Source organism: Diadema setosum, chromosome 15 (assembly GCF_964275005.1).
Source record: "Diadema setosum chromosome 15, eeDiaSeto1, whole genome shotgun sequence".
In the NCBI taxonomy this organism is placed as follows: Eukaryota; Metazoa; Echinodermata; class Echinoidea; order Diadematoida; family Diadematidae; genus Diadema; species Diadema setosum.
Window position 1 is genome coordinate 3,460,528 of NC_092699.1, and position 58,658 is coordinate 3,519,185.

The 58,658-nt window shown below is 36.9% G+C and overlaps 1 protein-coding gene and 1 long non-coding RNA gene across 3 annotated transcripts; one reads left to right on the forward strand and one right to left on the reverse strand.

Annotated features, from left to right (window-relative positions):
* Nucleotides 1–1,618: 1,618 nt before the first annotated feature.
* Nucleotides 1,619–15,617, reverse strand: LOC140239296 (uncharacterized). Its single transcript, XM_072319172.1, has 7 exons — nt 15,528–15,617; nt 14,458–14,625; nt 9,273–9,380; nt 7,917–7,964; nt 5,983–6,338; nt 5,155–5,252; nt 1,619–2,173 (listed from the first exon to the last, which is right to left on the reverse strand). Exons 1-7 carry the CDS (start codon nt 15,615–15,617, stop codon nt 2,151–2,153), a joined length of 891 nt encoding a protein of 296 aa, XP_072175273.1. The 3' UTR covers nt 1,619–2,150.
* Nucleotides 15,618–21,342: 5,725 nt separating this feature from the next.
* On the forward strand, nt 21,343–39,770 carry LOC140239300 (uncharacterized). 2 transcript variants are annotated; one of them, XR_011901967.1, is made up of 5 exons: nt 21,343–21,592; nt 22,428–22,625; nt 31,171–31,221; nt 31,588–31,742; nt 39,056–39,770. It is a non-coding gene; the product is annotated as an uncharacterized lncRNA (long non-coding RNA). The 2 variants fall into 2 exon arrangements; XR_011901966.1 differs by lacking the exon at nt 22,428–22,625.
* Nucleotides 39,771–58,658: the final 18,888 nt, after the last annotated feature.

A 58,658-nucleotide genomic window follows, 5' to 3' on the forward strand; every position in this document is an offset into this window, starting at 1 on the left:
CGTAACGTTAGGCCTACAGCAAGATCGGTCTGGGATACACTTTTAAGCAAAACGTTCCAAGAACGATCTGTTATTTAACAATCTTATGAAGCCTGCTCTGTAATCAGGGCATAAATGGAGGGAGGGGGATGGAGGATGCATCCCCCAGGGCCAGAGAATGCTTGAACAATGATGTATACATGCATACATAATTATGGCAGATGATTAATCCTAGTCATTCCGCTGTAGATACTGCGTTTTTCCTTGAGGAAATTCGTTCCATTGTAGATACTGCGTTTTTCCTTGGGGAAATCAGTCAATTGCGTGGGGTTTCCCCAAAGTATCTACATTTTCATCAATAACTGAAAAACAAAACAAAAACACAAAATGATATTTTCCAGGAAAATTGGTAGCTAGATAGACTAAAATTCCACAATGAAGGAATTTTTCAAAAGAGTATATTTTCCAGGGGCTTTGGCAAAAATATAAAATGGTGAATATCTCGGTTGTTTAGAAATGGAGCTGGATGTAGATACTGCGTTTTTCCTTGGGGGGGGGGGGGGGGGGAGTAGGAGTTTGCATTGCTATGCCAATATCAATATGGCACATGGCAACACCATTAAATGTCTAAAAACTAACAAACAGAGAGAAAACTTATCAGATTACAATATTATAGTTTACAAGCTGGCATGTGGTATGTGCATTGTAAGTACGTATATGATGTACAAGAGAATAGAACAAAGTGCTCCATTTCGAACTTCTACCTACAGCTCTGAGTGTACTCAGACATTAACATGATTAACGTTAAAGTCATATGACATAATATATGAAACATGCAGCATTCAGCAATAACAATTCACATAAGCTGGGAAACTGCTTTCACAATGTTTCGTCCAAGCAGCAAAATGTTTAAAAGATTAAGATAGATAGAAGAATCATAGGTGATAACCTCCTTTCATACGGTAAACGTTGTGATTGCAGTTGCTCACAAACAACTCATGTAGTTTTGAATTGTTTATCGTCTCCAACAGATTGTGAGAATATGCAAATCATCAAGGAAAAAGCTAATGATACTGTCAAACTATTGCACAGTACAGCTAAAAGTGATATACATGTGTTGATTTGCAATGATAAAGTGGACATTAATTTTTCATTTCTTCATTTCCAAACCAGTCCTGTACAAACCTCCATAATGTGTGACAATGGATATAACGTAAAAGCCTTTTACAATTGCATGTACCTGGAAATTGTGAGATTATCAAATTCTCACGAAAGAATGTCTGAAATCATTTTCCTCTGAAAACATATGACACTATTAACATATACTGCCGGCACCGCGTTTTTAAAAGTGGTGGGGGGAGTGGGGGCAGCTTATTATTTCTGGGTTCCTTGTTTATGAAGAGATAGAATTGATTACATAGCTGGCTTCATCATAAGTCTGGGGCAGCCTGTGTGTTAAGGAAATTTACAATCGATTTTATCTTTTGATAAAACGGAACCCTCGTGTCACTACCGGGTTTCATCAGCTGAGGGTTTCATCAGCTACCAGGGCTCCCGGTTCGCCGGCCCTGACACATCCCCAATAACCATTACTTAAGTTCATTCTCAGATTATGAAACAGGGACCATACTTTCACGTAGGAAAATGAAACAATAACAAGAGTTCCAAGAATTTACATAGGTCAGAGGTCTAATCTGCTTCTGTGTTAAAAGCAACCATAGGTGGCAATGTCATGGAACCAAGTCAAGTCAAATATCATCGCAGAAAAGCCGAACAGCAAGTCTTGATTTGTCTTGGTATGACTAATTCAACATCAAACCATCACATACAACATATACGTTGTTTTGAGCACATTTTCTTTCTGACATGATACACATTCTTAACAAATGTATGAACTGTAAACATGCAAAATCACAATTGATAACAATCACACTGGGCTATGAAAATCTCCATGAAACAACTAATTACACACAATGATAGTACATGAATTACATGGAATATCTTTACATCTTAAGATACAATAATACATTACAGCTATAAAGAAATAAGAGATTCTGGCCAACGTCCGATCCCGGTTTGTCACAAGCTGGTTTATTACCAATGTTTACTTGGCACATCTGTCCTGTACAGTAATGTCCGTGGCAGAATTCTGTTGACATCTTCGTCGTTGATTATATTTTTCGCAAACGGTACTCTGAAAAAAAATTGAATTAAAGCAAATGACAAGGATTAGTAGTGCTACAACCAATGACAACATTCACATCTATATCTTTGGATACCCTTCAACTTCAGTGTGTGTACAATTTGTAAATGTCTTTCATCTATGAGTTCTTACAATAAATCATATGATACAGGAGCGCATTTTCCATGCAACTTCACTCACAATCTCTCATCTCGTCTAGCATTCTTATTAGGAAAGTTTGTATTAAGGTTAAATCAGAGATTAATGAACTCAAATATTTCACTTCTAATTCACAATACAAAGAGATGTTAAATGTGTTCTGCAGGGGAAGGAAGTCTTCTTTGAATACCTATGACCTATTGAGGGCGTTCAGGGATTTTTTTAAACCAAATATCATTGTGTGGATGTTTCATAGGCCGTGCCTAAAGCGGATGCTGAGCCCTGAATGATTTCTAGCACACACACACACACACACACACACACAAACGGGTTTGCTTGGTTACTCTACATTTTGATTGAATACAGCAGCACAATGGAATCACATATCAATCATAAATTTGTTCGATATCCCACTTGCACCTGTATTCTTTCTGATGCAGTACCGAATTCATGGTTGAGATAGTTAGTCTGTGGTATCAACATTGAATGAAAAATACTCGAGTCACTGTATACTATATATTTACAGTATGCTGACACTTTGTACTAAGCAGTTACAGAAGACTGAGAACTTTATTTTTTCTTTGGAAAAAAAATTCATAAAGCTCTGTATGAATTTGTGTGACTACACAGTAAAAAAAAATGCTCACACAGACCAAACTTTCTTTGAAAGAAAATCTTCATTTGCATGAAGCTCTGTGTGAATTTCTGACTACACATAAAGAAAACATATTCTCAAATAGACCAAAGTTTTAACAGGCACACGTCACGACTTTCTTGCTATAATCATACAGCACACTCTGTGCTTTTTTTATTTCAACTATAAATGCATGCGTACACAAATGCACACACACACTCTCTCTCTCTCACACACACACACACATGCATGAAATTTATTGCACTCATACTCACACTTAGGGAAGTGGTTTTGTAAATAACTAAACTCAGTTTGCCTGAAGGACGCAGATATAATGGAAACAAGGCAATCGCCAAATTGTGTCTCGCCCATTCGCGTACAAGGATTTAATATTTTTATAACTCCCTGAAGTTAATTGACCTGCTTATGACCTTTCACCTTGTGGTGACCTTCAACACCCTAAGGGACATTTGCCATCCAAGTTTGGTCACAAACGGACAAAGGGATCAAAAGTAATGAGCCATAATCGAAACGCGCCATAAAAACTTAACATTGGGCCCTAAAAGTTTGTTGACCCCTGTCTGTGACCTTTGACCTTGTGACGACCTTCACCTCCCCCAAGGGACATCTTCCATCCAAGTTTGGTCACAAACGGACAAAGGGATAAGAGAGTCTTGCAAGTAAACTTTAACGTATGACCTCAAATGACCTTTGATCTTATCCTGTGACCTCTTACGGCACTATAACATGAAGGTACCCCCGTGCATCCATCACCCAAGTTTGATTGCCATTGTAGCAACATGTGTCGAGTTACATGTGATAAGAGAGTCTTGCAAGTAAACTTTAACGAATGACCTCAAATGTCCTTTGACCTTATCCTGTGACCTCCAACGGCACCATACCATGAAGGTACCCCCAGTGCATCTATGACCCAAGTAAGGTTGTAATCCAAGCAATGTATGTGAAGTTATTTGTCAAAAGAGAGTCTTGCAGGTAAACTTTAACATAGAAAAGAGTCTTGCACATACTCTTTAATATATGACCTCAAATGACCTTTGACATCATCACATGACCTCTGACAACACCATAACATGAAGATACCCCTAGTGCTTCTGTCACCTAAGTGTGGCTGCCATTGCTGTAACAGTTGCCAAGTTATGCATCATAAGAGAGTCTTGCAGGTAAACTTTAACATTTGTGACGGACGACGGACGGACGACGGACGTACGCCATTTGGATCCCTTAGTCTCGCCTTCACCTCCGGTGGGCGAGACAAAAATAATGCAAAGATGATGATAAATACAGATCACTCAGAATTGCATTTTTGGTAAATTACTACATCTCCAGAGTGTATCAAAAAAGGTATTCTAAATTTGGAGGGCTACCATTTCATAATAGTCAGCAATCAAGAGTGCAATTACGGTTGGTGTGAAGAAAGAAGCACTCTTCCTCTTTCCTTTGATATCTGATTGTAGGTTAATATTGACAAATAACACGCATGATTACAATAATGACAAATTGCACTTTTCCAAGTTTCAGTGTCACATGAAGGAATAATGAAGTCTCATTGGTGAATAGATGAGATCTGTCAATGAAAGTGACCAAATAGATAAGCCAGCTAGTACGAAAGCAGATTTGTGTTTGGGGTTGTTCTAACCTTTTATGTTCCATAACCTCCAACGTTGTAGATAACTCGGTCACTCTCAAAAAGGCTAACTCATTATCCATTTTCTCTCTTCATATTTCAGACATGGTTTGTCGCTGCAAGGTATGTGTCGAATATGAGCAGAGAAAAATGGACTGTTGGTTGGCCTTATTGGGAGTGACGACGTTATTGGACAGGTGGCCACGTTAAAAGGTTATGGACCACAAAAATCAAAACATTTAAGAAGAAACCCTAAACACAAACCTGCATTCCTACAGACTGGCCTGTTTGTTTGATTACTTCATTGGCATATCTCATTCATTCAGTGAGGTACTTCATTGTTACTTCGTGTGACATTCAAACTTGAAAAAGTGCAATTTTTCATTTTTCATGCGCTCGTCATGCGTGACATTTGTCACGATGGAAATATGAAGAGTTCTTCGTTCCTCACAATTAACATTGTGCTCTCCAAAACTGACAAGTATGAAATAGTAGCCGTCCAAAGTTGGATTACTTTTTCTTTGATACACACGGTATATTCACTGGGATGCATACTTGGTTCTCCGTGCTCAACAGAAATGAGAAGCATCCCTTCTGCGTTGACTTCTCTGCAGAATGGGTCAAGATCCTCTGAGGTATTACATCTGATCAGCCTGAATTAAACCAAATAAACAGACAACACCTAAGTAAACATTACCTACATTTAGCCAGCGAATCATTATTAATGCTCTCGTTTAACTGCTTCGAAACGCTTTGCATCACAAACCTATATCAATATTCAATGGCAATCATTGTTCATGTATTTTCTTATCTTACTTGATAACACTTTATCTTAGACGAAACCAGTCTCTTCCCAAAGAAACAAACAAAAAGTTCCCACCTTTCCAAATATACGGGTCTTGATTAAAGGAAACCATACTTAAAGGAACACATGCAACATCGCGATTTCTCCGTAGATACATAAAACATATGTTATAGTATAACATAAATTCTGACTTTTTACATCCTAATACATTGATCGTTTCTCTAGAGAAAGTGCCAGACTCCATTTCAAATTAAGTAACAAAGAATTCTCTGAAGCATAAGATTTGAGTTAAATTTTCAGATCAAATATCAAAGGTGGAATTGATATCTATCATACACAAGTGGTAACCAACGGAGCAAGCTTGGGCAAATTAAAATAGCTTGATGAATACAACTTTAACAAAGCTGTATTATGTGTACATATTTCTTGGAAATTGACGAATTGATATCATTTGTGTAATGTATGCTCTGTATTTCATTCACCCTTCTGTAGGATGGAAAGTACTTAATTACAGCTGAAGTCAATTTAATAAACTGTATGAAAATAAGCTTGAAATGCTAGGTTTCATGAAAACTCACGATGCATTCCTGAGATGAGGGTAAGAGCTCAGACATCTGATCAACATCTTGGCTTTCTCATCGCCCATATACCTGTCCGTCACAGACAGTCTGGTTACTGTAGGCGGTGCAAGTAAGGACTTGCGTAAATGACCGTTGCTTACAAAACTTGATATGTTACCCTGCAGGTTGAGCTCCAAGTTGTGAGAATAGAGCGGCCACGCATTGTCTATGTATAAGGAAGAGCTTTCATATTCAATGTAAACAGAGATCTTCTCCACATTGGGGCACAGGGAGACCACATTTAGCTGTTTGAGAAGTGAGAGGGATTTGAGATCTCCACCAAGATGAACGATAGGACTCCTCACAAAGCCACTCTGAAGAAAAGTAAGGAAAAAAGATGAGAAGAATGGATGTGTTTACATGCACTCACTGCTGCTTTAGTCACAGGTCTCATAATGAGATGACGGTTAGAACGATTTTTTGAATTTTATACATTTGTAGTCGTAAAATTTGTCATTTCAAAGAAAATGTGAAAAAACAATGTAAGCATTGCATAAAACCATAGCCTAATTATATATTCGAATCGTATCAATGCATTGACACGCAAACAAAATTGCATGCTCCCATAAAACTTACGTCACCATTAACTGTGTGAACGTGTACTATACTGTTTGTGTCTACACCTCGAACTAAAAATGAACAGACAGAAATTACAACCTTTACCCACAGCGCTTCAATAGTCATGGGAACATAAAGCAAATCACGGTCTATAAGAACATGTATATTATACAAAATGTCAGTTATCTTCAGAATCGTGATAATGATAGGTTGTATGAGAGGCATCATCGATCATTATTTTCTCACTCTATCAATCCTGCTTTATTCTGTTTGGTCGCTCATCTATCAATGCAGTAGACATGCTTTGGTGTTATAGCATCTTGTAAACACGCACAAAGAAATACACAAATATGTTAATAATTATATCACATTCAATTCAAGAGAGAACTTTATTTGGCTTGCTATATCTATATCCCGCTCCACTTTTTCACTAGATACTGTACACATAAAGTGCTCAATAACAACATTTTTCAGATGAAGCCCAATATCATTGAAATCTTACATTGTAACTAGGAAAAGTGTAGTATGACAAATAACTGACCACATAGTTTTTGCCTATCCTTGATAATTACCTGCAAATTAAATGAGATTCGCAGAAAACGTTGGAGGAAGACCTAACAGTGCACTGTTTATCATTTTTATAAAAGATAAAGTAGGACAAGTATAAGCTAATAAAGCGGGGCTACCGCGTTACCAATCCTTCCCAACCTGACTTTCTCATTCCCTTATCGAGGAATTTCGCAAGTATACCCGCAATGATCACGAAATGGGCACTCATGTCATGATGTTTCAAATACTATGAATAACAAATCATTCAGATCCACATAGAATTCTACAATGTGATAATACATGTTTTTGCAAACTCTTTTGTTTTCAGTGCTGTGCTTGAATAGTTAAAACTGGAACATTCATACAATCCAGACATTCTGCATTTCCCGTCATAAATACTTCTGTATGAAGTGCACATACAATCTTTCAAACACTGTTTACGTATGTATTTAATGGGTAGTAACTGTCATGAAATTCCTTGTAATGACTGTCTGTTCCTGCTCTATATTCATCTCACCCTTTGCACACCAGCGTTATATGGATGGTGATCACAAAAGAAAAATGATTCCTTTCTTCCTCACTGATGACAGCATATTGCCTTTATCACATTTTTTTTATTTGTTGAAAGTCAAAGGTAAACACATCTATTTTCCTGATCTTTGTTAAGGCACATGGGAGCAGCATTGATATACAATTGTGCGTAAGTCAGTTTCGGAAGAGTGCATGCAAGATTCTAGTTGTCGTTTTTAAGGAAGAAGAGAGAGAGAGAAAATTCTAGAACAAACCTCATTTTCAGCTTTTTCCTTGTTGCTTCCAAGACGTGACATGGAAATCTGAAGTTCAAATTAAAGTAGCAAAATCATTGTTCTCACATTAACAGAAATCAAATTAAAATACCGTCAGCTAAAGTATATAAATGTTGATTTTATCACAATCAGACAATCAAAATATCATAAACAGTGTTGCAACACCTGACAGATTGAGCAACAACTTTGTGCTGGGAAAAGGTGAAGATGGAGCTGGGAAAGGAAGAGACAAATAAGAGGAAAGAGAACGAGATATATGAACAGCTACCGAGTGGGGTGGAAGGTTGACGAACATCTCCTTACATTACCATTGTAGTAGCAAAAAAAAAAATGAGGAAAAATAACATAATCAGACAATAAGGACTAGCATTGGCACTTGAATCTCATTATCTGAACCAATCATTCATATAATGTAAACGTTAATTTAGACCCCCACTTTCATTCATGCACTTTTACAGAAAACAGCTAACCTTCAAGTAAACTGATGCTGAAGTACCATACGCTGAAGTATTTAAGTAGTAAAGAGTATACATTATACAACAAAGCACACATGAATATCACTGCTGTATCAAACTAGCTTGAGTGGCCTTCTTGGCGACGGCTAAGTATGAATCTATTTCGCTATGTGGGAAAATCACAGAATCTAGCTTAGTAAACTACATTTGATAATACTCTCTTGCACCTATCAGTGTCGAAAGTGAAGTATGGTGGGCAGCAAATATGCTTGGATCTGTCAATAGTGCCAGGGTATTGTGTATAATTACTCAGACAAGACTAGACGCACGTCTTGGTACTGATTTAGTAGCATTCGATCCGTCTTTTAAATTGTGAACATCTTCACCCAGTAAACTATTGGTTCAAGCAAAATTCAAAAGAACATTATTTTAAGAGTGAGTAGGATAGTCATTTTCCTCCATAGTTGAGGTACAAGACAGTGAAGTAGAGGTGAAGTACAAATGTAGCTGCACCTCCTTCGAAATCTTTAAGAAGAAGTTGCAGCTCATAAAGCTCCGATGAGTTTCTGTTTTGTTTTTAGCTCCACATACAAAATTGTAGAGGACTTTTAACTGCATAATGGGCATTCAGCACTTGACAAGCACAAGGTACGATAATACGCCAACGGCGGACTGTACCAGACGGAAAGAAGAAGAAGAAGAGAAGAAGAATTACTTAGAAAATGAATATTGTTCATAAAGCTATAATAAATTATGTACATGTAAAAGAAACATTGCCAGTCCAGCTACAGTCACAAATGGTCCGACGAATATCTCACTACAGATGGATCTCACGGCCTGAAGCAAACCCGATTTCCTTGTAAAATTTCTTCAAACTTACCTCGTTCCTAACATCTCCAACAGTAAGGGAACTCAGACATGGTAGATGTAAAACGGAGTGAAGAATACTAGCCGACATGGAAGCTCCGAGCAGTTCCATTCGCTGGATCTAATTAAGGATCAAAATCGATGTAGTGCTGATCGTGTAAGAAGTTACTGCCAGTAAAATCTCGATTACATAATAGGAAAGTAATTTGGCACTTTGTGGTGCTTGATAATTCCACAGATGATACCTTATATTTTACTCATATTCTGGTATTTCCTTTGCACTACAAAAAAAAAAAAAAAAAAAACCCAGTACAACTGAATAAATCTTTAATATTTGTCTCATTTTATGTTTTATTCTAAAAAGCAGGGGAAATGTTACGTCTGCCACAGTGTCTAATTGACTGGAGCTTTGCAGAAATATATGAGGAAGAAAAATGATATTATGGGAAAAGATTAACATATCCTTTTGATTCCGACAGAAATGCACATATTTGGTTAGAGATTGCAAGAGGAGGGTACGAACATTTTTAACACTTAATTTTTGGGGCAGTGGGCTTTTAAGGCAAAAAACAAAAACAAAAAACAAACACACAATATGACCTGTTACCTCATCCAATTACGTCATTGTCTATGATACAACTGTTCTGTAAACTAGAAAAACGTTTGAAAGAAATGAGCTGAAGTAAATAAAAAAAAAATGAAACAACCCTGCCTCTCATGCTGCTGCAGGACGAATGCAGAAAAGATCGTGAGAGTAGTGATGACAAACAATCATCTTAAGTGTCATTAGCTTCCCTTCATCCCCGAGAGTTAAATACATTGCGTAGACTATGAGATGGGTGATACACTTTTGGCTGAGATGGGTCTAGAGGTTTCCAACGTTTTTTCGATGATTATTTTTTGAGATAATAAAAAGCTCCTATAAAATATGAAAGAGTGTAGCGACGCTGATGCAGCAGGGGAGATGTCAGGTCCCTCCTGGTGTATCATTGATTGAAGCTTTGCAGCAAAATAATATAAGGAATAAATTAATGATATGACCATTACAAAAAGATATGACCACATTACTCTGACCAGTTCTCCTATTCCCTCACTGGCTCCCCAAACATAAACGTATCAGCTTTAAAAATCCTCCTTAGTGTTTACAAGATATGCAATAATCTTGCCCATCTTTTCTTTAAGATTTGATTTCCTTCTGCTCATCAACTTCAACCCGTTCTCTCCGTTCTTTCTCCACTCTCCAGTTATCACGTGGTCCCCGCACCTATACCCGCAGCGGCTACGGCAATATGGCCTTTTTTTTGTTATTTCCCAACCCCTTTGCAATAAACTTCCTATCTATATTCGTAATGTAAGTGTTTACAAGTTCAAATCATTCTTGGAAACTTATCTGTTCACTCAATTCTAATTTTGTTGTTGTTGTTGCTGCTGTTGTTATATCATATGCACATAATGCTGTACCTTACCTCATTTTTCCCCCGGATTATTGCGCTTAAAAACATCAGTATTACGCACCATACAAGGAATCAACTTTAGTGTCATTACTAACCTAGTATCTACTTATCTAGCACTTTCCTAAGACTATGTAATATGGCAATGCATTTAGAGAAAGAAATTATTCTTTAAAATCCAACAGGGCGAAAACATCGTTTTGCATCGCAGTCATGCCTGTGTTTGTTCTTTTCTTTTTCTGTGTGTGTGTGTGTGTGTTTTATATTGCAGAAATATTTCCCAGTCATTGGAAATCAAGCAGAGAAAGAACAAACCTTTGCTCCTGCTGCTGATGTATCAAGGGTGAAAAAGAAATCGTCTGCTATCTTGACACTGAAAAGCTTTAACGTCTCAAGGTTTGGCATGGAGCAGATACTCTTGGCGTAAGCCCCTGATGCAGCAGGGGAGATGTCAGGTCCCTCCTGGTGTACTATTGATTGAAGCTTTGCAGCAAACATAATATTCAAGTTCAAGTTGACTTAATTTCACTTCCAACAAACAAATAAGAAATACAAAGAAACACTCATATACACAGACGTCATGAAATCAGTACCACAATGCGATGAACAGAATAACATTGTAAGAAATATATAGGTAAATTATCAACAGAGATACAAATATCTGTTACGTCACTGTAGTAAATGCATAAACGATATTGCTGGAAATGGAGGGGATTGCTAAAAAGCAGAGCTTGTAGAATGCAGTCCCCTCATCAAGAAAAAGAATATAAGGAATACATTATTGATATGACCATTAAAATATATGTATATGATAATCTTGCTCATACTTTCTTAAAGATTTGATTTCCTTCTGCTCATCCACTTCAACCCGTTCTCTCCGTTCTTCCTTCACTCTCCAGTTATCACGTGATCCCCGCACCTATACCCGCAGCGGCTACATACGGTGATAGGGCTTTTTCGGTTACTACAGTATTTCCCCATCTCTTTGCAATAAACTCCCTATCTATATTCGTAATGGTAGTGTTGACCAAGTTCAAACCATTGTTGAAAACTTATCTGTTTACTCAATCCTAATTTTGTTATTGTTGTTGTTGATGTTGCTGTTATATCATATGCACATGATGCTGTATCTGTCTTCATTTTTTTTTTCGGATTAGCGCACTTAGAAACATCAGTATTACGCGATAAGGAATCAACTTTAGTGTCATCAATAATAAATGCTACATTCATAAAGCTTATCATAACGCATGCTTTTATGTGCGCTGTACAATGGAGATACAAAATATAAACAAACAGATGAATAACAAGTATAACAATCAATCTAATACATACAACAATTAACAAAAAGGGTTATGAATATTTATTTTCATGATGGAAAACTGAAAAAAAAACCTGTTTTCTGTCCATCCCTTCATCATCTCATTTGCATTACGTGATCGTGTCCTATATCAACCTGTCCTAAATGTAGAAAGGTGAAAACTATAAACATAAAATACTATGCTAAAACTATGCAACATGGAAAGAAACAAACTACTAGTATTCTTTTTAGTCCAACATGGCGAAAACACCGTTTAGTATCTCAATCACGTGTTTGTTTGTTTTTTTGCTTGCTTTTTTTAATTGCAGGTTCCCCATGCATTGGAAACTACATGAGGTAAAGAAGATACCTTCGCTCCTGCTGCCGATGTAACAAGGGCAAGAAAAAAAAAACATCTGCTTTTTTTACTTTGTATAGGTTTAACGTCTGAAGGTTTGGCATGGTGCAGATACTCTTGGGGTAGGAAACTGATACAACAGGGGATGTGTCAGGTCCGCAAAGGTGTGTTATTGATTGAAGCTTTGCAGCAACAAAATATAAGGAATACATTAATGATATGACCTTTACAACAAGATATGACCACATTACTCCATGCAGTTCTCCAATCCCCCCATTGGCTCCCCATACATCAACTTATCAGCTTTAAAGTCGTGCTTATTGTTTACAAGACATGAAATAATCTTGTTCCATCATTTCTTAAAGATTGATTTCCTTCTGCTCATCCACTTCAACCCGTTCTCTCCGTTCTCCCTCCAGTCTCCAGTTATCACGTGTCCCACCCACCTATACCCGCAGCGGCTACAGCGATATGGATTTTTTGTTGTTGTTTTTATTTCCCCATCTCTTTGCAAGAAAAAACTTCCTATCCATATTCGTAATTAAAGTGCTGACCAAGTTCAAATTATTGTTGAAAACTTATCTGTTTATTCGATCCTAATTTTGTTGTTCTTGTGTTGCTATTGTTATATCGTATGCACATGATGCTGGTACTTTATACCTCATTTCTTTCGGGATTAAAGCCCTTAGAAACGTCAGCATTAGGAATCAACTTTAGTGTCATCAATAATGAATGCTACATTCATAAAGCGCATCAAAAACACAAGCTTCTTTAAGTGTGCGCTGTACAATTTATATATAAGGCACAAACAAACAAATGAATAACAAGTATAACAACAAAAAGGGGTTATGAATATTCATCTTGATGATGGAAGACGGAAAAACAGGCTTTCTTTCCATTCCTTTATTATTTCATTCGCATTACGTGATCGTGTCCCATATCAACCTGTCATAAACGTATAAAGGTGACAACTATAAACATGAAATACTTTGCTAAGACTATGTAACATGGAAAGAAACAGACTATTCTTTTTAGTCCAACACGGCGAAAACATCGTTTAGTATCTCAATCATCTGTTTGTTTGTTTCCTTTTGTGTTGTTATTTTTATTGCAAGAAGGTTTACCATGCATTGTAAACCAAATGAAGCAAAGAAGATACATATACCGTCGATCCTGCTGCTGATGTACAGAGGGCAAAAAAGAAATCGTCTGCTATGTTGACATCGCGAAGCTGCAACGTCTGAAAGTTTGGCATGGTGCAGATACTCTTGGCGTAAGCCTCTGATGCAGCAGGGGAGATGTCATGTCCTTTCTTGTGATGTATTGATTGAAGCTTTGTAGCAACATAATATAAGGAATACATTATTGATATGATCATTAAAATATATATATATATATATATATAATAATCTCTTTGCAATAAACTCCCTATCTATATTCGTAATGTAAGTGTTCACAAGTTCAAATCATTGTTGAAAACTTATCTGTTACTTAATCCTTATTTTGTTGATTTTGTTGCTGCTGATGTTATTTTTACTATGCACATAGTGCTGTACCTTACCCCAGTTTGTTTCCGGATTAATGCGCTTAGAAACATCAGTATTACACACCATTTATAAGGAATCAACTTTAGTGTCATTAATAATGAATGCTTCATTCATAAAGTGCATCAAAAACAGGTACTTCTATGCGCTGTACAATTCAGATAAACAATCAATCTAACAGACACAATATTTACACAAAGGGGTTATGAATATTCATCTTAATGATGGAAGACGGAAAAAAACGGGGTTTCTTTCCATTCCTTTATCATCTCATTCGCATTACGTAATTGTGTCCCATATCAACCTGTCATAAATGTGGAAAGATGAAAACTACAAACATAAAATACTATGCTAAAACTATGCAACATGGAACGAAACAAACTATTCTTTTTAGTCCAACATGGCGAAAACATCGTTTAGTATCTCAATCATCTGTTTGTTTGTTTGTTTGTTTGTTTGTTTGTTTGTTTTTGTGTTGTTGGTTTTTTTTTTATTGCAGGAAGGTTTACCATGCATTGAAAACCAAATGAAGCGAAAAATATATATACCTTCGATCCTGCTGCTGATGTACAGAGGGCAAGAAAGAAATCGTCTGCTATCTTGACATTGTCAAGATTTAACCTCTGAAGGTTTGGCATGGTGCAGATACTCTTGGCGTAAGCCTCTGATGCAGCAGGGGAAATGTCAGGTCCTTTCCAGTGTGCTATTGATTGAAGCTTGGCAGCAACATAATATAAGGAATACATTATTGATATGTTCATTAAAAAAATATATATGTAATAATCTTGCTCATACTTTCTTAGAGATTTGATTTCCTTCAGCTCATCCACTTCAACCTGTTCTTTCCGTTCTTTCTTCACTCTCCAGTTATCACGTTGCCCCCGCACCAATACTCGTAGCGGCTACGGCGATATGTTTTTTTTTCCCCCATCTCTTTGCAAGAAAAAACTCCCTATCTATAATCGTAATTAAAGTGTTGACCAAGTTCAAATCATTGTTGGAAACTTATCTGTTTATTCAATCCTAATTGTGTTGTTCTTGTTGTTGCTATTGTTATATCGTATGCACATGATGCTGGTACTTTATACCTCATTTCTTTTGGGATTAAAGCCCTTAGAAACGTCAGCATTACGCGCTATATAAGGAATCAACTTTAGTGTCATCAATCATAAAGAGCATCAAAAGCACATGCTTCTTTGATTATGCGCTGTACAATTCATATACAAGATACAAACAAACAAAATGAATAACAAGTATAACAACCAATCTAATATATACCATAATTAACCAAAAGGGGTTATGAATATTCATCTTCATGATGGAAGACGGAAAAACATGTTTTCATTCCATTCCTTTATCACTTTATTCGCATTACGTAATCGTGTCCCATATCAACCTGTCATAAACGTAAAAAGGTGAAAACTATAAACATGAAATACTTTGCTAGGACTATGTAACATGGAAAGAAGCAGTCTATTCCTTTTAGTCCAACACGGCAAAAACGTCGTTTAGAATCTCAATCATCTGTTTGTTTGTTTGTTTTTGTGTTGTTGTTTTTTTATTGCAGGAAGGTTTACCATGCATTGAAAACCAAATGAAGCAAAGAAGATATATATACCTTCGATCCTGCTGCTGATGTACAGAGGGCAAGAAAGAAATCGTCTGCTATCTTGACATCGTAAAGCTTTAACCTCTGAAGGTTTGGCATGGTGCAGATACTCTTGGCGTAAGCCCCTGATGCAGCAGGGGAGATGTCAGGTCCCTCTTGGTGTATTATTGATTGAAGCTTTGCAGCAAACATAATATTCAAGTTCAAGTTGACTTAATTTCACTTCCAACAAACAAATAAGAAATACAAAGAAACACTCATATACACAGACGTCATGAAATCAGTACCACAATGCGATGAACAGAATAACATTGTAAGAAATATATAGGTAAATTATCAACAGAGATACAAATATCTGTTACGTCACTGTAGTAAATGCATAAACGATATTGCTGGAAATGGAGGGGATTGCTAAAAAGCAGAGCTTGTAGAATGCAGTCCCCTCATCAAGAAAAAGAATATAAGGAATACATTATTGATATGACCATTAAAATATATGTATATGATAATCTTGCTCATACTTTCTTAAAGATTTGATTTCCTTCTGCTCATCCACTTCAACCCGTTCTCTCCGTTCTTCCTTCACTCTCCAGTTATCACGTGATCCCCGCACCTATACCCGCAGCGGCTACATACGGTGATAGGGCTTTTTCGGTTACTACAGTATTTCCCCATCTCTTTGCAATAAACTCCCTATCTATATTCGTAATGGTAGTGTTGACCAAGTTCAAACCATTGTTGAAAACTTATCTGTTTACTCAATCCTAATTTTGTTATTGTTGTTGTTGATGTTGCTGTTATATCATATGCACATGATGCTGTATCTGTCTTCATTTTTTTTTTTCCGGATTAGTGCACTTAGAAACATCAGTATTACGCGATAAGGAATCAACTTTAGTGTCATCAATAATAAATGCTACATTCATAAAGCTTATCATAACGCATGCTTTTATGTGCGCTGTACAATGGAGATACAAAATATAAACAAACAGATGAATAACAAGTATAACAATCAATGTAATACATACAACAATTAACAAAAAGGGTTATGAATATTTATTTTCATGATGGAAAACTGAAAAAAAAACGGGTTTTCTGTCCATCCCTTCATCATCTCATTTGCATTACGTGATCGTGTCCTATATCAACCTGTCCTAAATGTAGAAAGGTGAAAACTATAAACATAAAATACTATGCTAAAACTATGCAACATGGAAAGAAACAAACTACTAGTATTCTTTTTAGTCCAACATGGCGAAAACACCGTTTAGTATCTCAATCACGTGTTTGTTTGTTTGTTGTTTTTTTTTTTTGCTTGCTTTTTTTAATTGCAGGAAGGTTCCCCATGCATTGGAAACTACATGAGGTAAAGAAGATACCTTCGCTCCTGCTGCCGATGTAACAAGGGCAAGAAAAAAAAAAAAACATCTGCTTTTTTTACTTTGTATAGGTGTAACGTCTGAAGGTTTGGCATGGTGCAGATACTCTTGGGGTAGGAAACTGATACAACAGGGGATATGTCAGGTCCGCAAAGGTGTGTTATTGATTGAAGCTTTGCAGCAACAAAATATAAGGAATACATTAATGATATGACCTTTACAACAAGATATGACCACATTACTCCATGCAGTTCTCCAATCCCCCCATTGGCTCCCCATACATCAACTTATCAGCTTTAAAGTCGTGCTTATTGTTTACAAGACATGAAATAATCTTGCTCCATCATTTCTTAAAGATTGATTTCCTTCTGCTCATCCACTTCAACCCGTTCTCTCCGTTCTCCCTCCAGTCTCCAGTTATCACGTGGCCCACCCACCTATACCCGCAGCGGCTACAGCGATATGGATTTTTTGTTGTTGTTTTTATTTCCCCATCTCTTTGCAAGAAAAAACTTCCTATCCATATTCGTAATTAAAGTGCTGACCAAGTTCAAATCATTGTTGAAAACTTATCTGTTTATTCGATCCTAATTTTGTTGTTCTTGTGTTGCTATTGTTATATCGTATGCACATGATGCTGGTACTTTATACCTCATTTCTTTCGGGATTAAAGCCCTTAGAAACGTCAGCATTAGGAATCAACTTTAGTGTCATCAATAATGAATGCTACATTCATAAAGCGCATCAAAAACACAAGCTTCTTTAAGTGTGCGCTGTACAATTTATATATAAGGCACAAACAAACAAATGAATAACAAGTATAACAACAAAAAGGTGTTATGAATATTCATCTTGATGATGGAAGACGGAAAAACAGGTTTTCTTTCCATTCCTTTATTATTTCATTCGCATTACGTGATCGTGTCCCATATCAACCTGTCATAAACGTATAAAGGTGACAACTATAAACATGAAATACTTTGCTAAGATTATGTAACATGGAAAGAAACAGACTATTCTTTTTAGTCCAACACGGCGAAAACATCGTTTAGTATCTCAATCATCTGTTTGTTTGTTTCCTTTTGTGTTGTTTTTTTTTATTCCAAGAAGGTTTACCATGCATTGTAAACCAAATGAAGCAAAGAAGATACATATACCGTCGATCCTGCTGCTGATGTACAGAGGGCAAAAAAGAAATCGTCTGCTATGTTGACATCGCGAAGCTGCAACGTCTGAAAGTTTGGCATGGTGCAGATACTCTTGGCGTAAGCCTCTGATGCAGCAGGGGAGATGTCATGTCCTTTCTTGTGATGTATTGATTGAAGCTTTGTAGCAACATAATATAAGGAATACATTATTGATATGATCATTAAAATATATATATATATATATATATATATATATATATATATATAATAATAATCTCTTTGCAATAAACTCCCTATCTATATTCGTAATGTAAGTGTTCACAAGTTCAAATCATTGTTGAAAACTTATCTGTTACTTAATCCTTATTTTGTTGATTTTGTTGCTGCTGATGTTATTTTTACTATGTACATAGTGCTGTACCTTACCCCAGTTTGTTTCCGGATTAATGCGCTTAGAAACATCAGTATTACACACCATTTATAAGGAATCAACTTTAGTGTCATTAATAATGAATGCTTCATTCATAAAGTGCATCAAAAACAGGTACTTCTATGCGCTGTACAATTCAGATAAACAATCAATCTAACAGACACAATATTTACACAAAGGGGTTATGAATATTCATCTTAATGATGGAAGACGGAAAAAACGGGTTTTCTTTCCATTCCTTCATTATCTCATTCGCATTACCTGATTGTGTCTCATATCAACCTGTCAAAAATGTGGAAAGATGAAAACTATAAACATAAAATACTATGCTAAAACTATGTAACATGGAAAGAAACAAACTATTCTTTTTAGTCCAACATGGCGAAAACATCGTTTAGTATCTCAATCATCTGTTTGTTTGTTTGTTTGTTTGTTTGTTTGTTTGTTTTTGTGTTGTTGGTTTTTTTTTATTGCAGGAAGGTTTACCATGCATTGAAAACCAAATGAAGCGAAAAATATATATACCTTCGATCCTGCTGCTGATGTACAGAGGGCAAGAAAGAAATCGTCTGCTATCTTGACATTGTCAAGCTTTAACCTCTGAAGGTTTGGCATGGTGCAGATACTCTTGGCGTAAGCCTCTGATGCAGCAGGGGAGATGTCAGGTCCTTTCCAGTGTGCTATTGATTGAAGCTTGGCAGCAACATAATATAAGGAATACATTATTGATATGTTCATTAAAAAATATATATGTAATAATCTTGCTCATACTTTCTTAGAGATTTGATTTCCTTCAGCTCATCCACTTCAACCTGTTCTTTCCGTTCTTTCTTCACTCTCCAGTTATCACGTTGCCCCCGCACCAATACTCGTAGCGGCTACGGCGATATGTTTTTTTTTTTTTCCCCATCTCTTTGCAAGAAAAAACTCCCTATCTATAATCGTAATTAAAGTGTTGACCAAGTTCAAATCATTGTTGGAAACTTATCTGTTTATTCAATCCTAATTGTGTTGTTCTTGTTGTTGCTATTGTTATATCGTATGCACATGATGCTGGTACTTTATACCTCATTTCTTTTGGGATTAAAGCCCTTAGAAACGTCAGCATTACGCGCTATATAAGGAATCAATTTAGTGTCATCAATCATAAAGAGCATCAAAAGCACATGCTTCTTTGATTATGCGCTGTACAATTCATATACAAGATACAAACAAACAAAATGAATAACAAGTATAACAACCAATCTAATATATACCATAATTAACCAAAAGGGGTTATGAATATTCATCTTCATGATGGAAGACGGAAAAACATGTTTTCATTCCATTCCTTTATCACTTTATTCGCATTACGTAATCGTGTCCCATATCAACCTGTCATAAACGTAAAAAGGTGAAAACTATAAACATGAAATACTTTGCTAGGACTATGTAACATGGAAAGAAGCAGTCTATTCCTTTTAGTCCAACACGGCAAAAACGTCGTTTAGAATCTCAATCATCTGTTTGTTTGTTTGTTTTTGTGCTGTTGTTTTTTTATTGCAGGAAGGTTTACCATGCACTGAAAACCAAATGAAGCAAAGAAGATATATATACCTTCGATCCTGCTGCTGATGTACAGAGGGCAAGAAAGAAATCGTCTGCTATCTTGACATCGTAAAGCTTTAACCTCTGAAGGTTTGGCATGGTGCAGATACTCTTGGCGTAAGCCCCTGATGCAGCAGGGGAGATGTCAGGTCCCTCTTGGTGTATTATTGATTGAAGCTTTGCAGCAACATAATATAAGGAATACATTATTGATATGACCATTAAAATATATGTATATAATAATCTTGCTCATACTTTCTTAAAGATTTGATTTCCTTCTGCTCATCCACTTCAACCCGTTCTCTCCGTTCTTCCTTCACTCTCCAGTTATTGCATGGCCCCCGCACCTATATCCGGAGCGGCAACGGCGATATGTTTTTTTTTTCCCCATCTCTTTGTAAGAAAAAACTCCCTATCCATATTCGTAATTAAAGTGCTGACCAAGTTCAAATGATTGTTGAAAACTTATCTGTTTATTCAATCCTAATTTTGTTGTTTTTGTTGTTGCTATTGTTATATCGTATCCACATGATGCTGGTACTTTATACCTCATTTCTTTGGGGATTAAAGCTCTTAGAAACGTCAGCATTACGCGCTATATAAGGAATCAACTTTAGTGTCATCAATAATAAATGCTACATTCATAAAGCGCATCAAAAACACACGCTTCTTTAATTATGCTTTGTACAATTCATATACAAGATACAAACAAACAAATGAATAACAAGTATAACAACCAATCTAATACATACAATAATTAACAAAAAGGGGTTATGAATATTCATTTCGATGGTGGAAGACGGAAAAACATGTTTTCTTTCCATCCCTTTATCATTTCATTCGCATTACGTGATCGTGTCCCATATCGACCTGTCATAAACGTATTAAGGTGAAAACTATAAACATGAAATACTTTGCTAAGACTATGTAACATGGAAAGAAACAGACGTGACTCGCTACAACAAAAGGATCCTAAAGTCGCTGACGGGTGAGCCGAGAAAATCGAGTTTGAAGTGAGATCACCAAAATCTGCCAAAACGTCGGATTTCTGCTTGTAACATAATCTTGTAGTATAATGTATCTTCTATCACCTGCCGAAATTTCGAAGCTGAATGATCAAAGGAAAGGCCTGAAAATAGCATTTTTCTGGGCCATGCTCGGCTCACCCGTCAGCGACTTAAGGATCCTTTTGTTGTAGCGGGTCACATTCTTTCTCCAACACGGCGAAAACATCGTTTAGTGTCTCAATCATCTGTTTGTTTGTTTGTTTTTGTGTTGTTTTTTTTTATTGCAGGAAGGCTTACCATGAACTGGAAACAAAATGAAGCAAAGAAGATGCATATACCTTCGATCCTGCTGCCGATGTAAAGAGGGCAAGAAAGAAATCGTCTGCTATCTTGACATCGTCAAGCTCTAACGTCTGAAGGTTTGGCATGGTGCAGATACTCTTGGCGTAAGCCTCTGATGCAGCAGGGGAGATGTCAGGTCCTTTCCAGTGTGCTATTGATTGAAGCTTGGCAGCAACATAATGTAAGGAATACATTATTGATATGTTCATTAAAAAAATATATATGTAATAATCTTGCTCATACTTTCTTAGAGATTTGATTTCCTTCTGCTCATCCACTTCAACCCGTTCTCTCCGTTCTTTCTTCACTCTCCAGTTATCACGTGGCCCCCGCACCAATACCCGTAGCGGCTACGGCGATATGTGTTTTTTTTTCCCCATCTCTTTGCAAGAAAAAACTCCCTACCTATAATCGTAATTAAAGTGTTGACCAAGTTCAAATCATTGTTGAAAACTTATCTGTTTACTCAATCCTAATTTTGTTATTATTGTTGCTGTTGTTGCTGTTATATCATATGCACATAATGCTGTATCTGTCCTCATTTTTTTCCGGATTAATGCACTTAGAAACATCAGTATTACGCGCTAAGGAATCAACTATAGTGTCATCAATAATAAATGATACATTTATAAAGCTTATCATAACGCATGCTTGTATGTGCGCTGTACAATAGAGATACAAAATATAAACAAACAAATGAACAACAAGTATATATAACAATTAATCTAATGCATACAATAATTAACAAAAAGGGTTATGATTATTTATCTTCATGATGGAAAACGGTAAAAACGGGTTTTCTTTCCATCCCTTCATCATCTCATCTGCATTACGTGATCGTGTCCTATATCAACCTGTCATAAATGTAGAAAGGTGAAAGGTATAAACATTAAATATTATGCTAAAACTATGCAACATGGAAAGAATCAAACTATTCTTTTTAGTCCAACATGGCGAAAACATCGTTTAGTATCTCAATCACGTGTTTGTTTGTTTGCTTGTGTTTTTAATTCCAGGAAGGTTTCCCATGCATTGGAAACTAAATGAGGCAAAGAAGATACCTTCGCTCCTGCTGCTGATGTAACAAGGGCAAGAAAAAAAAAAACATCTGCTATTTTGACTTTGTATAGGTGTAACGTCTGAAGGTTTGGCATGGTGCAGATACTCTTGGGGTAGGACTCTGATACAGCAGGGGAGATGTCAGGTCGGCAAAGGTGTGTTATTGATTGAAGCTTAGCTGCAACAAAATATAAGGAATTTAAAATAACCCTACGTGATTGAGATATTAACCGATATTTTCGCCGGGTTGAACTTCAAAGAATAGTCTGTTTCTTTCCATGTTACATAGCCTTAGCAAAGTATTTCATGTTTATCGTTTTCAACTTTATACGTATATGACAGGTTGATATGGGACACAATCACTTAATGCGAATGAGATGATGAAGGAATGAAAAGAAAACCCGCTTTTTTCGTTTTCCATCATTAAGATAAATATTTGTTACCCCTTATTGTTATACTTGTTATTCATTTGTTTGTTTGTATTTTGTATCTGAATTGTACAGGGCATATAGAAGCATGTGCTTTTGAAGCCGTTTATGAATGTAGCATTTATCATTGATGAAACTAAAGTTGATTCCTTATATAGCGCGTAATACTGACGTTTATAAGCGCATTAATCGGAAAAAATGAGGTAAGAAACAGCATCATGTGCATATGATATAACAATAGCAACAACAAAAACAACAAAATTAGGATTGAGAGTAAACAGATAAGTTTTCAACAATGATTTGAACTTGTCAACACTTTAATTACGAATAAATATGGAGTTTTTTTTTTCTTTCTTGGCAGAGAGATGGGGAAATAACCGATATAAGGAATACACTAATGATATGATCCTTACAAAAATAAATTATATGACCTAAATAAATCCACTTCTCCAAATCCCTCACTAACTGTGTTCTATTGATTGGAGCTTTGCATCAATATATACATTAATGATATGACCAAGGAATACAATAATGATATGACCATTACAACCACCATAATCACCCTAATTATGTGATCTGCCAAGTTATATGAAAACGGTACAAGTATAAAGATTCATGCGCAGTTTTGATGCACATTGATTTAACTAACTAACCATCAATACATAATACCGTTGAAATAAATGATTCGTAAATTTCCCGGCAAAGTTTGTACATTTCCCGTCAAAACTGAATGTTTTTACAGTTTCCGTCGATGCCATTTCCAAAATTTGCATACATTTCCCGGGTAGGCGTTTGTTCATTTCCCTCCCGTTGTACAAATCTTCGTGTTTGTATAATACAAGGATCCACATGAATGAGGGCTACACACTAAATAGCAGAGGTATAAAAAAAAAATCATTTTGTATCTCATTTTCATTATTCAGTTGTCACTGATAATACCGTTGTGAAAATATTAAAAACTAACATTGTATATTTCTGCAGAATTTTTGCAACATTTTCATCAATTTCTTTTACACACTGCCTCGTCCTCTTTTGTTGTTGTTGTTCTTTTTTTGGCAGTTAGCATTGACATGCGTTGGACATTTTCTTCAATAAAAATGAGCTGAAGTAAAAAGAAAACAAAATCGGGAAAAAAAAGGCCTAGAGAGAAGAATACTTAATGTATTGTTTTTATCCGAAAAGAAAATTCTCAGATAACTGAATAGAGGATATGGCAAAGAACGTACACTTTTAGTGCTTTTTTCCCTCTGGGGTTGGTATGATCTGTATATTGTGCTAGAAATGAACTTTAACCTGTCTACTTAGGTTTTTAGGTTTTTCTACAGAAAAAACGGATAGCCGACGCTTACAGACCGGATATAGCACGAATAGATTCATAGACAGTCAAATACAATACCGCGTTTATGCACTCAAAATTCAGCAACATTTTTTTCTTTTCAAACGGATTAGATAGCATTATTTCACAACGTTCATTGGGCTCACAGGATAATAGGGTTACACATGCCCAAATCGTCTGGTTTTACGGTTTTGTAATATAATAACATAGAATATTCTGTAACTTTTCTTTTCATATCTCTCTCAACATAGGCCTAATATTTTCCATGATTATGAATAACACCTTAAAATTTGATCTCAAGTGTATTGTAAAAAAAAACTAGATATATCGCTACGGCGACTGATATGCCTCCGCCATAATGCATGGTTCTCCTAATAGGTCTATAGTACAATGTCTTGACAATGTGTGATGACAGTTTCACACAATTGGCAAAATATTAAAATGACAGGTTTGCCACAAATGTGCTGAATGTTCACTTTCCTAGAACTAGGTTCAATTGGATGAATGATTAAAATGTCAGAGTGCAGGTATTTGGGGAACTGATGATTTTTACTTGACTTTTGTTGAACATGCATAAATATGTAAGTTTCATGATGATACCTTGAGTTACTTTTGAGATATGGAGGAAAAAGTGCAATTCAGCACTTTCACTTGACCGTTGACCTTTTGGAAAGAAACTTCCCACAGAATATATATTGGGTAATACATGCATACATCAAGTTAAAGGGATGGTACAGTATTGGTAGAGATGAGAATTGGGCTTTTAACTTTTTGCGAGATACTAAGAAAGCATTTATGAAATAGTACAGAGTATACCCATTTTCAGAGGAATTCAAAGTTTATTTGATGAAAATCGGGCTTGGAATTACTGAAACATCCAAAAACAAAGTAAAACAAAACGATCGTAATAAAGTGTGGGTCCCACACATATTAGAATTGCTCTCTTTTTGGATATCTCGGCCATTTCAAAACCAATTTTCATCAAATAAACGTTGAATTCCTCATGGAATGACATGCTCTTTCATATTTCATAAGTGGTTTCTCATTATCTCACAAAAAAAATGTTAGAAACCTGAAATTAGGTCTCAATCAAAACTATACTATCCCTTTAAAAAAAAAATTTCAGGCATTGCATAAATATAGGAAAGTAGTGATATTTTGAGGAGTTGACCTTGACCTTTGACCCCCTGACCTTTGAACCATGACCCCCAACTTCCCTAGATTATCACTGCCCATTGGAACAAGCATATATGCTAAGTTCCATGAAGATACCTTGAACCATTTGCGAGATATGGAGAAAAACATTAATTTTGAACCTTTTTTCACAAAATAACCTGTGACCTTTGACCTTTGACCCCGTGACCCTTAAATCCAAACAAAGTATTATCCCCCCAGGATATACCCTCATACCAAGTTTGATGCAAAACCACCACACGGTTCTTGAGATATCGACAAAAACAAAACGGGACGGACGTACGTACGTACGTACGTACAAAAGTACAGACGTACGGGCGTACGGACGGACGGACGACCCGAAAACATAATGCCTCCGGCCACTTCGTTGGCGGAGGCATAAAAAAGTTACGTCTTTGATATATATGCTGAGTTGTTTTTTTTTTTGTCTGTTGCTGTACACGTCAGTTTTGTCAGTATATGAATGATTTGATTTTCAGTATCTTTTTTTTTTCTTGCATAAACACAGACGAAATGCATCAATGTAGTTTAAAGGAATGAATTAATCATTAAGTCGGGGGGGGGGGGGGAGAAGGGAATTGGGGTAAAACAACATGACCTTGTGACTGTAGTTCTCTTGAACGCAAACTACATAACACATGGAATACCAAGGAGGCAAATCCTGAGATGGTCTAAGACCATGGAAGAACGAGTAAATACATATCCCCTCTTTTCATGACAAAACAAGCTTTACCGTTTGTGAGCAAAATTACCTTGCATCACAAATCAAACAAAAAGTCACACACACTGATTTTGTGTGAGGACTGAAAACATGTGAAATGGGTCAACCGAGCAGATCTTGACTTTTTCATATTTTCTGAAAGAGCAAGTCTTCTTCTACATTATGCTAAAATTTGGGATCATAAACGGGTAGAAAGATGTGTTTTTAGCATATGATCTCTTTTTTGTGTGTGTGCAAAGAGTGTGATTAAATATGGCTTTAGATTATTCTTTTTATTTCTTAAAAACCTTGTACACACTCTTCACTTTCAACTCCTATAACTTTTGAAAGGATGATGCTGCTACTTGGAAAGTTGACATTAATTAAGGACGGAATATGTTGATAAGGCAGGCTTAATTTCAGTTTAATCTAATAATTCATTCGTTACTGTTACTCCGGTGGTTTTCATCCTGTTTTTCTCCCATTCATGGCGCAGCCAGCACGGCTTGGTAAAGGTAAGCGCTTGAAAAGACACGGTACTTCAGAGTCTCTTTTCTCACTTCAAACTTTTCCTGAGTGTGTGGTTTCTTTGCAATATTTAGATAGGTTAGAAGAGTCCCATTTGATTTGAGTTATACATCATTTTAAGGCTTAAAGTCTGCTCTTTCAAAATATACTCTTAATTAATTTCATGTCTGGCGATTTTCTGTTTGTTTTGTGATGCAGGGTAACAAATGATCCTCTAAGGTTGGAAAGCATGATTCTAAAATATTGTATTTTTTTCTTTCATTTAATAAGGCGTCCATAAGGTTTCACTGTTTCCACAGCACATGATTCTTCTAAAGTATACTTATGCATCAATCATTTTTGATCTTATAACTGTGTATCATCATCTCCTGAGTGCATGTTAACTCAATTCTTACAAATTATTTCTACGCTGTTAAAATTAGAGAAAAAAAAAACACATAATAATGTATCATACAAGCACTTTAATAGATTCATGCAAACCTTCTTACAGTAATCACAGCTGCTGCCCAAATCGGCAAAGAAAAAAAAAAGAAAATATAATAGTAATAATCTTTGAACAGAAGATTCTAACCTTTGATTGTGAGGCCATAGAAGCCATTCCTGTGTAGAACGCGTCATGCAGCTGGACGTCGTTCAGTCTCATTGATCTGAGATTGGATAGTGAGCAAATGCCTCGACCAGCAAGTCGAGCAGCAGAAGCAGGACTATCGTCCTTGTCTGCTATATCACACTTATCTGACCGCTCCGATGCCTGATGATTGAAGAAGTACAACATTAAGACATTCAGATCTGCGTTTGTGTTACTCATGAAATATGCAATAATCTGTACAGAAATGATGGAAAGAGGAATATCTCTGGTATTTTTCAATGAAAATTGTGCCAACAACTTGCAGAGATATCAATGCTGAATGCATGGTCAGTTGAATATCACAACTTGGGTATGCGACTGACATCCTCGTTTTCTTTGTGATCCGACCACTCATTGTGCGTTTGTGTATGTGTGTGTGAGGCTAACAAAATACAACAAATGAACTTTGACTGTAGAATTAAAACAGGTCACGAGAATTATAAGAATTAACGTACAATCATATCTCTCGTGAAAATAAAGCTATAATGATGTACCTAGCTGCTGTGTCTGTGGCATAACAGTAATATAGAAACGTAGTGATGTGTAGGAGAGGTGAACAATACTTACAAAGTAACCACAGACCTGAAGTACATACATCCATGGTCTGAAATGGAATTCATAAATGTACAATGATGAAAGTGTGTTAAGATGAGGAATCAGAGGCTTGGCTGCATCCAGACAATTGCATTGAAACGCGACATCAATGACAAACAACAGTGCGTCCTCATCCTCAACATTTAACATCTCACATAAGAAACCTAGGACAGCCGTTCCAACATCTAGTCCTTGTGCTGCAGTGAAGTAGAGGAGGTATCGATACAACTGGTAGTCATCAATCAGCTGTTTTGTCAGCTGGTTGAACTCCTCCAGGTTGTTCTCATACAGCCATGCCAGATGTATTCCCGCTAGATACTCATGAAATAACTTGTGGGGAATTCGGTATTCAACTACAAGTTCAGTTTTTCTCTTGATGTTTTTCCAACTTGAAACAAAACGCTTCTCTCTTGTGAGGACCCCAATATCACATGCCGTCTGTAAATCAATTTCACTTGCAGTGAGGTCTTTTTCTCTGAATACAAGTTCCTTACGAAGGAGACTATGCAAAGCATCTTTGCCAAAATTCTGTAAACAGTCGTCACCTTGCTCCAATTTCTTTTGTTGGTCTTCTTGGTCAGTCACCTTACCAGCATAGTGCTCTTTAAGAAGGAGGATCAATTGGTCGAAGAGTTTGGAAAATGTCTTTAGTTCCTGAATCACACTGCGGCTTCCTTCATTCTGCCAAATGAAGCAAAGCATGCTGCAGTAAATGGGGTAGGGTGCCATATTTTCTGCTACAAGGCTGTCCTCTGTCATCAATCTAATGAGACTCTCTCTGGCTTCTTCGTTGTTTGGGAAGAATTTCGAAATATAGCGGGAAACATCACTTGGCTTGAAGCCCTCAATCTTAACAAATGTGTACTTCTTCTTCAATTTCCCATCGGATCTTATCCGATCAGCTTTCCAAGGTCTAGTGGTAACAATAACTCTGGAATTTTTGAACTTCTCGCACTTGATCACTGCAGGGGTGGCATCTCTTGAAGCTTTTACGCTAATATCCTGACCGTACTCATCAAGACCGTCATAGAGAATCAGTACTTTCTGCTGGTTCGTTCGAATGTATTCGTCTAATCCAACCCAATCACAGTCCAGGTCATCAGACAAATTGTTCATGATGGTATGACTAAAGCATGTATTCTCCTCAATTTCCCTAAGATGAATTAGGAAAAGGAGATCAATGGTCTGCAGACATCTTCCCAAAGCCCAGTCAAGTGCAAGTTTAGCTAGGAAAGTTGTCTTGCCAACACCCGCTTCTCCACAAACTGCAATACGTTTGGGCATATCTCTTTCAGTGCCAATCTGCTCCAAGTGTTTAATGAAACTATCATAAGTGATGTCCTTTTTTTCATCCCTCTTATCATTAGAGAACATCACTAAATTTGTGTAGATATCCTGCAGCTTCACTGATGAATCCGGATAAAGAGGGGAAGTGCACACACTGCTGTACATGCTGACATAATGTTCCTGTAACTCCTTCTTGATTTGTTGAACTTTACTTGCTGGAACTGAACTTGGTGAACCTGATGAATCTGAAAGAAAGCAAATTTGAGATCATCAACTCCAACTAAATCTGGAATAGACCATGCAACAAGGATTCTTCTATGTATACCAAATCAGGGATTCGGTCATCTCATTATTAGGCCAATACAACGCTAAAATGATTAGACTTCACGGATGTCACATTGTTAATCACAGACCCCCCTCCTGCGGAGCAGGGAATGGGGGGAAGGGATAACGGGCTACAAAATATTGCTGCCATTTCTAACACCCGTTTAACATTTGTTGTACCATTACCCTCCTTTGATTGATAAAAAAACCTTGAAGTCCTCCAAACATCTTCTTACTGACATAGTGCAGCGTGGACACAAGAACAAGAAGACTGTAACCTAACGGCTAAAGTCATTCACAATCATTCACTGTTTTACCATATTTTAATCATAACCACACAAGCACATAAAAAGGAAAAAAAAAATATCGACTGGAATAAAAAACCATTGTGGCCAGTTCCGAATAAATTGATCTTTACAGCTGTGGTCGAATGGAGCAACATTACGCTAATCCCCTTAAAAAAAAAATCAAACAAACAGGCACATCATTTTAATCTAAACACCTTCGCACACTATGCTGCCGCAGACTTAATTCAAAGATTCAGTATCTGATTGTATGGCTACACATTTAATTTTCAATCAGATTGGAAAGCCTGCCATCAGCCAATTCCTATTTTCACATTTTTACTATGATGTAATTTCTAATCTGTAACTCCCAAATGAGTGCCAAGAAATACAGTGTACTACTATTAAGTATACATTATTATGCAATTGTGTACCTTTGGGAAATGATATCTGAATATGAGAGATGAGAGAAATATATAAATATGCCTAGCAGAGTATAAATTAGGTTGTCAAGGCGTCTGTAACAAGTGTGTGGATTCTGTCAATCGATTCCTAAATTTTGGTAGTTGAAACACCCACAATGTCATCCTTAAGACAAATGACAGGTTACTATAATATATAGCTGAGGCAACTGTCAAGTGATAAGCTGAAATAACACTGGCAATTTCATCTTAAGCATATTCTCTCAGCATGATTCCTTCATGCTGGGAATTATGATACAGCTTGCATTCAACCTTTGTATTTTTTTAATCAAAATCACAAAAGTTACTGCAGATGATTAGAATATTCATTGTAGTATATTGAAAATATTCTTAATGGTATGACACGTTATCATTTATTTCCTAATACATTGCTGCAAGAATGTTTACTTGTCATTCAAGTTAATGCAGACAATTAATTTTTTTTTTTAGCTGAATTATAAATAAAGTCCTATCAAGTTACAGTTTGAACAATTTCAAAATCTCTTTCTAAATACTTAATGACAAGAGATCATACAATATATGCATTCATACAAGTTTGGTAAGTAAAGAAATAAAATAGGGCAGAAGGATTATGAAGGTTGATTTCGGGGAATAAATTGTACAGTAAACTATTTGAAAAGTACAAAATCTAAGAGGATTGGGAGTAACCCCTATAGTGACCTATCGTCATTGCCCCTGTTACGAGTTACCCCTCCCCACTCTGATCTTTGCTCATATTGATGCTACGTAGCCACAGAGGTTATTGCCATGAAGCCAGGATATAATAATGTTGTTGTTATTGTCATTGTACAACACAGAAAGTGGTGAATTATTTTATGTAGGCAATACGTGGCTCCGTCAGCAGAATGCTGCTTGTAACCGGCAGCCTGGCATTTTATTCAAGTAATTCTATATAGACTAAACTTTAATTGGCAGGTGGATGAGAGGAAACAGAGAGCTTGAGATGATGACATAATCCCGCAAAAAGTGCGTATATGACTATTTGTTCTCCCATGAGCTATCATTATCATTATCTATTTTATTTCTTAATTGATTCATTTATTCATTTGACCATATAAATTACATTTAGGCTACATAACATAAACATTGCAATCATGAAGCAAAAAAGAAAGCGAACATAACCACACAAACTGTATGCATGTGACACAAAACGATAGAGGAATAGATCATGACAATAATTACGGTGTACATTTATTTAATCAGGACTACTCTTTAAATAATCATTATCATGCTTGTCTCCTGTATCACTCTGTCTAAGGGAAGACAACCCTATGTATCGTTTTTAGACTGCACAGTGCACACAATACTTTTCTTCACTTTTAATCCTTACAGTATGATGACCTACCAGAGGGTAGATGCTTCTCAGCAATCCGGACAAGTTTGGCACTCATCAGAGCTTCTCTCAGGTTTGATCGAAGTGACGACGAGCTCACCCCCTCCCTCCATTTACGGAGCATGCTGACAGTTCCATCACTTGTTACTTCATGGTAACGACTGTTGGTTTTGATAAAGTTCTGGATTTCTCCCAGAGGGAAATCCAATTGTTTCCCCAGGTTCTCGATGTCTCTATTATTTAAGATATCTCCTGCAATATTTGTGAGAAGGGTATCCACGTCATCTGACATCCTGTGATAAATTGAGATGAATGGGCCCATTTTGAAATCTGTATAAAGATTTTACACTAATTACGTAAATAATCAAGTGCCTCGATCAGTTCTGCCTGTTTGCATTTGATGCAAATCTCATTTTATCCCTGATTGCGTCCCCTGCACTATCAAAGTGGATTAAGCCCTAAGTGAAAACAATCGGGGGTCGCAGTAAATGCACTTAATCTGTAATATTGGGTCGTCAGGGATATATTTCTATTGCAAATGATTTACGATTGCCCTACATCAACAAATAGTAATGAAATAATCAATGTTCCAGTGGTAGCCATGATGGACAATCATGGGCGTACGTACTCCAGCAGGATTCGAACCTACGACCCCCTGAAATCCGGACAGGCGTTATCTGCACTAGACCACCGAGCTTTACAAAAGAGAGATTTCTAATGGATAAGATTCAGTCTTCTGGTGCGGTGGGGTTATAGTCCAGGCGCAGGGACCCAGAAAAAATGACTTCGTTCAACCCACCCCGCAGAAAAGGTTTGACTGCATAGGGTGGTCGGTTGGACTCTCTGGAACACCCCTAGGTAGTATGTGATTCGAAATTGTGGTATCAATAAAATTTTACAGGCCATTTTAGTTGCGACAAGACCTTATTGTTCGAAAAAGAGACTGCGCACGCCAAGACTACTACACGCACCACTAGCACAGGCGCCAGTGCCAGTGGTGCGTGTAGTAGTCTTAGCGCACGCAGACTTTTTCCTCGGCAAACAAGGGTTTTTGCCAGCAAACTCACTAGCTGAGGTCAGTGTAGTTTAGTTTCTAGCCGTTTTTATTTCGTGTATATTTTTTCCGAGTTGCAGCAAGCCGAGTGAGGTTGCATACCCAGTGATTGTGACCCCAAACCGTTCGGGCGTCGCAATCACTTGGTATGCGCCTTCGCTCGGCTTAGCACAATAAAGTGGGCTTCTACACATGCGCAAGCTGCAACTCGGAGAGATGAAAACGAAATAAAAACGACTAGAAACTAGACTGGGGTCGGTTACGGCTGGCACTGAAAATTACAACATAATCACAGTTTTTTGCAGTTATTTCATGAATGATTCCTCAAAACACCGTAAAACCATATATATATATATGTTGCTAGAGATGTCAGCAAAACAATGGGATACATTGTAAGTTAAAATATTGTGCATGGTTACCATGGTAACCAGATGTATACAGGTGATTGATAATCCAAAAAAATGCCTCCAACTGCTGCAAACTTTGGTATTTTTTGTTCAGTTTTTTTTTTTTTTTTTGTAGATAGGTGAATTAAAAACAAACATTTCTATTGATTATTGTTCAAAAAAGTTTTTTTTTTCCTGTTGCCATGGCAACCAGTAATATCCAATCAGGATTCAGCTGTCAATACTTAAGAACTAATGCCCATATTTTCAAAAAGCTCAATAAGCATGTTATTCTGCATAATTGTACCATTTACCGTACTTTTAACACATATTTGACTTCAAATTACAGGCAAGTGTTGTTTCCACCAATGTATGGACACAAAATTCCCTTCAAAATCTATGTTAATACAGAGAGCAAAGCCGACGATATTCTGATATTAGCTTATTAGAGTATATATTTACAGAGAATGGTTATTCGAAACATCCTTGGAAAAGAGCAGAAGAAAGCAATTGATTGTTCTTGTTCTTAAAGGAAATTCATTCAAGAATGCAGATAAATTCCTTTCTAAAGAAGGAATATACACGTACACTGCATTATCCATCAATGGAATTAAAAGCGTACTTTTCGTTGGTAAGCTATATATATTTGGACAACTTGTGGTGATATTTCATAATCAAGTTCGTATTACCAATTCTTTGTTAAATATGAATTCAATTTTTCATTTCTTGTTATATAAGCCTGTTACTAGAGCTCACAGTGTGATGGATTGACTTTCAGTACTTCGTTATACATATATATACATATATAATACAAGTATTTTAGCTTTATTTTCAACAAGTTTATTTGTGGATCGAGGTATTTGTGAATCAGGGTTTTTTAAGGACGTCTCAGGGTCAGACAATTCAGACAATCAGACAACTTTCTGTCTCAAATATACCATCAGCATTTTTGTTTGTACCACACCAGCGTGCGATAAAAGTGAAAAAAAAAAATATCTCGAGTGTAAATACTTTTTCGTGCTTTTCGTGGACTGTAAGTGCACGAAATTTGAATCATTCTGTTTGTTATAGGCTATATCTAAAGTGTAGATACATTTTTTGTGCTTTTCGTGGACTGTAAGTGCACGAAATTTGATTCATTCTGTCGATATAGGGTATCATTATTTGGACAACTTATGGTAATATGTGACCCGCTACAACAAAATGGTCCTAAAGTCGCGCACGGTCGAAGCCGTGAAAATCGAGTTCGAAGTTAGAGCATCAAAATTCGTCAAAACTTACGATTTCCTGAATTTGACATATTATTAGAGTCTGACATGTCTTCTATCATCTGTCGAAATTTTGAAGCAAAATGATGAAAGGAAAGACCAAAAAATAGCGTTTTTCTGGGCCATGTTTTTTTGGCGTTTCAACGAAGCAGAAACTGGTTCGAACATTTGGATTGAGCGCCACACATAGGCTCCGCCCCTAACAGCAACCAGAGTGATCTCATTGGTCAGTTTGCTGCTTGCCGCTAACTGAAGCGTGAAGCTCGCACACTGCCCATGCAGTCGACTGGTGCGTGAGGGCTGGTTGCGCTATGCCTAGCCGCTTCTCCTGACATCCTGGTCACTGATTGGTCGGTGAGGAGACCGCCGACGCTGTGTTTGAATGAGCATTTCGGGGGTTGCTAGGGCTTAACTTCTATTGTCCGGAGGTGAATACTGACTTGCGTGTCTCTTGATAGTGATTGCGTCGCAAGGAGAACTTTTAGGGCGCTTTTCTCGAAACAGTGATTTCACAGACGTCTTGACATGCTCTCTTTTAAACATCGATATCTCCGCAGCCGATTATTTTTATAAGACGTGTTATATATCAATTTAGAGCAGAAAGATTAGGGAATTGTGTCTTGTAATTTTCAAATAATCGACCTCGCCCGACTTTAGGATCATTTTGTTGTAGCGGGTCACAATATCATAACCAAGTTCGAATCGTCAGTTCTTTGTTAGATATGAATTTCTTGTTATGCCTGTTACTAGAGCTCACAGTGTGACTGACTTTCAGTACTTTGTTATACATTACAGTACAAGTTTTGTAACTTTTTTGTTCAACAATTTTATTTGTGGATCAGGGTATTTTAAGGACATTTCGGGCTCAGATAACTTTCTATTTTCCACAGTCATTTAGAAATTTGCCACAACAAAGTAGGATAAAGTGAAAAAAAATATCTGGAATCCAGACACGTTTGTTTATTTTGCCTTACGTGCTCAAGATCACCCATTGTAGGTCGGGTCTTAACCCTATAAAGCCCAAGCTATTTTGACCCCTTCCAGGCCCAAGGGGGGGGGGGGGGCACATTGTGCCCCCTACATAACTTCTTTATCATATGATGTATGACCGTCATATTTGGCACATGGGTAGAGCAACTCATGCTCTACATGACCCAACATTTCTCAAGGTTACCCACTGAGGGCACTATTTCCCAAAATATAAAAAATACATAGAAAATATGCTAAAATCGTGTTTTTTCTTTCTATTTCTTTATCCCCAGTAAATATGTTGTTATTTTAAATTAATCATTTTCATATTTACTACAAAGGAAGAGCAAGTCAACGTTCACTATTTGTTATGGTTGAAATTTCTCAAGGTCAACATGTGGGGGCGTAATTCATTACAATATAAAGAAATATATGAAACCTATTACGTATTGCTTGGAATGGGTGCATATATTTGTATCACATTTCATATTTCCAAAATACTGAAATTTTAAGTTTGCAGATTGATATTATGATAAACAAATGATATTCCAGGCAAAGCTTGTGTGAAGATAACACAAAATAAAAAGGTAATCTTTGAAAAATGCTGTATTTTCGATTATTTCTATTATATCTATTGTTTGATGCCTATGTTATATAGAAAATAAAGGAAATAATAAGAAGACCATTTCAGGGTAATTCTCAACCATAATTACTTCACATTTCTTTCCTTTAGCAAACTATAGCCAAGAAAACCCCAATTTCATCCATAATTATATTGTTAACTGAAATTGAAACAGAAAATCATACAAAATCTGACTAACATGGTTGTCAGTTTACGGTTGCCATAGCAAACAGGAATATCGGACATACCTAAATTATATATCGAAATGTTTGTAATAAGAATTTAGGAAAAGCCACCAAATTTGGTTGAAATCGGGTAAAGGGTTTAGGAGCGGCAAATGAAGATATGGTAGGGGGCACAATGTGCCCCCCCCCCCCTTGGGCTTTATAGGGTTAAACTACCCACCTCAACACTACAAAGTTAACCTGGATAAAACGGATAGGACCCCTAAGATTTTCCCTCATTCTCTCCTTAATAGCATTAATTCATTACTGCACGTTTTAATACAAATTTACATGTCATGACTTTTCATTTTATTTTTTTATTTTTAACCCTAGCTTACCAACGAAAAAGTACGCTTTTAATTCCATTGATGGATAATGCAGTGTACGTGTATATTCCTTCTTTAGAAAGGAATTTATCTGCATTCTTGAATGAAATTCCTTTAAGAACAAGAACAATCAATTGCTTTCTTCTGCTCTTTGCCAAGGTTGTTTCGAATAACCATTTCTCTGTAAATAAATATATACTCTAAAAAGCTAATATCAGAATATCGTCGGCTTTGCTCTGTGTATTTACATAGATTTTGAAGGGAAATTTGTGTCCATAGATTGGCGGAAACAACATTTGCCTGTAATTTGAGGTCAAATATGTGTTAAAAGTACGGTAAAAGGTACAATTATGCAGAATGACATGCTTATTGAGCTTTTTGAAAATATGGGCATTAGTTCTTAAGTATTGACAGCTGAATCCTGATTGGATATTACTGGTTGCCATGGCAACAGGAAAAAAACTTTTTTGAACAATAATCAATAGAAATGTTTGTTTTTAATTCACCTATCTACAAAAAAAAACTGAACAAAAAATACCAAAGTTTGCAGCAGTTGGAGGCATTTTTTGGATCATCAATCACCTGTATACATCTGGTTACCATGGTAACCATGCACAATATTTTAACTTACAATGTATCCCATTGTTTTGCTGACATCTCTAGCAACATATATATATTGGTTTTACGGTGTTTTGAGGAATTATTCATGAAATAACTGCAAAAAACTGTGATTATGTTGTAATTTTCAGTGCCAGCCGTAACCGACCCCAGTCTAGTTTCTAGTCGTTTTTATTTCGTTTTCATCTCTCCGAGTTGCAGCTTGCGCATGTGTAGAAGCCCACTTTATTGTGCTAAGCCGAGCGAAGGCGCATACCAAGTGATTGCGACGCCCGAACGGTTTGGGGTCACAATCACTGGGTATGCAACCTCACTCGGCTTGCTGCAACTCGGAAAAAATATACACGAAATAAAAACGGCTAGAAACTAAACTACACTGACCTCAGCTAGTGAGTTTGCTGGCAAAAACCCTTGTTTGCCGAGGAAAAAGTCTGCGTGCGCTAAGACTACTACACGCACCACTAGCACTGGCGCCTGTAGCAGTGCTAGTGGTGCGTGTAGTAGTCTTGGCGTGCGCAGTCTCTTTTTCGAACAATAAGGTCTTGTCGCAACTAAAATGGCCTGTAAAATTTTATTGATACCACAATTTCGACTCACATACTACCTGGGGGTGTTCCTGGAGGTCCCATCTACCACTCTGTGTGGTCAAACCTTTTCTGCGGGGTGGGTTGAACGAACTCCTTAATTAAGGCCCGTACAGGAATTAGCGCCTTGACTATTACTTAGATGCCTCTCAATTTGCAAGGGAGATATGTGATGCAATACATCCAAGATCTGCTCTGTGAACTAAATTGTATTCATTTTTGTCGTATAATCAGCTTACATTAGTGTTTCGTCAGAGTGTTATGACTGAAACATAACGGCCCGAATTCACGAAGGTGGTACAAAAGAAACCATGGTTTAAACCATGGACAAAAACCATGGAGCGCCAAGTGTCGCACGGAATATTTCTTTACGAAATTGGTCATTTCGTCGACAAAATGACCGTTTCGTCAACGAAATTATCATTTCATGGACGAAATGTTCATTTAGCTATAAAAATGCTGTCATTTCGTTACAAAATAATCATTTCATCGACGAAATGACTGATTTCTTAACGAAATATTCCATGCGACACTTTGCGCTCCATGGTTTTTGTCCATGGTTTAAACCATGGTTTCATTTGTACCACCTTCGTGAATTCGGGCCAATGAATTTAAACATCCATTTACTGTACATTTCTAACAATTATAAGACTACAAAATCAACGCCTACACCATCGAGTAGGCCGGTATACTCACCACAATAGACAATAGCACATCCATTTACATTGCAGTGATTAAAGGCATCACATGGTTATTTCTGCTAATGATGAGCATCTTTTGTGTGTTCAAGCTATTCATTCATTTTCATTCGGAGACTTATTGGCATGCAAGGAGGTAGTTTAAGCATTCTTTTTAAATTTCTGATCATCAGTGAACCAAGTTTGTAGTTGTTGTTTTCCTTTTTAATCATTTTTCTTGTGCACTAGTATTTTGAAATGAGTAACCCTCAATGGAGTCCATAACCAGATCTCCCCCTCTTCGTGAATACCTGGGTAGTTAGCGTCTTAGGGACAATCAGGCAATCTCCTATGTGACGAATTACAAACAGGAGAAAGTCGATGTAACGTACACAAATTGATATGAGTTTGCCCAGATGCTAACCTTATCACGCAGTCAAAGTAGTCGATCAGTTTGTACGATGCAAAGCAAATTTCGAATGGCTTAGAGAAAATCGCTATGAATATAACCAGCCCCAATTCAGTTGTCCTGTTAAGTCGGCAAATCATTTTAGTCATGATTCGAATGTGCCTCTTGAAAACCATTGTCAATCAAATGAACATTCCAGACTGTGTTTTTTTTTGTTTTTTTGTTTTTTGTTTTTTTGGTGAAGCAATCACAGCAAAATGTTATTCAAATGAACTGAACATGATTTTGCACAAATCAGAAACATACATCTGGAACTTTCCATTTTTTCAGACACCCGGAATGCAAGCTTTATCCACTGTCATGCCTGTCATCAAAGCTGGAAGTCATACGGACGATTTGAAGACATTCCTATTTGATTTAAATTTCCTGTCGTGACTGTGATATGGCTTATACCTCTTCTCATGAACTTGGCTTTGAAACTTGACATGTTTTTCAGCCGCTGCTGGCTGTTCTCCCTCAAACTTTTTGGACATGATTTCCAGCGAAGTATTGACACCCAAAACGCATGAAGTCGAAATGGAGGATGGTGCGGAGTTGTAACAAGTTTGTCCTATCCTCTGGCGATTTCACGTGGTAAGGCAGCGAGACTGAGAGAAGGGCGTGGCAACATGTGAGACAGGTTAATCGATGAACTGATCACCAGAACCCCTCGTCGGACTGAATTCTTAGTCCATGACCTGGAATGAATGAGACATGATTATTATCACTCTTTTGCTGTCATTGATTATCGCTAGTGTACTTCATATTTGTGTGGGATAGGGAACTGTCTCCTGGTCACTTTTGCAATAAAAAAAATGAGGTCTGCATAAAAGTTGAGATGAAATAAATCATATAAATTATCTATGTACCAAATTTTGATTCACTGATATCTGACTTGATATTCTTATTTGTTTTTATTGCATGTTCTCATCCAAAAGGACGCAGAATTCCAAAATGGATTTATCTAATTTGATTATTACCATGATTATGAAGTCTGCTTTTTGTTGTTTATAGACCTACCTACATCTTTTATGCAAAAAAAAAAAAAGAGTAAACTAATAAGAAAAAAAAATCAAGAAGGCCGATTACAATCAGGAACTATGTAGTCCCGGAGCCTTTTCTGTTTGCGTGCGACGCTCAAGTGTGTGTGTGTATGTGTGTGTTTGTGTGTGTGTGTATGGATGTGTTTCAGTTTCAGTGAGCTTTATTTATCCATTATATAGAAGAAAAATAAGTATGACGATATCAAACATTCGAAAATAAGGGACATATAAACAAGAGTTCTTAGTACATAATAATGTAAATGTAAATATTTCATGACGACAAAACTTTTGATATTGGTATACAGGTGGAGGAGACGGCCGTTTGTCAATATAATAAATAGGCATATCTCTTGACTTTGACAGTAATCATTACTGCTTTGAACAATTATATATATTTCTTAAACTGAAGGAACACAACACATACACAAATATCTATAAAATGAATAACATGAACATTTCAAGTATTTTGAATGTCATTTGACCGAAAAAAGAACAACATAAGGTGGAAAATACAAAAGGACAAGAATGAAAAACGAGAATAAGGGACAAGAATATGAGGGTACTCAAATTGCAAAAGAACAGAAAAGCGAAAAGAAATGAAGGAATAATAATATTATACATGTATTAACAATGTTCAGGAGCTGAGAGCTACAAAGGGCATATTTCTGATTCGAGTGATATGTTGTGAAAACTTTTATAGGCTGATTTGAAACACCGTCAAGAAGAACTGCGTCTATAATATATCTAAGATCATCAGTCAATGAGTTTCATATATCTGGACCAATGTGGACCGTTATGCCTGACGGACTTTGAGCTATAAAAAAGTTTGAGATTTTCTATGATATTCTGTTGCATCAGAGGTAGGATATGAATGAATACTAACATTTGAAAGACATGGAAATATTGCAGGGAGCCGCTGATTGTAAATATCCCTTCGGAAAACCTTCCCAACTCTCGATGGAGACAGAAGTACAGCTGTAGTCTCCCCGGTTGTCGGCCGCCGCCCTACATGTATTTCTCGCCCTTTCCTCTCACAAGATTCGTAACTATATACACTGTACAACTCTTCGTGCTCCTAATTTACTGCAAATTATACCATTATTTCTAAAAAGCCCTTACTCTACCCTCGTGGAGCTGTATTTCGGGCAACTTGAACTCTGTTTGGTTGATGCAAAACAGCGTGATAATAGCTTCCCGCAAAACTCGGCAAACCACTAAAGAAGTGAGTACCACGGCCCCTCTGACCCACTCTGATCGGCCCGAATCTTCGAGCGACACCGAGCCCGCCGATTTAACACTGGCTGACATCCACCGCATTATTCAACTTTCTTCCGCCAACGTCTATGCGAAGCTTGATTCGTTGTCCAGTGAAGTTGTCTCCATCAACAGAAAGATCTCGGACCTTGAGGATTCTGTCACGATGAACTCAGACAAGATCACAGAGCTGGTGCAGGAACAGAGAAAAATCCCAGAAATAGAGGAAAAAAGATGGTGAGGGAAATCAACAAGCTTCAGGATAAGCTGACACCCACGGAGATTCACGGTAGACGTACAAATCATCTCTTCTATGTTGTTGCAGAAACCTAGGATGAGCACATCGATGACGTCCTTTGGGATACCTTCTTTAATCTTGGGATTAGGGACGCTGAAAACATTGCCCTAGTTAACCCCCATCGCCTTCCATGCCGTGACAACGCTTCCAACCAGGCGACTGGAGGATCCGTCCCATGACCCAGCTCCACGCAATGTCATTGCCACGTCTCATGACAAATCGAAAAAAAAAACACCAAAATCCTGGTCGCATTCGAAGACCGTCAACGCCAACGACAACCACAAGGATCCCACGCCGCCGCCGAGGACCAGAACCCGCGTACGTATGATCATCGTCCGCACTGGCCTTCCCCAGCTCTGAAAGCCAGAAGGAGTTTACTGGCAAAAGATGCCTTCAACCTGCGCAAAAAGAAGCACGTCTGTACGAAAATCTCAGTTGTCGGTTTTGATGTGAAAGGAACGTATGCTAAAGAGTTGAAAGGTTGGTCCGTCGGGTATTCGAGCTTGGGTCTACCTGAATTGCTATGACGTCTCTGTGGCCGAGCGGTTAAGGCGTTATCGTTCCATGCCAAAGACCCGCGTTCGATTCCCGGCGGAGATCAATTTTTCAACCCTCGCGCTTTTCCAAAAAAGGAAGAACAGTAAGAGGAATAACGATGCCAAAGCTACGCACCGATTTCTCCTTCCTTTAAGACATATACATATATATATATTAATTATTATTATTATTATTATCATTATTATTATTATTATTATTATTATTATTATCATCATCATAATTATCATTATTTCAAGATTGTCGTTTTGCTCACTGTAGATGTGAATCCTTTTCTCTTCTGACCTAACATACCATCAGATACCTTTTAGTAGAGTGAAGGTCATGATTCAGCTATACAGTGCTTACTATATAGCATTCTTACTTTGTAACCTCATTTCCCTTATCGTTAATGATTGTATCAAACAGTATTGCTTCTGCGACAATGGAAGTCTTCCAACTTTCGAATGTCATGTATCCCGTTGGGCTATCGCCGGGTGTTCTCAAATTACTGTTCGTTACATCGTCAAGCTGATACAGTTGATTCCTTTTTAAATTAACCGGCATGTTTTCCTGTGTGTTGACGTATAGTTACGGCCTTTTCAATGTTACAGAGGAAAACTAATTAGTCACCTCAGAATGCCTTCAGGGTTTTCACCTATTTAAATGACAAGTTCACCTTCATAGACATGTGGCTTGAGTGAATGCAGCAATATCAGTAGAACACATCAGTGAGAGTTTTAGCAAAATCGGACTATCCGTTTAAAAGTTATGCATTGTTGAAGTTTCTGCTCAGTCACGGCAGGATGTAAAGACTGCTATAGCTTGGGATGTCACATGAGTACAACGATACAAAGAAAGAATAAAGAAAATCCAACATATTTCCATTCTTCTGGGATAACAAAAGAACAGTCGACTTCTCTCTTTCAGAAGGCAGGGGGAATAATATTACCCTTAACATACGTCAGTAGCAAGTCGAAGAAATGTGCACTTTATTCAAAAACTAAAGTTTTGTGAAATTCTCTTTTTACTTTCCTTACGAGCTCGTAGGCATATGACATTACACTGCAGTAGTCTTCTCTTCGCGAGCAGTGACTGCGCAGATATTTAAGATATTCGTAACTTTTGAACGGATGGTCCAATTTTCCTCAAACTATCACTGATGTCCTCTACTAATATTGCTGCATTCTCTAAATACTGATGTATATGAAGGTGGGTTTGTCCTTTAATATGTCAACTTCGTTTCTGGAATAGGAGGCGTGAATCCCCTCCTCATGTCTGCATTTTCGTAGCTTTATTCCAACCTAATTCCATTTTGTTTTAGTCAAAAAATTCCAACTTGTTTTTTTTTTCTGCAACTAGCAGGACTTTAAGGCAAATTTATCATTTTGTTTTTTAGATGAAGCAATAAACCCAGTATCAATGCTTTAAAACAGTTTTAAAATGTGAGTTCAAGGATAGAAATAACCACTGTAAGAATTTGTATCAGTATTTGTAAATTGATGTTTAGTCCTGGTAAATATATGATAAAATATATGAAAAAATGTTGTAATAAAAAATTGTTTTTAGATCAGACCGTCTACAAACGGTACAGTTGTCATTCTGGTTATGGTTTATTGAAAGAAATACAGATATCTCTTTATGATTCAGGCTGTATTGGGAACATTCTATATGATAGGATGTTTTGTTGTACAGCAGACCTATACGTATGCATTAAATGTTATATTTTGAAAATCTTTAATATCAGTATTCCCAAAGGTAAACATGACCTCTAAGTGACACCTATAATGTGGCTAAAGAGTAGGGTAGAAAACCGCGAAACTCGGTTAAAGAAGCTATGCTTGTTAGGAATCTTTTCTTGATTGCGTACTTCTATACATTGATATGCTCAAAGTTAGAGCCATTATTTTTTTTTTTGTACATGATTTTTGATCTACTTTTCTTTGCGAATGCTTTTAAATTAATTCTTACTTTTAAACTTCTTGATAATCATGCCTACCATAACTTATTTTTCATGCATGCATCCAAGGTCTTCTCACTCGACAATATGCTAAAAAAATGTCTGCAAAACTCTTGTGGCAAAATGTTATATATCGTTGATATACATGTTCTCTGATTGCAATTTTCTGCACACCTATAATTTGGCTTTGAATAAAACTCACGCTGAATTTTGATTTCAAAATAAGCTTTAAGTCCTCGTTCACGCTCGCAATGTTGAGACAAATCTATCCACCTGCTCTTTTTACTACAGTGTTATGCAACATTTGGACTTGTGCATCTCTCCTTACACCACGTCTTTCAATCTGTGTTTATGACGCAGATTACGCACGGCGCTTCTGTCTCACCTGTGTGTTACTAGCCCCCTGCCCGGGCGGTATTTCCCCCCCAGTTATTATAAACGATAAACCGTCCTCCATAGCTCAATATCAGAAAGGGCTCGTAGATCGCAGAGAGGCAACCCAAAATACCGTGGGTAGCAATATGTGGGGTGTCGCGATTTGTGGGGTGTCAACGATTCGTACGCCACCTCGCCCGCGCGCGGTGCGATAGGCTTATAAAATGCGGTTATTAAATACGAGAGGGCGACATAGGATAGGATACACACACACACACACAAAGGCAAGAGCTTTATGTCTAGTGTGTTAAAGGGGGTTTCACACCGAGCTTTACGTACTGTTGCGTAGAGTTGCGTAGTGTTGCGTAGTGACTACGCAACACTACGCATCTGTATGCTGTGAGTACGCAACTCTACGGAAGAGTACGCCGAGGTACGCAAAATACGTACGCGAGATGTACGCAAAAAAGTAAACATGTTTAATTTTTTCGCGTACCCTCCGCGTAGAGCACCGATACGCAGGTTTTACGCAAGTCTACGCAACCCTACGCAACTGTGCGCCATTTATACGCAAGAGTACGCGATGAAACCGTGTTCACACGAAGGCACTTTTTCGGCTCGCGTATGACTTGGCGTAGTGTTGCGTACTGTTACGTAGACATTTGCGTAGACTTGCGTAGACCTGGCGTACATTTACGTAGTGTTGCTTACAACTGCGTAGGCAATTATTATTGGTGAAGATTTGGCATTCCAATGTGATCCATGTTTAAAAACTGCATGATATCATTCATCCCACTCGACTCTGAATGGCTGGTGAATGTATCTTCCTGTGCTCTTCGAGTCTTCATTATCTTTTGTAGGCCTAATGACTGCAAAAGGCCGAAAAGGAAGAGCAAATTGCTGTGGTAGGTGCGAGAGTTCTTCTCCTGCTCATTTTTACATACCTCTACTGATCAAGATGCAGACAATTTGCCAGCACTGTTTGAACTAATCTGGCAATGAAGCTCCAGCGGGAAGTTCCCTATAATAATCACCGAAGTAGAGGAAATAGAACGTGCTTCCAGCCTTATTTTAACTGACCAAGAAAAGGTACACGTTCTAATGGAGTGGGTTCAATAGCACCCGATGCTCTATGATAAGGCTCGTGAAGACTATAAAAAGGAGGCTAAGAAGCTGCTGTATCAGTCATCAAAAAACCAAAAAATGGAGATTGGGGTAGAAGGTATGCTACAGTATAGTGATCAACCAGGCTAGCGCACGCAGACATGGGTGAAAACTCAACGAGACAAAGTTGGCAAGCTAGTAAAGATTTCTGGAGGAGCATCAGGGAGAATCAGTATAAAGACATGTTGTCTCCTCATGTTATTGGTGGCTTGAATGTCCAATAAGGTAGAGGAAGCTACTGCAATTACAAGTGTCATTTAATCACACTGATCTAAAATCATGGCACCATGAGGTAGTTCCTTTTCTGCTCTGCTTGTGTTGCCACGCTATGTACAGTTGTTCCATGTCTGGCAGGTGGATGTTGTACGTATCTCCACGAACCTGAAGTTAATTCATGATAATGCTGCTGGTCATCTCGATCAAGTGAAGATTATTGCAAGTTTGAAGCTAGGTTCTAAAGATTTCCTGAAATGTGTATCTTACTGCGTAATTCTCGGTGCATGTCGTGTCAGGAGTTTATTGAACGCCTGTGGCTTCATTCACATGAAAATGAATAAAATAATGAAGAAACATTGTCGGCATGCAGTGTTTTTCATCAGTTGTTCGTATTGCCCCTTGGTCGCCGCTGGATCCGAGATTTGGCCCACACACTTCTTAATTTGGATTCTTGCAACATCTTATTTTCTTCTCTGTTCTCATTTTTGCAAAACGTTCGTATTTATGGTAATGCGGTTTCTAGGACAGCTAATGCTGGAGAACTGAAGGTACCAGCAATGGATTTAACCTCCCCACCACATCATGTTTGAACAGCAGGCAATTAGTGGAATAAAAAGCAGAAGGCTACGCTGAAGTAGCTTTGCAGTGACATTAATTTGTGCATACGCCCGCAGTACGCAACTTCCCGCAACTGTAAGCAACTCTACGCGGCCTGTACGCCCGACCTACGTTTATGTACGCAACTCTACGCCGCTACACGCCGAATACGCTACGTTGATACGCGCTTCCTACGCAACCATACGTAACCCTACGCTGAGACTACGCAAATCCTGCGCGGATCATCACAATTATTTTTCATGAGTACGCAGCCGATTTCGGCGTAGTCGCTACGCAACTCTACGCAACTCTACGCAAAGCTTGGTGTGAAACCCCCTTTACACGAAATTTTCCTTGTTTATTGTCTGTCTCTTGACATCTTGTATTATTTGTCCTTCACTAAAGAATATTGTTTCATTATTCACAGCGCATTTCAGTTATTAACAACCGCAAGGTCATTACCATATACGTGAACGCTGTGTGTTATGAATATACTATGCTCACCGACTAAAATGTTATTTCTGAAACTCTTTTCCAAGAGACCTACGGTATTCTAAGTCATGAACATGTATGTATTTGAGGTAATCAAGTTATCATTCAACATGTGTTTGTTCACCTTTGATAACGGATGAGTTCATCAACGCTATTTTTTCTCCTGATAACGATGCAAATGATTATCAGCCAGCTGCACTAAATGCCCCCCCCCCCCCCAATCCTTATGACAGGTCCTGTATGACAATGAAGAAGTTGAAGAATCCGATTTTATTACTTGTTTTAACACAGAAACCCAAGATCTGAAGCTTGATTTTGACACTTACGATGCGTCTGCTCGAAATAAAGGCCAACTTTCTCACCACCACTTGGAAAAAGAAATATTTACATTTTCTCATTCACAATCTAATGAACTTTTTGTTTCACATTTCAACATTAGAAGTCTTAATAAGAATCAATTACTAAATTACTAAGAATCAATTACAAAAAGATCAATTACTCTTATTTTTAACGAATCACAATATAAAGACAGCATTATCGGTCTCACTGAAACCTGGCTCAAGGAAACATCACGTCCTTCTCTATTTACCATCGACAGTTTGAATAGTTATACTAAAAACAGGACTTTCAAAAATGGTGGTGTTGTAGGTTTCTACGTCAGGCAAAATTTAAACCACAAACTGTTAAATGAAAATTGTATTATGTTTGAATGCCTTGAGAGTATTTTTCATTGAGGTCATGACCCCAAACAGGGGGAAAATCATTTTGGGGGTAATTTATAGACCTCCACATTCCAACTTTACTGAATTCATTGAGCTATTTCACAATCTTCTCTCTGTTGATCACTTTTGGTAATAAGACATTGATTGATTGATTGATTGATTCATTGATTGATTGATTGATTGATTGATTGATTGATTGATTGATTGATTGAGGCCTATTTAGGCCATCTATTCGGCAAAATAAAAAAACAAAAACATATAATAGTGGCGTTCACCATGAGAGCCAGACAGTGTTGAAAGCATCTTTTGCCTGTGTTAGGTTGCCTACACACTTTACAATAGCAACATATATTACAACTGATTCTGTGTGAAATCAAGTAAATAAGCATAAACAAAACACCATCACATTAACACGTACATAATTATCATATACACTCACACACATACACACACACACACACACACACACAGTAAACATAAGGATAGAAGACAAGAAAGATAAAAGAACAGTGTCCACTCAGTCATGAACTGTTCGAAGAGAGAACGCTTCAGTAAGCACTTAAATCTAGGAAGAGTTATACTGCATTTCGAAGCAGTACTTGAATTCAATTTACTTACACCGGTGAACCTAATAGAATGAGATCGCACAGTCAAAAGAGTAAAAGGGTACCGTAAATTATTTCGAGAACGAGTGGAATACATGTGAAAATGAGGGTTTGTTTGGAACATAATTATCAAATACAGAAGGGAGCATGCCTCGATGATATTTAAACATAAAGATAAGGATATTCAATCTGACAATTTCATTGAATGGCAAATTCTATAATTTAGTAAACAATGATAATATACTGGTGCTACAATATGGGGCATTACTTATTACACGTATTGTTCGTTTTTGAAGAAGAACAAGTTTATTAATGTGTGCATTATGTTTTGCCCCAAATTTCATTGCAGTAATTCAAATGTTGCAATACTTAATATTTATAAATAATAATCAATATTTTTCTTGGTAAAAAATGCTTGAGTTTTGATAAAATCTCAATCGTCCGTGAGATCTTTGAAGAAACATTGGCTATATAAAGTTTCCAACTAAGGGATTCATTGATAAGTATACCTAGAAAAGAAATTTATTCAGTTCTTTCAATAATATTGTTATCTATTATTAAAGTATCACTATTCAACAATATTTTTTTATTTATGGAATGGAAAATAACATAAATTATTTCTTTTTTGATAATTCAAAAATCATATGTTTCTCTTAAACCATTCATTTAATAATTGAAGTTGTGTATTCACTGTCCTTATCAATAAAGCAATATTCTTGTGTGAAAACATAACCACTGTGTCATCAGCAAAGAGTAAAAACTTAAAAACACAAGAGCATTATGCTTCATTATTCTTCATTATCAGTATGGGTGACTTCAATATAAATCTTCTAAATTGTAATGATACTTTAAAGATAATAAAAAGTTTTGGTACCTCAAAAGTTTCCCTGAATTTCCTTGTCTTGGTTTGTGTTTCACGTTAAAGTACGTTGTCTGTGAGAATTACTCGCCCCAAAGTGCTCTCATGTCTTAGTAATCATGCAATAATGGTTTCGTACCAGAGCCGTCGCCTTACATCGTCGATAAATTGTACGAAACCACTGACTGCACTTCGGGGCGAGTAAGTCTCACAGTGTTAGTTATATGAAGGGTACTTTAACCTGAAACACAAAACTAAGACAAGGAAATTCAAGGAAACTTTTGAGGTACCAAAACTTTTTATTATCTTTAATCTGCCAAGACATTCTTATTTTTTTTTTTGGTCAAAATCATTCATTTCTCTAATCGGGAAACCTACTCGGATATCTGATGCTACTTCTATTCTCATTGATAATTACTATATTCATTAATAATCTATTTACTGATGCTACTTCTGGTATGGTAGTTTCTGATCTTACCGATCACTTCCCATATTTGCGCTTCGTACCACATTTTTCTACTATGAAAATGCCTACCCTTAACTAAGGTTTTCGTGACATGTCTCAATGTACTCGTAGGGATTGAGGTCAGTTGATTGGTCCTCTGTTTATAATCAAAGAAACGTAAATTCGTCCTTTGATGTTTTCATGAACATCTTTATAGATACTTCTACATATAATTCTTATATAGCCAGGTCAATCCAGATCGAATAATAAGAAAGTACCAAGATAACCGTGGATATCAAATTCCCTACTTAAAGGGGGTGGCTAGTACCTGATCAGTGGGAATCAGTGGGAATGCTGGGGGATGATTGTTCCAATCCTTGTGGGATTCATTTAAGAGTACAGTACATTATATATATCTATTGCTGTGTGAAAATTATTTGCTTCAGAATGGTATCATATTCAGGTAATGTGCAGTTCAATCGCCCTGTCACTGTACAGGCATGCTTACCTGGAAAGAATGACCCAAGTCCAGGACTTGGGCCATTCTTACGTTCATATTATAGCGCCCTCTCTCATCAGTCCTTGTCCAGGCCTATTCATGTACTCAGTATACAGAAAATGAACATGACTTGCTGGACAGTGATGAGGAGTTATGTTAGAAAAAACAAAGGAATTAGTTACAATGGAAGCAAATAAGAGCAAAAGGCTTTAGAGCAGTGGGAGAAAGGCACAAAAAATGCAAAAGAACCAAGTTCCTGCCATTTGAATTAGACAAAATTATTGGGGAAATTTGTGTTTTCAGTTCGCATGTTATTATAGGCCGATGTATGGTCTGCATCTTGGAGTAACTAAAAATGTAGCAATCAAACCATTTTAGAAGATGGGAAAACTAGTGAAATAACAGCATTTTTTACCTTACCTTTGCAAAAAAGGCCACACAGATTTAGAGAATTGATGTCTAGGAATAAGTGTGAATTATAACTTTATGAAGTTAGTAGACTTGCTAAGGGGGTAAACGCTGCATTTTGTAGTACAAATGTCCTACTTGGCACAGATGTTTCCTAGGGCAATTGAAAATTTGTCATCTAAAGAGACAATCTGTATCTATGCAAATAAGCCTTAATTTGCATGATTTATGCAGAAATACATAAAAAATATTAAAAAATATATGTGCATCCAGCAGAAATACCAAATTTGTTAGAAGTATTTTATAGAGTATGTGGAAACAATTCCTGCAAAAATAGATTTCATTCCTAAGTAAATAAACATAAAATTTGCATAATTACGCAAGTTATTATGCAAAAATCTGCATTTTTGAGAGAATTTCTAAACTATTAAGCACTGGATCTTGTAGTACAAAGTTGAACCTGGGATGGATGTTCCTTGGGTCAAAAGTAAATGATTCCTCTGAAGAGACAAACTGTCTCAATGCAAACAACCTGTTATTTGTATAATATGCATATCAATACCTACACATCTATAGACAGGGGGCGGATCCAGGAATTCCGTAAAGAGGGGGCGCGTTTACAAAATTAAAGGGGGCGGGCGCACGCACCCCTCCCCATTTTTCTTTTTATTTCTTTTGTTTCAACAAAAAATAAAGGGGGATGGCGTGCGCCGGTTGCGGTCCTCCCTGGATCCGCCACTGATAGATAATCAGAACAAAGAAAAAGCCTTAATGTGACATGTCATATATCGCTTTGAACTTAATATCCAAAAGGCTAATAGATTAAGAAAATATTCTCACAACAACACTTTTCAGTTGCTTAAATTGTTTCCATATTGTTTCATTAACTTTGGCATTTTATGAAAATTAATTATATAAATAAGTACACCAGACGTGAAATTTCGAAATATATTCATCTTTGAAATAATTTTTGCTATGAATGCTTTGCAGGGTGGGAAAAATAGCAATCGATAGTAACACTCTTTAAATATGATTATGCAAGTCTAAGAGTAAGGCCTACATATGAACAGATGCAAATCGGAATAACATTGCTTACAAAAGGACTGTTTTTCCCTTGCAAACAGTATACAACTGAGGTCATGGTTAGAAAATCATTACAGAAAACACTACCATAGTTAAAGTATGAATTCTGATTTTCATTGTATTTTGTAGGCAATCAAGCGAATATGAGGCTTTTTTACATCAAACTGATTATAAACTTGTGCAAATTATGTGGATGCAAGGGAATCTGCACACATTAAGAACTTACAAGCTTGAGTTAGAAACAAAGTCTGTTTCTGGAAAAAAAAATGTTAACTCAGGATACTATGAGCTACTATGGCATGGAAACTATGCTAGGAAATTTATACACAATAACATTTTGATAAGGAAATGATATGCAAAAATTGTCATGTGAACAATATAGGAGATGTTATACTTTAAGTCAAATAATTTCAGTCTCTGATTTGAAATCATTCAATTTCAACCATAAATCAAAGCAGAAATAATATGTTAATAGCCATAAAGGAATGTTATATTCCACCACATATCAGCTAATACCTGTATAGATGATCATGACCTACATGATCTTGAAGCTTTTTCCAAAAAAAAATAATTATGTTAACTGGTTTAGTGTAAAGATATCAGAGGTTGAATTAAAAGAAATATACAGGTAAAAATGTAAAAGGTAAGAATGTCAGAGGTTACACATGCGTGCATCAAAATTAACTCCCATGCAACCCATACATCTAATGTAATGATGGTGATGACTATGCCATGTCACTGAATTCCATGTCCTTTCCTACTTATCAAGAAGAAACAAAAACACTTGAGAGGGGAGGGCTTAACATTTTTTCGATAATCAACAAAGGTATCACTGTCAGGTAGAACATGCACAAATAATGTACTTACTAAGTTTCAAGATACCTTGATTCACATTCAAGATATGAAAGAAAAAGTGAAATATAGCACTTTCATCAGAGCTTTGACATTTTGGCAGAAAATTTCCCAGAGAATATCCATTAGGTAATGCATGTATATATTAAGTTTCAAGAAAAATCCTACAAGCATTGCAAAAACATGAGAAAAATAGTGAAATTTTGAGGGCCCAATTTACCTTGATCTTTGACCCTGACCTTTGACAAATGACCCCTAAATTCCCTAGAAAATCCCTGCCAGTACCAAGTTCTATGAAGACACCTTGAACCATTTGCGAGATACAGAGAAAAAAAGTGAAATCTTAACATTTTCACCTGAACTTTGACCTTTGACCTCTTGACCTGAAACTCTCTGGAGAGTCTTATTTTGGTAGTACATTGTATGCACTCACTAATTTTGAAGAAAGTATCTTCAGACATTGCATAGATATGGGGAAAATAATGAAATTTTAGCATTGACCTTGAAATTTTTGACCTTTGACCTCTTGCTGATTTTACTTAAAAACTGCTTAATCGCTTGCCCCATCATACGTCATCTTTGGACAAGGTTTGGTGAAATTTGCATAATCCAGTCTTGAGTTATCACGTAAACTGATACAATTTCTTAAGTGGACCTTGAGCATTGGCTTCTGGTACATTCGGTATTAATATGTACAATATGCTAATTAGGTGGTATTTGCATAGACAAATAGTGTTTTAATATTACAAACCATTTCAATGCATACTACTTCCATAATTTTCATCATAAAATGCAGTTCTTAGACTGTAAGAAAAACTTTAACAATAATGTTTTTACTTTCCTTTCTTTAGTAATTATGTAAATTAGCTGGTAATGATGGTTCAATTATTCAAATTCTTTTCTCATTTTGTTTCATAAATGTTTCTAACAGGTTATATCTATCTAGGATGAGATTTAAGGGGAGTTTCATTAAGGCTTCATTAAGACTTTTTGTTTGTTCTGATTATCTATAGATGTGTAGGTATTGATAAGCATATTATCCAAATAACAGGTTGTTTGCATAGAGACAGTTTGTCTCTTCAGATGAATCATTTACTTTTGACCCAAGGAACATCCATCCCAGGTTCAGACTTTGTACTACAAGATCCAGTTCTTAACAGTTTAGAAATTCTTTCAAAAATGCAGATTTTTGCACAATAACTTGCGTAATTATGCAAATTTTATGTTTATTTACATAGGTATGAAATCAATTTTTGCAGGAATTGTTTCCACATACTCTACAGAATACTTCTACCATATTAGGTATTTCTACTGAATGCACATAATTATATTCTTTAGTAATTTTTGTATGTATTTTTGCATGACTTATGCAAATTAAACTTTATTTGCATAGATACAGATTGTCTCTTTAGATGAACAACTTCTAATTGTACAGAGGAACATGTGTGCCAAATAGGACACTTGTACTATAAAATGCAGCGATCACCCTTTTTTTCTCCCTTAGCAAGCCTTTAGTACTAAAAGGCACAGGACAAAACCACCTTAAATTATACCAGTTTTCAACGTAGAGGGCGTCAATATCCTGAAGAGCAAAGTAGAAGGAGTAGTGGAAGCCAGACTATTACCGATCAGACACTACAGACAGAATTTGGTAGCAATCATTTCCCTGTACTCACTGAGTTACATATGGGAGATGATTTTAAGGAAGTTGATCAAAGTGTCACATGCAATATGAAAAATATGAAGTGGTATAATTATCATGTTTAAGATGGATTGTGAAAACCACTATGCAGATGGTATGAGTGTTATATATCTTTATGAATCTTTTCTCAAGAATCTTAGAATTATACTTGATAGGACAGTATATAGGAATGAAACAAAAAAGAAAGTTGTGGCGAAAGCCAGTCCCGTGGTGGACAAAGGAGAGCTCTCGCACAGGAAAAAAGAGAGAAATAGACTGAAGAATAAACTTTTGAAATTTTGGTCTCAGTCAAATTGAAATTTTGGTCTCAGTATGTTTCTTGTTGAAAGAGTGCATGTTCGATGAAAATAAAAGTGCTGGTTCGCCTGAACTGCATAATAAAGACGTAAAGTGTGATGGACTAAAGAGTCAGAAAAGCATTAACATTAAACATTGTTGCTTATAGAGGGCATGTACATGTCTTTGGTAGAAATGTTTCCACATTGTGTTGCACATCAGACTACTTAGTAAATAGAATGATAACATACAATGACACCATTAAAGGCATAAATTACCATTTGCAGAAGATACAAAAAAATACAACATTATTGCTTCAAAATAGTCTTAAAATGTGAGTTAGGAATAGAAACAACCACTGTAAAAGAATTTGAATCCGTATTATCAATGTTAAGTAATGTTAACCACACATACAAAAAAAATGAACGATAGTTATAATAAGAATGTTTCATGACTAAACCGTCTACAGTTAATATTTCATGAGAAAAATATTGATATCTCATTATATTTTAGAATTTACCGCAGACATTTTATATAGTAGGATGCTTTGTGATACAGTAGACCTACACATATGCATTAAACGTGATATCTTGAACATTCTGTTATCATTGCTCCCAAAGATAAACAGGACGTTAAATAATTACAAAAATAACTGATCAACTTTCACGGTTTTTAGCATTACAGCAGCATTTGCTCAGATTGTTTGTTAAATCACTGTAACTGGTCTTTTCATCATCCAAGTGGGGCAGAATGATTTAAACAAAATGGTAAGGAAGAGCTTATTCAGGAAGGGATAAAGTTTTATACCTGTGAAAAATGACACAGAAACTAAAATTTAAAACTTTGAAATATACCATCATTATACATACATAGTCAAATGGGTGTTGAGTTGTCATTCAGAAATAGGGGTCCTGCAACTAGTGATGCCGTTTTTTATGTTGAGAGGGATAATCATATTGAGGCCATGACAGAGACATATGTCACAGTATGAAGAATGACGAAGAGGAATGTACCCAGGCATATCAAAGTGGAAAAAAAAAAAACTGATAAACATTACCACTTTCGCCCGTAATCGCTAGTAGGTGCAGAAAACCAGATGACCGTCACGGCATAAATCTCCTTTGTGGTATCCAACTACCTTCATATGACATGCGATCATGCAGTTTCCAAGTTAGAAGATAGTTGTTCGGCCAGTAGGAACTCTCTCCCAAGTGCTAACAGTAAAACGTAATATTTTGTACAATTTACAAACATCACAGCCACTCCCTACTTCGCTGCGCATAGAAAATCATCATCTGAATAAAAGTTTGCAAACTTTCACCACCGAGCTACTCAGTAGTCTGGTTTCCAGACCCTTTGCCAACTGGACTCTGCGACGGAAGTCGCCGCCTTTGCCGAAGTCAAAGGCACAGGACAAAACCACCTTAAACTATACCAGTTTTTGACGTTGAGGTCGCCAATATCCTGAATGGCGAAATAGTAGTAACAAAGGGGCTGAAAGTCAGAGTACCAATGATCAAACATTGCTCGTGCCTGTGAAAACTGTAACCCGACTTGGAGGGGAAACGCTCAACCCGCAGAACTTCCTGCTCTCGCAACCACTCATTCCTGAACGCCTTTCACGTTAGTATCTATTCACCTCGTATAATATATTGTAGCACAATAATTGATTTCTTTACAAGCAAAAGATACGAAAACTAAGTGGAGTTCGGTTTAAAGTAGTATCGAAGGTCACATTTTACGTTTTGTCATGTATATTGTGTTGTTTGTATTATAGAGCATAGACATCTCATAGAAAGAAATTGAAAAAAGAAATACATTAAAGTAAATTATATCTGCCTACTTCTTTCAAGGACCACTGACTACCAGCATGTTTTCAAACCTATCTCGATCTGGAATTATATGTTAAGGCATATCAAGTAGATGACTCTAGAATTGGTTCTAAATGAGCTGATACAGTGCGCTCCCATTACAACGAACACATAACGAAATTTCATTATAACGAAGTAAAACTTCTGGTCCCAAAATTATCACCATTAAAGTCTATGGTACAAAATTCGCTTATAATGAACACGGTTATAGTGAAATTTTCGTAATAACGAAGTCTTTTCCGAGCACCGCTGACAAAGAAAAGCAAAAGAAATGCGCCCCGTTATAACGAAATGCTAATCGCTTTAAAAAATACGTAGCGGAACAAGGCATTTACAGCGTCTCTGCTTGGGCGAACGCGTTACATCACTGTGTTTTCGCTTGGTGTGTCACGCACACTTTCCGAGGGGAACTTGCGCTATTGTAATAGGCCCTACAATAATCTGAAATTGATTAACTATTTGCTTAATTGTTCACATAGCTTTCCAGTGTATGACGAGAATTCAACAAACAGAATATCTTATATGCTGGCTTCCTCATTTTCGTTATATATGAAGAGTTTGTGTGCAAAAACCGATAAGCCAATATTTGCCAAATGGAGATATTTGCGATATCAAGGTTAAGAAAAACGGGAGTGCACTGTACTCTGTTTGGAACAACTGACTATATAAAGTAAAATCGACTCTTTTTCATCCTGATCCCGCGTACACTCGAATAAAGATGACAACACGGCCACTTAGCATCGATTTTAGCAGCTTCACCCATGGAAAGTAACAAGGGATCAGTAGGCATGTAGTTACAGGAGAAGAAATCTCTAAAAGCACATCAGCGCAAGAAAATGGCATTGAAACACAAGTATGTGAATGAATAGTTAACAGAAAGTTGGGAATCATATACTGTACAGTTCAGCTGTAATTCAAATACTTTATTATCTTCAAATGAATTACTTGTTCTATCTTTGATACAGAGCAAACTTTGAGAGTGGTCGAGATCCCTGTACTGGAGGAGCAGCATGAGAGTATGAGAGATTATGAGAGCAAGCGGCAATGGCTGCAAGACACTATCTCCATTTTCTTCTCATCAACAAAAGGTGAATTCCATTTTTTTTTTTATATAGTTGAAATGGTCACAAAAACATTATTGATTGTATGGTTTTCAATTGATGATATTCATGTAGAATCAAAATAGCCGCACTGTATATACAGGCCCTACAGTTTCATGCATGATGATTGTGGTAAACATGTCTTTTTAAAGCATGCTAACAGAATTTGGAAATCAAAAGGATCTTGATCGGAAATACTGAGCTGAGGTTCAGGAACACAACCATGACAACAGTGACGTCAAACGATACAAATGACCTTTTTTGTTTTGTTCTTTCTTTTGTAGCAGGAAAAGCAGCAGGAAATTTCAGGAGAGAAGAAAAAATTCTCCCCATGAACTGTGTGCAATCATGTCATGCCAAACTAGCGTTCTAATTCTAATTCAAATAGTGAGCAGTGTCGTTCTCACACAAAGGCCAATTCTTGAAATTGAGGTGGGAGGGGGTGGGGCGTGTAACCCTGCTGCCCCCTGCTGGGAGTGAAGAGGCATGCCTGGAGTTATATTCCAAAAATTGTAGAGGGGAGTGGGGGACAGAGAAGGAAAGTCTTATTGCACTTGTTCGGTGGGGTAAAAGGACAACACCTCTTTATTCATATCCACCCCTCGTCTCCCTTATGGGGTCCGGGGCCCGGGAGAACGGTGGGTTCCAATTGGTTTTTGTTGCTTCTTTTTCAGGTTTTATGAAGCCCCAGAGCCCACCATCCCCTCATCCCTCTTTTGCGCCTGAGACTCTTGCTCGTTGTCTTTACTGCATAAAGAAAATACCCCCTGTTTCTTATTTGCTGTTTTGTTTACATCTCCACGTGGACCGGGTGCAGTATTTGAACAGTTTGATCGGTTTGCGCTCATTAATCACTGGATATGACCAATCTCATCAATCAGTCAAAGACGCTGTTTCTTAAATCCACATTTCCCTTGTTGTACATAGTATTTATCATTCTTTCTCCCGACGTAGGAGTTGCGTCAGTGTGCATTGTCATGCTTGTAGATCGAGGTTTCCTGGACTACAACAAACAAGTCGCCCTCTATTGGCCGGAATTCGCACAGAAGGGCAGAGAGAAGGTTACCGTCAAAGACAAATGATGTAGCATGAGGTCATTCAACTTTATATATATATATATATATATATATATATATATATATATATATGTGTGTGTGTGTGTGTGTGTGTGTGTGTGTGTGTTTGTGTGTGTGTGCGTGCGTGTGTGTGTTTGTGTGTGTGTGTGCCTGAAGGGCCTGATGCAAAATACGTAACAGAAATTTCCTAGCACTTTACAGTTAGTCGTATAAAGAGAAATATTTTATAAGCATAACAGTGAGAATTTTATTACAATCGGATGAAAATTAGAGAAGTTATGAAGTTATTAGGATTTATAAATTTCCTAAGACAATCTCTTCAACAGTCCATAATTATGAATATGCAAATGATTGGGTTGATGTTTTCAAGATCACCTCAAAACTTGTATATTATATTGTAACAATTTGCTTCCATCTATTTTTGATTCCATGTTCCTAAAAAACCAATCATTTCATGAATATC

Bases quoted from the DNA above. Each gene is read 5' to 3' on its own strand.
- LOC140239296 (XM_072319172.1), bottom strand. From the start codon at position 15,617: ATGCCAAACCTTCAGAGGTTAAAGCTTTACGATGTCAAGATAGCAGAC. The intron at 9,381-14,457 runs GTATATATATTT...ATCCTTAATTAG, and splicing joins CATCAGCAGCAGGATCGAAG to ATCCAGCGAATGGAACTGCT. The intron at 6,339-7,916 runs GTTTGTTCTAGA...ACTTTTCTTCAG, and splicing joins AGGAAAAAGCTGAAAATGAG to AGTGGCTTTGTGAGGAGTCC.